This window comes from Carcharhinus amblyrhynchos, chromosome 13 (genome assembly GCF_965287045.1).
Source record: "Carcharhinus amblyrhynchos chromosome 13, sCarAmb.v2.hapA, whole genome shotgun sequence".
NCBI classification, from domain to species: Eukaryota; Metazoa; Chordata; class Chondrichthyes; order Carcharhiniformes; family Carcharhinidae; genus Carcharhinus; species Carcharhinus amblyrhynchos.
This window is the reverse complement of record NC_137336.1, coordinates 58248733-58320821: the sequence shown is the minus strand read 5'-3', so window position 1 is coordinate 58320821 and position 72089 is coordinate 58248733. Positions and strand designations below refer to the sequence as shown.

The following is a 72089-nucleotide window of genomic DNA, read 5'->3' as shown; positions in this document are numbered from 1 at the left end:
GTATAGAGGAATTATGGGCATAGAGGGATTATGGACTAAATGCAGGCAATTGGGACTAGTTTAGTGTTAAAAACTAGGCAGGCTGAAGGACCTGTTTCCACACTGTAAACCTCTAATAGCTCCAAGTGAAATTGGCATTATGCTTGTAGTTTGCAGAAGAGGGAAGTCAATAAAAAATTGTTCAATTTAGGGAAAGCCATCATAACTCAGGTCATATTTAAAAAAGTTTTCCTCCAGGATCATGTTCATGAGGAAAGTGGAAGGCCATTCTGCAGGTTCAAGTATTTTACAAATACAATTGCTTTTAGATTGTATAATGCATGGAAATGTTAAACCAAAATGGCACTATGTTAAGGAATCTGGTCCCCACCCACGCTGTAGAACAGGATGTCAATAAGAAATTGACAGCAAATCATTACAATGTTCACTCACTGAAGGATCATTGTTACTTGTAGCATGCAACTTGATCCCAATCAGGACCGGTCATCAAATCTCCACAAAAATGGAAATGCAACACATTACTAACGTGAAACAGTGTAGGATGGCTGTTCACACCAAACATCTTCAACTTTTGAAAAAGATACTTACTTGGGAACTTCCTGCCGGTATCTTGGATAGGCAGGAGTGTTCTTTCCATAATCTATCTGCTTTTGTCGCCTCATCAGCACCGTTTCGTCAGTTTCAATCTCTGATGGTCTCCAGTAATCAGATGGAGTGTCACAAGCCACTGAAGTGAAGTTCCAATGCCTGTAGTTTCTGGGCAGGGGAAAAATAAAGTTTAAAAGTGTTCAACCTGCCCTCAGATTTTAAGACATCTCAGTTTGATACAGTTCAGAATAACCCAATTACCTGACACTTCAATGCTTGATCTGCTAATACTACATTCTATAGTATGACACCTATGGACTAACAAACACTAAGAATGCTACTATTCAAGTTGCCTCTAGTTACACTTGTACAACTGAGATGTTCTGCCATTGATCAAGTGGTTCTAACCAATAAGAAACATGTGTCAAATTCAAACAGATGGTATCCTGCTTGTATCTTTTAAGAAATTAATGGTATTGTGCAACATTCAAAGTACTAATGCAGCACCATACTGGCATGAACATGGGCTTATAAACATACTAAAAAAATCAAGGGAATGTGGTCAGCTAGCTTGAGGAAGTGACAATAGATTTTTCTCAGGATGTGGGTATTGTCAGCAAGGCCAATATTTATCATTTATCCTCTTTTGTAAGAGCCACCTTCTTGGAAAGTGCAAGCGTAATAATTTGGTGTGACTGCATGGCTTGTTGGACATCACTGTGGATCTGGAGTCATTTATAGGCCAGAGAGATGACAGTCCTTTATGCCACCCAATCAGAACATAATGGCTATTATTTTGGATGATAACATTACAGATTAGGCCTCTACATTGCTAGTCTAGTAGCACAAATACTATCAGTTTACTGTTGGTCACACGCTTTCCCCACAAGAAGGAGTCACTCCTATACCACGGAGGTCTGCTATTCCAGCAGAGTAGCCCAAAGACAGAAATAGAAAGCCCCTGGATTTAAGAGACTGATGTTTTTGTTCAACTCTTATCAAGACATCAGCTCCAGGAGTATTCCAATACAAAACCAAAAGACCATTTCAACATTAAAGTGTCTATTTCTAAGCCAAGTTCAAGCCAACACATAGGAAAGTGGAGAACTTCAAATTTTACATTGTTGAAGAAAATGCAGACTAACTTTTTCTCCCAGTTCCATCGCTTATTTGGTTCCGATTCTGTACCCACTCCAATGCTGGCTGTTGCAGGTGTATCACCGTCATCCCTAATGAACGAGAGAATGTTGATCAATTTCATACTTTTCCATACAGTAATGAGTTGCTGGAAACATGAAATAGATTAAATGATGATCTCAATTCATTAAAATAAGTACGTTGCAACAATCCCCCCAGTCCCATCATCTTGGGAGGTGTCATTTATTATCTCAGATACAAAGGTTTACGCTAAATGAATAACTTCTGTTTTTTAGCTAATAGAATTAATTATATCCCAGCTCAACGTCACCTTCAAAAACCGATGGCAAACATCAGAATGCAAAATTTAAACTAGATTTTAAAATCAAAGGATGAGCAAGCACAACGCAAATCTCTCAACTGAAAGTAACTTGTTAATATAGCATCTTTATACCATGTGATCCAAGTATCCATTTTGCATGATGCAAACAATGATTTTGAATTAGTCTCATTTGTAGGGAAGTGACAGTCAATTTATGCACAGCCAATGATAAACAGTTTATTGTAGTACGTGTGCAAGGATCATTGCTGAATAAGCACATTGTGGGGTTAACACCTCACCTGAAAGATAGCAACTCTGAATATAGCATTTTCTCAGGTTTTGCACCAGCATAGATCATATTCTTGTCTATGACTACTAACCACAAGTGTTCATCTAGCTGAACCAGTTCAAGTTTGCAATCAAATGCAGTTCTCATTTGGTATAGACAAAAGTATTTGTTTTGCACTGTGGAAAACAATGCTAAGCAGATGTCAACTTCTTAACTTCCAACTCAGTTGAAAATATTCAAATTAAGGTGCCTCATCTCTTAAAATATCTAGATCTGAAAACTGGAACAAATTGAAAATAATTGGTTATCACAAACAACCAGTGTATGTCCTGTTTCCATGTTGAATTATGCAAAAAAAACTTGACAACAGTTTTGTTAAAAGACAGTGGCCTGACTGAAGTTGAGGCCAAGTGGGGTCAAAAGCTATGGTCACTTGTATCATCGTATTGAAAAAGCAAAGTCAAGCTCAAAATTCAAAAAGCTTCCACCTCTCCCTTCTCTCCAAATAATTTGGTAGATGAATGTACAACATGGGATAGCAAGCCAGTAAAAGACAAGGTCAAAGGCTTCTACTAAATAAGCTATTGATCCCAGTTAGGAAAGTAAAATGAAATATGGCCTCAAGAATGAGATAGAGAAACTAAAAACAGCAAGGTAACTACCCCCAAGTATTTCCTCAAATGCAGGTCGTATTGACACTGGGAAGGAAGTCACCACAAATGTCAACATTCACCCACTTAGGCTCATAAGGAATATTGCAACAGACAAGTCATCAAACCAAACTCAAGAATTATTGCTTACTGTAGGCTGTAAATTGAAAGACAAACATGCCTACGGTTTGCCTTTGAAAAGTGTTGCAATTGTACTTGCCCATGCATGGTCTCTTACAGCTAAGCAGCCATAGAGTAAAATGAGATGAAACCTTTCAGCTGGCAGAGTTCTTTCAAATTTGCAAGCACATTTATAGGTGACACAATATTCCATCAATATTCTAACCTTTTTACTGTCCAAAAAGAATCAACACTTGGGAATGCTGCACCACCAATGTTTCCAAAGTCCAACCATGGAATGTGGGCATTTGTCATAGCAAAACTGAAATAGAAATTGCAAACATCAATAAGCCATATACAACAGATTTGATAGGCTAAGTACATTTGACATGAATGACTTTATGTAATCAGGCAGACTGTTCAAAATTGTTCATTGGAAAGTAGGGCCAGATTAGTGAACTTTTGACAAGTTAAATCTTCCTGTACCCAAAGGTACCAAGCACAACTAATATTTACATTTCAAAAATACAAAACTGAAAACAAAAAAAGTTTTCTGCTGTTGAATCATACATCCTAGGAACACAATCAGATTGCATCAAACAAATCATCTAGCACCAGAAAGTGGGGGCTTGACTGAACTTCTGCCCAAAAGGTCAAGACTACCAAACCATCATATTTATAAAAAAAGTTTCACACAACAAACATCACATCAGATGTCCTAGTCAATTTGCATTCGCAAGTTGAACTTTTAATGTGAATTGATTCTTTCAACACCTCAGTTTTCACAGCTGCCCATATTCTAAACACTAAGTGACATCAGATGCAATCCACTTCACCAGCAGTATACTCATAATTGGTACAATATAGAAAACTAACTCTAGTTGGAATAAATCCCTTCCTAACAGCACTATGGGTGTACCTACACCACTTGAACTGCAGCAGTTCAAGAAAGCAGCTCTCCCCTCTCCCTAATTGGGAATGCTGGCTTAGCCATATCAATCATTTAAGCCAAATATTTTCAGCTAACACCACTCTTTCCACTAATTATTTTAAACACCCCACAATCATTCTAGCAGCTAGCCCAGTAAAGTCATTTCTACTCCATCCACTAGGTGGCAGAACTGATTAAAAACTGATTCCTATAAAAAGGAGACAGCAGTGAAGCAAAATTAGCAACTCAAGTCAAACTCTTTAAAAGGGAAAACAGAGGTTTTACAAACATAAACCAGCAAATCAGCTCCAAAAGACATATACACAGTTTGTACCATCCAGTCCCCCATTGGAGGTATTTAACCCCAAATAAAAGTTTAAGGGAATGAAGTTTCATGATGTTATTCCCTGGTCCCTTCAAGTAGGTAGCAACATCACAGAAGTTGCCATTGAGACTATAATATTTAACTGGTTCAATATTCCATGCAGGTTCCCAGCTACAATGGATTTATTTTGCTTATAAACTGCTTGATTACCCTGCTGCATAATTATCTGCATAACCTTCAAATTCATGTTTAACAAGGTATCAAGTTAGATTTCAAAGAAGCTTAATAATAAATGAAAATAAGAAACCAATTAAACCAAGCTTATCTGAAACAGGAAAGCTAGCAGTTAAACACTAGACAATTATAACCTGTTTGCATATGACTTGTGACTATAAAAACTAGTCTGCATTATTTTATTTTTTTTTCCCCCACTCTCCTTTACAATTCATGTTAAATGACAGCTGCAGCCTTTAAATACCACAGTACCATGAAGGGGTGGGCCTGGTCTCACAATGCAGCCTATTGGGAAGCTCCATAACACAAGTAAAGGGATCATGAGATTGTTTATTTCTCCACAACAAATTTTATTGTACAGGTCTCAAGATATATTAAACCATTAAGCATGGCCAGCACATTGAAATAATTCAAATTAGCGACTGCTGTTTTGAAGTAATCTTTCAGGGTATACAATTTGAGAAATTCAATTATACCTCATTAAATATTTAACACTTCCCCAACTGATACACAGAAAAAAATAGGTGATTTAATTATATTTTTAAAACTAACACTGCCATTGAAATATTGCCCTTTTTAAAAGCATTTTTTACTTTCGTGATCCATGTTTTCCACTTTTGTGAAAAGAATAATGCAGGTAACTGCCAGATTGCATTTTTATTTCTATTCATTCATGGGACATGGGTGTTACTGGCTGGCCAGTACTTATTGCCCATCCCTAGTTGCCCTTGAGAAGATGGTGGTGAACTGCTTCCTTGAAACACTGCAATCCACTTACTGTGGGTTGACCCACAATACTGTTAGGGAGGGAATTCCTGGATTTTGACCCTTCGACTGCAAAGGAACAGTGATATACTTCCAAGCTTGGTGCCTGGCTTGGAATGGAATTTGTAGATGGTGGTGTTCCCCTGTATCTGCTGCCCTTGTCCTTCTAAATGGAAGTGGTCATGTGGAAGGTGCTGTGACTAAGGATCTTTGGTGAATTGCTGCAGTGGATCTTGTAGATAATGCACACTGCTGCTAATCAGCATGGCTGGTGGAGGGAGTGGATGTTTGTAGATGTGTTGCCAATCAAGTTGGCTACTTTGTCCTGGATGGAGTCAAGCTTCTTGAGTGTTGTTGTAGCTGTACTTATCCAGGCAAGTGGGCAGTTTTCCATCATATTTCCGATTTATGCCTTGTAGATGGTGGACAAGCTTTGGGGATCAGGAGGCGTGTTACTCGCCATGGCATTCCTAGCCTCTGATCTGCTTTTGTAGCCATTGTGTTTATGTGGCAAGTCCAGTTGGGTTTCTGGTCAATGGTAAACACTAGGATGTTGACAGTTGGGCCTTCAGTGATGGTAACATCATTGAATGTCAAGGGGTGGAGGTTAGAGTGTCTCTTATTGGTGAGTTCATTGCCTGGCATTTATATGTTGTGAATGTTACTTGCCACTTGTCAGCCCAAGCCTGGATGTTGTCCAGATCTTGTTGCATTTGAACATGGACTGCGCAGTTGCGAATGGTGCTGAACAATGTGCAATCATTGGTGAACATCCTCATTCCTGACTTCACAATGGAGGGAAGGTCATTGATGAAGCAGCTGAAAATGATTGGGCCTTGGACATTACCCTGAGAAACATTGCAGAGGTGTCCTGGATTTGAGATAACTGACCCTCTACAACCACAACCATCTTCCTATGTCCTGGTTCTGACTCCAGCCAGCAGAAGGTTTGTCCCCTGATGTCCATTGATTCCAGTTTTGCTAGGGCAGCTTGATGTCAAGGGCTGTCACTCTCACCTCACCTCACCTCTGGAATTCAGCTCTTTTGTCCGTGTTTAAACGAATGCTGTAATGAGGTCAGGAGCTCATGGGGAAACCCAATCTGGGCGTCACTGAACAGGCTATTGCTGAGCAGGTGCTGCTTCATAGCACTGTTGATGACCTCTTCCATCACTTTACTGATGATTAAGCGTAGGCTGATTGTGCGGTAACTGGCCAGCATGGGTTTGTCTGCTTTTTCTGTACAGGACATATCTGGGCAATTTTCCACATTGGCGGGTAGATGCCAGTGTTGTACCTGTACTAGAAGAGGTTGGCTGGGGGAACAGCGAATTCCAAAGCACAGGTCTTCAGTACTATTGCCGGAATGTTGTCAGGGCCCATTGTCATTGCAGTATCCTGTGCCTCCAGTGGTTTCTTGGTATCATGTGAAGTGAATTGAATTGGCTGGAGACTGGCATCTGAGATGCTGGAGACAACGGGAGGTGGTTGGAATGGATCCCCACTCGGCACTTCTGGCTGAAAATCATTGTGCATGCTTCAGTCTTATCTTTTGCGCTGATGTGCTGGCTCCTCCTTCTCTGAAGATGGGGATGTTTGTGGAGCCTCCTCCTTGTTTAATTGTCCACCACCATTCACAATTGGATGTGACAGAACTTGGCTCTAATCTGTTGGTTGTGGGATCGCTTAGCTCTGTCTGCGCTTCAGCCTTGTCAGCAGAGTATAACGTAGGCATGCAGCCTTGGTGTGTAAAGGCAATAGTGAAGGGGGCACAGTGGCATCATACCTACCATCTTATCTATGATGGGCAGTCACAGGTTAACAATAAATGCCATTCATCATTGACCACAAGAAATTGAAAGGTCATAGTGATGCTAATTCAAAGAATGGAATACAGAGTTACTTTGGTTAATTCTTTGGTTAAATCCAAAGATGTGTGGATTAAGTTGATTGGCTATGCTAAATTGCCCCTTAGTGTCCTGAGATGCTTAGGTTAGAGGGATTAGCAAGTAAATAGGTAGGGATATGGGGGTAGGGCCTGGGTGGGATTGTGGTTGGTGCAGACTCGATGGACCGCAGGCCCTCTTTCTGCACTGTAGGGTTCTATGATTCTATGATTTCATTCATACTTTATCAATCCTCCCCCAGAGGACTCCAAATGTCACATCTCTGGAATGGAATGTTGCTCACCTCTATGTGTGTGCAAGCATCTCAGAGATAAGGTAGTATCTATCAGACACAATGCCATTGAGGTACCAAAGGTTGTTCAGCCCCATTCCTCTTATGCTAAATTGCCATTGTCCCTGAATCACAGCTTCCTTTCCTGCAGCCTCTAACCACATTGTTGTCTTTGATGTTTACTTTCAACGAGAAGGCAAAAGGACTCCTGGATCCAGGGCTCAATTCTGTATTTCTCAGAGTCCTCATTCAATAGAGAAGGTGAAGGAGGGAGGGGCCTCATCGGCACATGAAGCTCCAGCAGGAGGCACTGCCTGGGGGAACATGGCTGAGAGGAGTCTCAGCACAAACAGGAAGATGCTGAGGAGAAGGCCAGCTAGCAAAGGGTCAAACTGAGGGTTAATTGTCAAATAGTCTCCTAATTAAAATGAGTGAAAGGCAGTGCTGGGCATGCCTGTGATTGTCCAGAAACCTCGAATAACACAGATGTCACATATGTTCTTTATGAGGACCTGACGCCATGTGGGGTTGGAGGCTTTCCTTTGCCAGTGGCTTTGAAGGTGACCAAAGCATTCAATCCCTTTGACTCTGGGTTTTCCCAGGGATCAACAGGGCATTTCACAGTCAGCAATACTTTACCGTGTAAAAGAGGTCACTGATGCCCTTTACAGGAGGATTCATCATTATGTCAGGTTTCTCTTGACCAGGATAGCTAGGCTCAAAGATTCACTACCCTCATAGCCATCTTAGGCTTCCCAAGAGTCCGGGGTGCGATACTCTATATCCATGAGGCTATATGGACTCCATTGCAGCAGCTCCTAATGTTTATAATCTACAGGAGCGGCTATTCCTTCCACATACAACTTGTACATGATCATTGCAAGCATATCTTGCACATGTGGGAATGGTTCCCTGAGAGCTGTGAAGACTCCATCAGACCATAGAACCATAAGAACTAAGTAGAGGAATAGGCCATTCGGCCCCTCAAGCCTGCTCCACATTCAATATGTTCATGACTGATCCAATGTTCCTCACATCCACTTTTCTTTCCTTTTGTGGTAACCGTTGATTCCCTTACTGATCAAAAATCTATTCATCTCAGCCTTAAATATACACAATGAATCTGCCCCTGCAGCTCTCTGTGGCAAGGAGTTCCAAAGGCTCACAAACCTCTAGAGAAGAAATCCCCCCCTCTTCTCAGTCATAAATTGGTGTCCCTTTATTCTAAGACTACGCCCTCTAGTCCTAGGCTGTCCCATGAGGAGAACATTCTCTCAGCATTTAACCTGTCAACCTCCTTAAGAATCCTATATATTTCATTTAGATCACCTGTCATTCTTTCAAATTCCAGTGTGTAGATTCCCAACCTCTTAAACCTTTCTTCATAAGACAATCCCTCTATTAGGTGGATCATACTAGGTGAACCCTCTCTGAACTACCTCCAAAGAAGTAATATCATTCCTTAAATAAGGGGACCAAACCTGCTCACAGTACTCCAGATGTGGTCTCACCAGTACATTGTACAGTTGCAGCAAGACTTCCTCACTTTTGTAATCCAACCCCCTTGAAATAAGGTCCAACATTCCATTAACCTTCCTGATTACTTGTTGCACCTATGTGCTAGCTTTCTGTGTTTTGTGCATAGGTCCCCCCATTCCCTTTGCGTTGCAACTTTCCACAGTTTTTCTCCATTTAAATTATACTCTGTTCTCCCTTCCAAAAGGAACGACTTCACATTTTCCCACATTATACTCCATTTGCAAACATTTTGCCCATTTACTTAACCCATCTATATCTCTTTGTAAACCATGTGTATGCCTCTAACAACTTGCCTCTCCACCTATTTTTATGTAAGCAGCGACAATACATTTGCTTCCTTCCTCCAGGTCACTAATATACATTGCAAACAGTTGCGCTCCCAGCACTGATCCCTGTGGAACCCTACTGGTTACAGGCTGCAAACCTGAAAAGGAACATCTTCTGTTTTCTGCCTATTTATGGAGGGAGCTGAGAGAGGACTTACACTGGAAGAGCAGGTGAGATCATTCATCCACTTCCTGTACTGCTGGATATTTCGGACAGGGCTGCCAGCCATGTTGACCTCTTGGCCACTGGCCACTGAGGTTGGAGAGTTGAGGTTGCTGTGCTTCCTGGTGCCATCCCTTGGCTCGAAGACTTGCCTTTGTGCCCGGACTGCATGAATCAAGGCTTCGAGGGCACATCGATTGAATCAGGGTGCAGTCTTCTTGAGACTGCTAGCTCTTCCTCTGGATTCCTGACACCCTGCACAGTCTGATGAAAACAGGTAGGCTGGAGAGAGTGAGATGTATGTGTTAGACTGGTGTTTAAACATGGCACTGGGACCTTTGAACCCACCAGCTGATGGTAGGTGGAAAATCAGATCCCAACACGTTAAATGATTCAGCCTGCTATTCGCCTGTGCGTAATTAATAATCTTCCAAACACAGTACCGGGCACAAGTTTCTGCCATTCTAGCCAGCAGGAAGGGTGCCAGTAGAACCACCCCACCTGCCCCGCCACCTCATCAGTAATGAAAATGGAAAATTTTGTCCAGCATTTCGAGTCAAATATGATTTTTCTTCTGAACTTGAGAAACCTTGGGCGGAATCTTCCCAAAATTTGGCTGTCATTTTTGGCACAAAAACTGGAATGAATTCTGATGACTCTAATGGCGCGATTTAGATTGGAATTGTTGGACACTTGAGAACAAAACATTCTTTGAATGTGAATAACGCCATGCACGTGGTGCAATGTGTCTGAATTGGCTGCCCCAGGGTCCTCTGAGCAGTTAATTCAAAGGAGTGTTACATTTAGACAGCTCCACAGCATTTGCTTACAGTCCAGCCAAAAAGAATGGCAGCATGAAACCCAGCTGCAAGGTTCATGGAGGATGCCTTGACACGGATGTTGGATGCTGTGGAGGAGAGGAGGGCAATCATTTATCTGTGGGTGGGTAGGAGACCCTGGGAGTGTCCAGTCCATCTGGCTGCCCCCTTCCAGAGACTGAGACACCTCTGGCCCAGCAGAACCGGGTGGCATCTGTGCCCTGTAAGTAGAGATCCTGGCCCTCCAGAGGACACCCACCAAGGTCATCTCAGGCAGCAGAGCGGCCTCGACCTCAGATGTAGATCCTGGGGAGACATATAGACATAGTGGTGGGGTTAGGAGGGTTTAGTCACACAGCGTGAGCACAAGTGATGTTAGGCACATAAGGATGTGGAGCACTGACATTTGCATACATTTGGTCTGATTATGTATTAAAACTCCTGTTAACTGCTTTAGACTGCGTGATGTCCAATGATTTGTGACAGCAATGGCAAATCTGGAGTTAGGGATGCAGTCAGCCTTACAGCATCGCCTCCATCCCCTCTCTGCGATGGTGTAATCTCAGTGCATGCTTTTCCGTCACACTGACAGGATACATAAATCATGTAGGGAATCCGTTAACCAAACCCCAGGACCCTGAGATAGCATCAGGACCCATGTCTGACTCAGCATCATCACTCTGGAATGACCCAAAACACAGGGCGTCTGCGAGCTGCCAGACAGGAGTTAGACATCCACAGTATCGCTGAGGAGCATCACAGTCCTTTTCACTGCAAAGTTTCTCAAATTGAATGGACAGCTGTCATTCTGGGTCTCTCTATCACCCAGCTGCCTGGATGTTAGCCTCACGAGCTTCCTGGTCACATTGGAGGGGCCGTGACTAGAAGGGTCACCCAAATGTCGTCCCTAATTCTGGACCTCCTGGAACTATGTTGTGATTAAGGCACCTCTAACTCTCCTGCCTATAGAATCCCTATTGTGCAAAAGGAGGCCCTTCAGCCCATTGACCCTATTGACAACAATCCCACCCAGGCCCTATGTTTTAACCTCATGTAATCCCCCTAACACTAAAGGGCAATCTCACCCAGAGCTGTAACCTCAAGTATTTACCCCTCCAATCCCCCTAACCTGCACATCTTGGAATAATAAGGGGTAATTTATCACGACCAATCCATCTAACCTGCACATCGTTGGAGTGTGGGAGGAAACCGGAGCATCTGGAGGAAACCCACGCAGATATGGGGAGAACATGCAAACCTCACACTGACAATCACCCGAGGCCAGAATTGAATCCCTGGTGCTGTGAGGCAGTAGTGCTAACCACTGTGCCACCGTGCTGCCGTGCATAGGATCACTGAAAGTTCTTTCAGGAGAGACTGGCCCACATCTGGACGCTCACATTCAGGAAGTGAGGTGGGCATTGGGAAGTTGGGGGGCTAGAATCCGATGGGACCACCAATGCAGAGAGCTGGGGGGGGCCTGGGGAGAGTAAAGCCTTTGGCCCTTGCCTCCAAGTCTGCCAGCCCTCTCACCAAAAGCTGAGGCTCAGCTATGGATGTCACGCTATGGGGAGCTAAACGCGCAACGGATTAAATGCTGAGGGCCAAACAATGTCATCGGCATAAATCTCAGTTTACTAACTGGATGTACTTGGTTCCTCCCTCAGTGCTAGGCTGTGCTAATAGGCACACAAACGGGAATCATTGGGAGCTCATTGCTGTCATTCTTCCATAATAAAGATCAGTTGCAGTCAACCCCACCCCCACCCTCACTGCTACCACCCCTCGCTCCCCCCCCCCACACCCCCCACCGCCCCACCACCACCATCACTCCCCCACCAATCTTCAAGGAGGGTGCTCCAGCAAGCATTGTATGTGGGTCCCCACCCACCCAGGCCAGTTGGACAGACTGCACGGCACAGAACAAGAAACCCCCCCACAACCCCACAGACCCCCACCCACCTCATAGGGCCTCCCCTCTCTGACCTCCCCATCTGACCTCACAAACTCTCACGAACTAAGTTATTGACCCCCATGAGGTCAATCACAGATCCTCCCCGCTGACAGCTACCATCTTTTTGGGTCCCCCCTGCTGCCACCACAGAGCTGTCTGTCCAGTACCCTCTCTCCCTTGGACTCCCTAGTGGATAGTAGTGACATGTGCCCTCACCTCCAACCTTCCTCTTGGAGGTTATGGCACCATGTTTCTGTTTTTCAAGGGCAGTAGTGATTCACACCAGCGTGCATCAGACCAGATGGGTAGAAAGATACAACGAGAGCAGGAGATACATTGTGACGCCAGCTACTAAGATGGTAATGCATGCAAATCAGGCTTGCTAGCACCCTGGGCAAGAACCTGGTCATGTCAACAGAAGGAGGGGCTGGGTAGATTGTAAATGGAAATCTCGCCGTCAGGAATTGTGTTTTTGGCATCTCGCAAGTGTTAGCGGCCATTACGGGAATTGTACCCGCAGCTAATGTGGCCATTAAATCATGGCCATTAACTCTGTTTCTCTCTCCATACACACTGCCAGACCTGCTGGGCTTTTCCAGTATTTTTTGTTTTTATTGCTAATCTCCAACTGTGGAGGAAAGACAATGGCCGGAACTTTCGACCCTGCCTGCTGCCAGGATTGGAAGATTCTGCCAAAGTCAATGAGGTTTTGGCAGGCTTGACACATTTTCCCATCAGTATGAGCTAAATGATACAATTTTACAAGAAAACAGAGATCTGGGGGTGTCTATGTATAAATATTTGAAGGTGACTTGGCAGATTGATAAAGCAGATCATAAGGCATTTGGGAATGGAGACATAGGATGGGATTTTATGGCCTCACTCGAGCGAGACCAGAAATTCCTGCTTGAGCTCAACGGATTGTCTGTCCCTCACCCACTCCAATTCTGTGGCGAGTGGGGCTGTAGATAGAGTACAAAAGCCAAGAAACAGTGCTAAACCTATATAAACCATTTGATCCCAATTAGAGTATTGCATCCATTCTAGGCACCATACAATATGTGAGGTCTTTGGAGAGGACACAGAAGAGAGTTAAAAGAATGTTTTCAGGGTTGATCGATTACGGTTAGATAGATAGGGCTGGACAAGCTGGGCTGGTTTCCCTTAGGGCAGAGCAAGAGATAAGGTACACAGTCTACGAGGAATGGATGAGTCATTGCTAGAAAGTCTTTGCAAGTTTGGTGGATGACAATAGATCACTAGAAAACAAGATCAGTAAAGCAAACCACTTTATTACACAATTGCATTAAAATGTTAAATTAGCTTTCATTCAACTTCCTTATCATATTCCAAACCAATCGTCCTGAGTGTCAAACTAATTATTTTAAGAATATCTTGGGGTTCTGCCATTTTGTTTCTTTTTATCCCTTGCTCCTAACAACATTGACTCTTCCTTGAGTAAGAGAATTTCTCTGGGCACTAATAGGCCCTTGTTATTCATGCAAGTAGTTCATTAGTTTTAGTTCCGCAGTCCCTCTCCCATCCATTGTGGTGGGGTAACATTGAAGTCTTGATTTCCACAAGGTTATGCACTTTGGGAATTTAGAAGCTGTTGTTTTGTTGTTAAAGGAATTCTAAATCAACTCAGGACGTCATTTAATTCCAAAGCCCGTTTTACCAATTTATAAGAAATGGTTGTTACAAAACGGAGGCAAGTGGAGCGCACTAGCGAATAGAGCTCGAAAGGCTTATGTTCAATGCAATGAAACAATATACAGCCGAAGGGGTATTGGTATGTATTTATAGGACTATTGAATATAAAGCAAAAGCAAACTATTTCAACCTTGTAGAAGGCCTCAGTCATGCCTCAGTTTCCAGTTTTGATCCCCCCACATGGTGATATGTAGGCTGTGGAAGTGCTGCTGTAGAGGAACAGAAAACTAATATCCATTCTGAAACATCTTGTTTATCAAGGTAGGCTAAAAATGACTGTATCTAGAGAGAAGCGTAGACACAGGTTGATTTGATTAAGATTTACAACATGATAAAGAGAATAGGCTGTGTTTGAGTAGACAATTGTTTGCGTTAAATGGTTAATAGAATCCCTATAGTACAGAAGAACGCCATTCAGCCCATCAAGCCTGTACCAACTGCAATTCCATCCAGGTCATATTACCCCACAATTTACCTCGCTAATCCCCCTGACACTAAAGGTTAATTTAGCATGGCCAATCCACCTTATCCGTATATCTTTGGTGCGTGGAAGGAAACCGGAACACTCAGAGAAAACCTATGCAGACACAAGGGGGAAAGTGCAAACTCCACACAGACAGTGACCTGAGGACAGAATTGAACCTGGGTCCCTGGCGCTGTGAGGCAGCAATGCTAACCACTGTGCCACTATGCTGCCCAGAAAGCATGATGGCACAATTAAGGAGAACTGGAGGTCACAGTTTTAGCCTGCATATGGCCAGATCCAGGTTGGATGTCAGGTGATGGTTCTTTTCTGGGAATAGTGAGCCTGTGGCTGCAGGTTTTGTGGTGAAAGTTAGACCTGTTTTTGGCTATTAAGTTATCAAGGCCAGAATGATCTCAATTAGTTCTAATCACTTTAGGGGGTTGAAGGGGGATTTCCCATATTATACCTCCACATGATATGTTTGTTGCCTCTTTCAGGGGATCAATGCATTTACAGGGAGGGTGGTGATTGTATAATGTGAGGGGTAGTCTGGATGGGACGCTAGAGTCCTCCCCTGTCTTTTGGTATGTTTGTAAAAGTTACTTGTTATGAAGTTACTTGTGACACAGTCACACATCTCCATTATACATCTTCCCACTCTTCATTCCTCCATAAATACAGTTTGTTTCCTGGTCCAACACTGACAGCCATGACACTTGGAACTCCTTATCGAGATCCCACCTATCTTGCCACCTCTCTCCCTGCTTTCAGAAAGCTTGTCAAACCTCCTGCTTTTGAGTTTTTTCTGACACCCCCAATAACTTTTCACAACAATGGGCAAGAGATTCTGATGCTTTCCTTGAAACATTTGTAGTCACGCTTCCACTTCACAAGGCAAACTTACAAGTGGGAAAAATGTACTTTGCTGCTTGTTTTCCTTACTCCTTCTCCAGCCCCCAGCTGCCCTCAGTCTGCTATCCTCTCTACCTTAGAAGCTTCTCTGTGTAGCTGCTCCACCATGTCCAAACTCACTACATCCATTAGATCCAATTCCTCTTCCCCCGCCCCTCACATACCCTCCCCAATAAATTACTGATTACCCTGCTACCCTTCCTGCTCCCCATGTTGGCTGGCATTGTTAATGGCTTCCTTTTCTCAGGTATTTTTCAGTTCCCCTTCAAAACAACAGTCACTATTGCCCTCCTCATTAAAAACATCTATGCTGCTACCTCTTGAGTGCTATTATCTTCCTTCTCTCTCCAATACCATCAAACAGGGTGGCATGGTGGCACGGTGTTTAGCACTGTTACCTCACAGCACCAGGGACTCAGGTTCGATTCCTGGCTTGGGTGGCCATCTGTCTGGAGTTTGCACATTCTCCCGTGTCTGCGTGGGTTCCCCCTGGGTGCTCTGGTTTCCTCCTTCAGTCCAAAAATGTACAAGTTAGGTTGATTGACCATGCTAAATTGCTTCTTAGTGTCAGGAGGATCAGCAGGGTAAATATGTGGGGTTACGGGGATAAGGCCTGGGTGAAATTGTTGTCTGAGGTGGCTCGATGGCCTGAATGGCTTCCTTCCACACTGTAGAATTTCCACAACCTGTGAAGGGGAGAGCAGTTTACTCGTCAAGGTGGGCAAATAGATGGGAGACACAGAATGAATGATGGTCTCCATGGCTGGTGGCAGCAGCTTCTTCTACTCCTTTACCAAAATATTCGGGTTTTCTCTGGTCTTTTTCTGTCTAAGGCTGCAGCCAATATATTTCACTTTGAAAAAAGTCCTTTCTGCCAAAGGGATTTATTTTTTATGAAGAGCCTGTTTTTAACCTTTTCTCAAATTGATCATTATCTATGGATCATGAGATCCCACCTTATCAGGAATGTCTGCGCTCAAGACATACTCATGGCAGAGATAGCTGGCCTGGCCAGTGTTTTTCAGTCAGCAAGTTACAGTGGGATAAAAGCAAAACACTGTGGATGCTGGAATCTGAAACAAAAATAGAAAATGCTGGAAAATCCCAGCAGGTCTGACATCATCTATGGAGAGAGGTTAGAGCCAACATTTCGTATCTGGATCCATCCAATCTTCCTTTGTGGGCGAGGTGGCAAAATTCCAGCAATAGTGCCGCTTACAGTACAGAGGGAGGCCATTTGGCCCACTGGATCGTTACTAGCTCCTATCAGTCAGTTGTGCTCTGGACCCTTGCAAGTTTACTTCTTACCAGTGCCCATCCAATTTTCTTTTGAAAAAATTGATTGTATAATCTTCAACCACCCTCGTGTGGGGCAAGTTCCAGGTCATTACTGCTCGCTGCACAAAAAAGTTCTTCCTCATATACCCCTGCATCTGTTATCCAAAATCTTAAAATCTGTGTCTCCTAGTCATTCTAGCCGTCAGCTAATGGGAAGAGTTTTCCCCTGCCTGCCTTATCTAAACCTGTCATAATTTTGTACAACTTTATGTCAAAGCTCCCTTCAATCTTCTTTACCACAGGGTAAACAACCACAGTCTTTTTAACTAATCTTGTGAGTGAAACCTCCTAACCTTGCTACCATTCTCGTAAATGTTCATTATGCACTCTCTCGAGGACCTTTCAGTCTTTCCTAAAGTGTGGTGACAGAACTGGACCCATTGCTGTTTGTTGATGCGTGGGGTGTTATTATTATTCAAAATAATGGGCAAAAGTAATAGAAAAGATGTGCAGAAAAACATTTTCTCCCAGAGGGTGGTTGAAGCCTGGAACAAACTTCCTGAGAGGGTGTGGTGAAGGCAGGTTTAAAAAAAATTCATGGGGATAAGACAGAGCAATGAGACAAAGTAGAATGTTTCTTCAGAGAGCTTGTACTCAGTGGACTGAATGGCCTCATTCTGCATTGTCAAGATCCTGTGATTCTGATTTTATGGTGCTCAGTTGGTAGCACTCTAGTTACTGCACTCGAAGGATGTGGATTCAGTTCCTACTCCAAAGACTCGAGCTCAGAAATCTAGGCTGACACTCCATCGCCGTACTGAATGGGTTCTATCTTGCTGTCTTTGGAGAGTGCTACCAAGGCCCTATCTGCTTCCTTCGGTGGACGTAGACATTCTCATAGCACTAGTTTGACCAGCAGAGTTGCAATTTCTGGTGTTTCCTGGCAAATATTTTTCCCTCAATTAACATCTCAACAAATATCCCTGATCATTTATTTACCCATTGCTGTTAGCCAGCATGCCGTCTACAAATTAGGTGTTGGATTTATTACGTTACAACAGTGACTACCCTGTCAAAAATATTACATTTGTTGCAAAGTGCTTTGAAACATGCTGAGGTTGTGAAAGGTGAGGTGTGCAGCACAGACTGGGCCCTACAGCAATCAGCTCTGGGATTTTGCCAGGTGTCAGTGCAACTTTTTACTTGAACAAACATTCTGCCTACACCTCCTGCAGTGAACCTTTTTGGACTGGATTTATTCTTGTTTCGTTCATTGTAATGTAGAATTAAGCACTTTGCCTCATATCACACTTTAGGAAGGCTGTGAAAGCTTTAGAGAGGGCGCAGAAAAGACTTATGAGAATACTTCTGGGAATGTGACTTTCTTTTTACTCTTTCATGGGAGGTGAGTGTTGCTGACAAGGCCAGCATTTGTTGCTGATTCTCAATTGCCCTGGAACTGAGTGGCTTGCCAGGCCATTTCAAAGGGTAGTTAAGAGTCAACCACATTGCCGTAGGTCTGGAGCCTCATGTAGACCAGACAGAGTAAGCGTGGCAGATTTCCTTCCCTAAAGGAACATTAGTGAACCAGATGGGTTTTTATAACAATCAATGATAGTCTCACAGTCACCATTACTGAGACTGCAGATTTATGTTAATTGAGTTTAAAATCCCACTACTTGCTAGATTGGAGCCGTTTTCTTTAGCGAAGTGAAGGTTGAGGAGAATTGATCAACCTGTTCAAGGCCATGAGGGATCTGAACAGATTCGGAGAAACTGTTATAATTGGTGGAAGAGTCACGGACCAAAGGACATTGATATTGGATGATTGGATAGAGAACCAAAGGTGACATGGATAAACTCTTTCTATACTATGTGTGTTTAGGATCTGGATTGCACTGCTTAACAGATCAGCAAAGGTAATGTAATTGTGGTTTTCAAAACCAAATTGAACTGAAAACAAAAAAATAATTGCAAGGTTATGGGGAATAGGTAAGGGAGTGATAGCAGCCATTACGCTCTTACAAATAGGTTTGCTATCAGTAATTAAATGCATTTCTGCGGGTTTCATATAAGAATTGCTCCACGTTTCAGCCATTAGTCAGTCAGTACGTCCATCCTTGTGATGGGCTGCCTTCCTACACCAATCAGAAAGCAAGAAGATACATTAACAAACTGGATGATGCTTGACTGTTTGCCAACACCACCCCAGCCCACGCCCCCATTTTCAGTATATTCATATGTAGCCAAGAGAAAAGTTTAAAGAAAATGACAACAATAAAACGATATTTATACATGTCCCAATGACTTTACTCCAGAGTTGCACACAGATTGATCTTCAATTCCTATAGAATCTACATCAATCCTGGAGGATTGGCTTACAGAGAACAAGCACAGATACAATGGGCCAAATGGCCTCCTTCTGCACTGTAACCATTCTATAGTTATGTTTTTTACCCCCATATGCCAAGTCTACACTTCCTGCTGCCTCAGAAAAGCAGCCAGCATAATGAAGGACTCCAGGCAGCCCATATACCTTCCATCCACCTTCTTCCGTCCGGAAAAAGATACAAAAGTTTAAGATCACATAGCAACTGACTCATGGACAACTTCTTCCCTGCTGCCATCAGACTTTTGACTGGACTTTATATTAAGCTAATCTTTCTGTACACCCTAGCTATGACTGTAACACTACATTCTGCACTCCTTTCATTCTCCCCTATGTACTCTATGAACGGTATGCTTTTCTATATAGCTTGCAAGGAACAATATTTTTCAATGTATCCCAACACATATGACAATAATAAATCAAATCAAGATTTCATGATTTTTTTTGTTTTCACATGTTTTGAAGACTATTTTAATACACAAGATGCAGCTTGACAGAGGCTATCAAGTCACCCAAATTGCGTCCAAAGGCCAATTTTAGAGAATTTCCTAGTACACCTTTGAGGGAAGCTGAGGTTTGATTGGCACTGGCACTATCCAATCACATGTACCCGTGAGGGTCAGCTGATCACTGTCCAATCAGAGAGTCCGGGAGGCGGGTCATCAACCTTTGTGACGCAAAATGCAGCGAGTCCGCGATTGGCTGTGGCTGGAAGCAGGGACGCCATTGGCTGATGGAGTAACGTTGTCATTGCGGCCGATTTAAAATCCCTTTGAGCCGGAAGTGTAGGAGAACAGGAGCTGGTGTCAGCAGCATGAGGCTGAGTACAATCATTGAGAGAAAGAGGAAAAGCTGGGTAAAAGAGGCAGACTTTTTATACTGAATACCACCAGAGGAGGGGAAAAAAGAGATAGGTCTTGTACACTGAGAATTAGGGTGGAATGGTAGAGAAAGAGTCACTGTATACTGGGAGTTAGAGAGACTGTGAGAAAAAAAGACTGACAGAAAGACGCACCCTGTATACTCGGAATTATGGTGAAGGAAAGAGAGTGACTGCGTCCTGTGTAGTGGGAGTTACGGTTAGAGAGAGTAATAAAAGTGTGACTAGTCCCTGAATATTAAGTGCGAAAGAGAGGAAGACAGACTAGATCCTGGCTATTTGGAGTGTGAGAGACAAAGACAGAGATTAAACCCTGGATATTTGGTATGAGAGAGACAAAGATAGAGACTATACTTTGAGTGAGAGAAATACATATAGAGACTCGACCCTGAATATTGGAAGTTGGAGATAGACAGAAGCAACAGCATCTTTTTATCAAGTGCTGGGTGGGTATGTTCAGGAGAATAGGCAATAACCCTGGACACATTCAAGCTCTGCCAGCTTGACTTGGATTTAGCGAATCACACATAGGTCTGGGCAAGCCATGCTATCTGTGTGACCTGTTAGAGCCAGAAAGAAATGCGTGGACTTGAAACCTAAGTGCAGCCTTGACGTTTGACAGCACACATTCATAGACCTGAAGAGGTAAGTGACTGATCATACAGTGAGAATCCAGTGTTTGTGTAAACTATTTTGACTGCATATTGAAGGAAGAATGGATTGGTATCAAGTACATTGGAACATTTGGTATCTGGTTTTATGAATGGATTGCACATTCAAATGGCCCTGTGCAGCTGTTAGAGCTGTAGTGCGTGCTCATCATTCATTGTAAATTGTTTCTGTCCTTCAAATGTAGTATTGTTGCAGATTATTTGAACTATTCATAATTTGGATTGTTCTCATCTGGTGGTGCCTGAATCTACCATTGTCCAATCGTTCACATGATTCTATCATAACAACTTGTTTAGTGGCTTGTCTGGTGACTCTTCCAATTTAATAATTTGGTGACCAATTCAATAATTCCAATGGCACCTCTGTAGTTTTTTAATGAAATAATTTCTCCTGTTTTGTCACTGCACTCCTGATGTGAATGCTTCTTGTTGACAAGTGTTCTACCTGTGTTTAAAGTTTATTTATTATTATCACAAATAGGCTCACATTAACACCTAAATGAAGTTACCAGGAAAATCCCCTAGCTGCCACGCTCCAGTGCCTGTTTGGGTACACTGAGGGAGAATTTAACATGCTCAATGCACCAAACCAAACCATCTTTCAGACTGTGGGAGGAAACTGAAGCACCTGGAGGAAACCCATGCAGACATGGGGAGAATGTGCAGACTCCACGTAGATAATGATCCAAGCCAGGAATCGAACCCAGGTCCCTGGGCTGTGAGGCAGTAGTGCTTGCCACTGTGCCACCCCTTGTCCAGTATTTTGCCCAAATACCTGTCCTTCATGAGTGACCTCTGTATAAGGGCATTTGATAGTGGGCGGAAAGCCCCTTTGCTGAGCTCAACCTGATCTTCAATGAGATCTGCCCTTGTTGTATTCCCCAGTGAAGGCCACTGGCTACTGTCCAGGGACTGTGATTAATCTTCATGTTCCTGATCCAGGGACAAATCTTCCTTCCCCAACTGATAGCTCCTAGCTGAGATCTCTCAACTCAGCAGTTTGGGCTCTCTTCCTCAGTTCCAAACTGGGTTGTCATTAACTCTCTGCTTTCATTGAAAGTAGTTTTAGCTTTTAAAATTCAGAGTTGTCTTTTTAGGACAGAAGTGAGTGGAATTTTTGAGTTGTGTGACTTTGGAACTCTGCCCCTGGAGGCAGGGCCATTGAATATTTTAAGGGTAGAGGTAGTTGGATTCTTGGTTGGCAATGGAATTATTGGGATAGATGGGGAATGTGGAATTAAAAACATAAAATGATCAACCATGATAATGAATGGCAGTGCAGGCTTGAGGAGCTGAATGGCCTACTTCTCGTTTTTGGATGTTCATATCAAAAACAAAGTAAGCTCAGTATATATTGATGTTGTAACATCTTGTCTGCTTGTGTGTAACTGCAGTACATTAGATTAGATTACTGCTGTTGTACCAACAGTGCACACTTCTCTTATCCCTGCAATTTATCAGATGTAAGTGCCCAAAGTTATTGCATGTTTTAGCAGCTGGAATGGTGGCACAATGGTTAGCCCCACAGCACTGTGGACTTGGGTTCGACTCCCAGCTTGGGTCACTGCATGTGCGGAGTCTACATGTTCTCCCGTGGGTTTTCTCTGCGTGCTCCAGTTTCCCCCCGAAAGATGTGCTGGTTAGGTGCATCGGCCATGCTAAATACTCCCTCCATGTACCTGAAAAGGCACTGGAAAGCGGTGACTAGGGGATTTTCACAGTAAATTCATTGCAGTGTTAAGTTAAGCATACTCGTGCCTCTAATAAATAAATAAACTAGCCCTAAGACCAAGTATATTGTCGAAAGAGTCAGAACTTGTAACAGTCATGGGTTCAAAGGGCACCTTATAAAGTGAGTATGAGTGTGGGATGCTGCATTTGTTGCTGTCACTCCACAGGAGTCATACTTTTATTCCACAACTCATGCCAGGAGATTAGGGATTTTCATGATATATTTATACTTGTGGTTACAAAAAACTTACAAACAACCAGCCATTTAGCCTGGTGTGTAATTGTAGCTGGTATTTGATCCATGTGCAGAGACGCAGTTGGCTGCTCTCCATTCAGATACCAGAATAAAGTAAACAAACTGGGATTGGAGAACAAGCAGAGAAATCTTTGTGGCTACAATGCAGGGGTTCAGGTGCTTTAGAGCTCAGGTTATTATGGCATAGAGGAGTCCATTCTGCCCATAGAGTCAATGCTGGCTCCATGTAGTGCAATCCATTCTTTTCTATGTCCTAGGGATTGGGGTTAATTGGAATATGTGAAACCCAGCCCAGAACCAGGTATACGATGGTTAGCAAGTTGTACAGAGTGATCAACTCTTACTTGGTTGAAATAGCTTATCATAATAAGACTGTGGGTGCTGATGTACGTCTCTTTCTGATGCTGTCAGGATGGGAGCAAGGAATTGCACATTGAACCCTCACCTTCGTCCCCAGTTACTACTTTCAGCTGATTTGCAGAACTGAACGTTATTGCATCTGCTTGCACGTTTCACAGAACAGTCCTCTAAAGGGCATTGCAGAAGTGCAAATCCAGTCAATGGTCACATCCCAGGAAATTTTGGGTGAATCCATCTTGTAGAGGAGCAAGTATAAAACCTCACCTTATATATTTTCTTGGTAGTACAGAACTTGAATATTGCTGAACAGAGAGGCATGTTTCAGAAACTATTCATCTTGCAGTTAACAGGTCAAACTTAATGTTTGGAATTTGACTATCAAAATAGTTTATACAGCTGGAGAGATGGAGTGTCTGACAACCAATCAGCAATTTTTTCTCCTCCAGTATAAATTGATCATTTGAAATTTGGTGTTCTTGTTTTTTTGTTCTAATGAGTGCAAAATGAATGTTTTGGCAACATGTTTCTCTTTTCAACAATATTCAAGTTTGGCATTTTATTTTCTAACTGATCATTTCTTTCCCTGGTAGAAAGCTCTTGATGCCAGTAAACCATTCCCACCTGTGAATGAATCTAAAATTGTATCACTGAGACCAGCAAAACTTTGCCTCGCTTCTTTGCTTCTTCCTTCCCCAGGTTTTGAAATCTGTATCGCAATGATGGAAGGATGTGAAGATATGCCCATGGCTCTCAGTCCTGATTTCTGTCCAAGTTTCCGACTGGGTTCCAAGAAGTTACTGTCAATGATCCAGGACGCCAATTCTTCCATGTCCTTCTCCCCTGATCCAATGACCTCGCCTAAATGTGTACTCAACATGAGTGCTGTTAGCTCCTGTGATGGGTAAGCATGTGGAGTGAGAGGTCTACTTTCTCTTCTAGCAAAGTCAACACATAATGACGGACTGGTGAGGGAAGATATTGTTCTACTTTGACATATTTGTCAGTTGTGGTGAGGATGACGTTCAAAAAAGCTCTGTGTGCAGACTCAATGATTCTGAGGTGTATTGGGGAATGGGAATGATAACTCTTAGAATCTGCAGAAACTTGGAATTAGAATTTTGAGCAGGTCTAGGATGTAAATAGAATGCTATGGTTGCTTTGCGCAAGCTCCCAGCATTTTGACGTTGTTCTAGATTCAGGTCTGCTGGAGCTGTTGATATTGGAGAAACTTAATTGAAGATTAGAGTGGGAAGGGTGCTCCCTGTGGATCACTGATTTTTCCCCTTGCAGGTTGATCCAAACAGGGATCTAGCAGGTAAAGGTGATACAAAAGAACATGACTGCGAAGGAGGCAGGATTCTATAATGGCACTTATTAAGCAGTTAAAATTCCTTATTTTCAGAGCTCCATGTGGCCAAGGTGACGTTCTCCCATTTTGATCTTTTCCTATCCTATGCCCTGTGTCTTTACTATTTTGACTCCACAACCAACCGCTCTTCCCCCACCACATCTGACGTTTCAGGACCAGATCCTCAATTCTGGCCATCTTCTGTGCTGTAAACATCCATAATTCTCGGTCTTGCTACCCTTGCCTATAGGAGCCCCCTCAAAAGTTATTTCATGAATTGACCTACAGCTCACTCCCCTTAACTTCCCTGTCTCCTCCTGCCTGCTGTTGACTGCATTTCTGAAAAGAATTCTGGGGACTTGGCATCATGTGCAAGATGCTCGGTAAACAAAATCACGTTTTTGTTGCACAAATTATACAATTTGATTCAATTGTTGGACAGCCGGTCTCAACAACTCCACACTGAAGTGCTTTTTTTAATTGAATTAAATCGCTTTTTGGAGTATCTCTGAGTGAAGGATAGGTACTAGTTCAAGGCCAACTAGTGGTATGGTGATTTAATACCATAAGGATGGTATTGAAGTAAAGAGCAGGAAGCTTAGTGCAGTTGACTGGAAGAAAGATTCTGTTCTGTGATAAACAAATAGCTCTGTAGTTTGGACCATTTGATTTAAACCATGTAATTGAATTTCCTGAAGACAAGGACATTTATGAAGTGCGCTTCAAAAATGCCTAGCTGTTATGAGTCCTTTGGGATTGCTTTAATGAACAAAAACTGACAAATGTTATTACACTCCTCGTGGGAGCCCTATTGGATAGGGGAATTATTTTTCTTTACACTAGAACTGTATGTGGGGGAAGAACACAATGCTGAATGCGAAATCATGACTGGGAGGTGTCATCCCCTATTGTGGGGTAGCATCTAATCTCAAGTGAGCCAACTTCAGTTAGACACCCTCTGAGTAATATTACTTTTGGCTTCGTTCAGAATTAGCTTATGTTTTGGGGAGTCCTGTTGGAAATGTGGGCAATTGGGTTGTTTGGCTGCCTGGCAAAGCTTGCTGGTGTTTTAAGACTTGAGGCAACCAGTAGGAAATGGTAAAATATATTTTAAATGGCAGGCCAAGGAGAACAATGGGATGAAAGTGGATGGAAAAGGGGCTGCAGTGTTTGTGACCTGCTCATCTTGGAGAAATAAGCAGACAATGATAGCAACTTTTATAGTGAAAGAAAGAAAAGTTTTGGAACAAGAACTACAACAGGCATTTTTATAGGAAAGCATAAGTGATAATTTTGTACACAGGTGCTAGCAACCAAGGTTAAAAAGTTACCTGCAGACCTTTTGCTGATCAGCTCAGCAAATGGTAAGCTCAAAATTCAGAGGTTCTTTTGAGTTGGATAGAAACTGATGACAGAAAAAATAACGATTGATTGTTAGAATAGAAAGTGACCATTCAGCCCATCGAGCCTGCACCAACTCTCTAAAAGAGCATCCCACCCAAGTCCTCCTCTCCACCCTATCCCTGTAACCCTGTGCATTTTGCATGGCTAATCTACGTAACCTACATATCTTTGAACATTAAGGGCCAATTTAGCCGAAACTGAAAATCCTTTGGACTGCCCCTTGGGCTGAAGTAAAAGAACCTCAGATGCTGCAGTTTCCTTTTTCTTAAAGGGAAAAAGGTGCGAGCAGATGGATTTTGAGTGAAAGTTAGGGATAGTATGAGGTTGTAGAATGAATGTTCCTGATGTGAAACACTGGTTTTAGGGAATTTGACAGAATAATCTGAGATGTTTTTCTTCTTTTTCAAAAGACAAAAGGAGGACACCACTTGGAGGGACCCTGGCTGCTGTATGGCATGAGTACAGCATCAGCAACAGAAAATTCTTGTTCCAGATTCTTCAGCTTTTTCCAAACATACCTCCCCTCATTCACAGAAATTGTTTTCTTCTAACCAACTTATTGCAGAGTGTGAAATAAACCATACTGCCACCTTTTTGACTCCTCCTTGACTGAAGTGAATCATTAGAATCCTTACAGTACAGAAAGAAGCCATTTGGCCCATCGAGTCTGCACTGACCAGGCCCTACCCCCATATCCCTACATATTTTACCCACTAATCCCTCTAACCGAAACATCTTAGGACACTAAGGGACAACTTAAGCATGGCCCATCAACCTAACCCGCACATCTTTGGACTGTGGGACGAAACCGGAGCACCCAGAGGAAACCCACACAGACATGAGGAGAACATGTAAACTCCACACAGATAGTGACCCAAGCTGGGAATCGAACCCAGGTCCCTGGATCTGTGAAGCAGCAGTGCTAACCACTGTGCTACTGTGTCATCCCCAAAGTGGAAAAACAATTTGTTTCAACTCTAGAATATGTTAAAGCAAAACATTGGTTTTGTTCCCTGGTTTGTGGTCCAATTGTCTATGACTTAAAAGAGGATATGCTTGGCCACCTTTTTGAGAGAATATTAAAAATTGACAGTTATTGTCAAAAGCTGAGCAATGATGTTATCTTATGAATTGCAGCTAAATTTGGCTCTCTTTCAGCGGCACTCCAAGACGTTGTCTGGACATGTCAAATCTGAGTAATGGAGGGGAGACGTCAACATCTCCAGACTTTGTAGGCAGGGGTTAGTAGCATTTTTCTTCAACTTCATTATTCCTCATACAAAATATCTAAGTGCATCTTTCCTTGGGTTATGATTATCCCTTTGGAGTAATGATGGAAAATGTTAGAAAACACCCAGGCTGAATCTGTGGAGGGAGAAAGAGTTTTGGTCTTATGAGCTTTCATCAGAGTATATATTCAAGCTTCTTTCTTTGTTTAGAAAAGAGTGTGATGCATTTTACAACTTCTGACGTTGAAAGCATTACATAATAAGAAAGATGTGGAGGCATTGGAAAGGGTGTAGAGGGAAGATCAAATGAGGAAAGGCTGAGGGACTTGAGGTTATTTTCATTAGAGAGAAGAAGGTTACGAGGTGACCTCATTGAGGCATACAAGATGATCAGGGGGTTAGATAGGGTGGACAGTGAGAGCCTTTTTCCTCGGATGGTGATGGCTAACACGAGGGGACTTAGCTTTAAATTAAGGGGTGGTAGTTATAGGACGGATGTCAGAGGTAGGTTCTTTACTCAGAGGGTAGTAAGGTCGTGGAATGCCCTGCCTGCAGCAGTTGTGGACTCGCCAACTTTAAGGGCGTTCAAATGGTCAGTGGATAGGCATATGGATGACATTGGAATAGTTTAGGTTAGAGGGTCATTGGATTGGTTCCACTGGTCGGCGCAACATCAAGGGCTGAAGGGCCTGTACTGTGCTGTTATGTTCTATGAAAATTAAATGCTTTTTTAAAACTTCAAAGTCAGTGAGTGCTAACTTTTTTCCAGAAACAAATCAAAATATTATTGCTTTGCTGTTTTACGGCTGAAGTCTTAGAAGCTTTTTCTAAATTCCTCTTGAGAGATGTTTGTACTCTTTTTCACATTCCAACCAGTTTTCCTCAGCCCTGAGTCAGAGGATATGTTGTGTCTTACTCTTGCAGCTTGTGTGGACAAAAGCAGGACCTGCAGGTACAATGAGCTAACAGACCACAGCACCATGGTGCAGGGGAACATTCAAATAGGGGGAATATAAAGGAATGTAGTTGTAGTGGTTGTCGTTTATAATCTTTATTTTCCTTCAGAACTACTGGAGTTTATCTGGCAGTGCAATTGTTTGCGTCGCTGATGCTATCATCTGTCAAGATGTCCATTGCATTGTGCACTGGAGATTTAATTGAGGAGATGATCTGATGATTCCATAGATTTGGCCAGTGTATTGAGCTGGAACTAATATTCACCTCTGACTCAAAATCATGAATATAAATGCAGTTTTGTCCTCTGGCCCTCACCTTCTCCAAACCTGTGCTGGTTCTCGCTGTGACCAGGTTTGATGAGCAGGCGATGTAAGGGATTCTGTCCCTGATCAGCTCATTCTGCTGAAAGAAAACACAGGATGGCTGTAACTGTTTAAATGGGAATGTGGGGGTTGGGCAGGAGGGTTTGCGGGGAATGGGCAGAAATAAAATAGCAGAGGGAATAACTGTTTACAAGGTATTCTTTCTTTGTTTCAGGTTTGTGCCTTGACTCACCTGGTCTCACAGATGCACGGTGCAGTGAATTGTAAGTAATGTTCAAAAGCCTCTGACTGGATCAGACCCTGAACAGAATACACAATGCAAATCCACACAGATAGGATAATGAATTCCAAACACAAATGATTGTGGCTGTAGCAGCATTCTGAATGTGAAACTGTCCAAATTAAACAGTTTACTAAAAGAAAATCATAGTTTGGTTTTCACTTTATACTGGGGAGAGAAGCTAAAGTTGGTGAAAAGTGCTCTTGGCCATCCAGGTTTCCAAATTTACAATTGCTCGCAAAACCTTGAACTTGTCTCAAGACAGTTCCTGTATGCAAACCAAACTCTCATTCCTCTGTTGCCTTTGGAGTCAAGAATACTTTCATAGTATCTGTGAACAATTGAACCAAATCACATGTTGGGAAAGCTGATGTGGTGCTTTGTGACTGTTCTCTTTTTTCCACTTCAGCCATTTCCAGAGTGATGTACCATAGGAATCCTCACGCTTCCAATTATTGCTCAATTGTTATGTGGAATGTAAACTGTTAACTACCCTCGTTCGCTTTCAAATACTGCTTACTGGCCACTGCGTTGCTCAGATAGTATTTCGCTTCTTGGAGGCACTGTCAGTGAAGTAAAAACACAACCCCTGGGAAATACTAAGCAAGTCAGGTCAGCATCTGTGGAGAGAGAAACAGAGTTAACATGATCAAAACTAGGAAAGATCCAAAATGCAATGAAATAAGCTAGCAAAAGGGGGAAGGTGGGAAAAAATGCAAAAAGGAAGATCTAATAAGGTGATAACCGGAAAGATTAAATAACAAAAGGTTTCATGATGCAAGGCCAAATGAAGAGGAGGTGTGAATGGCAGAATGACGAACAGCTGGTGTCTAAATGCAAAAAAAAAGTAGAAAAAGAAGGTTAACACCAAAAGATGTAAAGGAAAGGGACAGAGATTATCATCTGAAATTGTTGAACACACTGGGTGGAATTTTCTGGTCGCTTTCGTCTTGAAACTGGAAAATTCTGCCCGAGGTCAATGGACCTTTCCCTGGTCCTCCCTTTGTCCGCTCTGATTACCGTGGTGGGCAGGATGGTACAATTTGTCCCAATATTGAGTCTTGAAGGCTGTAAAGTGTTGAATCAAAAGATGAGGTGCCGTTCCTCAAGCTTACATTGAGCTTCATTGGAAGATTGCAGTAGATGGAGGGCAGAGATGTTAACATAGAACAAGGTGAAGAATTAAAATGACAGGCCACTGGAAGCTCGGTCATGTTTGAGGACTGAATAGAGGTGTTCTGTAAAGCAGCCACACACCAACAGTGTGTGTTGGTCTCCACAGTGTAGAGCAGACTGCATTGTGAGCAGCAACAAGCGTATACAACATTGAAATGACACTTAAATTGTTGCTTCATGTGGAAGGAGTGTTTGGGGTGTTAGACATTGAGCCGAAACAGACAATGCTGTCATTGATGCTGTTTGTATTGAGGTCAGCCTTTGCTCACTTTGTTTAAGGTCTAGAAGAAATTATTCTCTTTCTCTCTACACCTGCCCACATCCCTCCACAGAATGTGGAAAAGACCATAAGAGTTCAAGGCCCTACCACTTAGGACAGATCTTCCCAGAACATGTCCCTCTCTCTAGATAGCTGAATTGCATATGTAATTATTTGGTTAACCTGAGGATACCAATAACCTTCTGCTCAGTGGTAGATGTTAAGGGTTCTTTTTTTATTCTTGAATATTGTCCCAAAGCTAGATATTAATCACTAACACTGCCCTTGCATGGATGTTTATTTGGGATGTTGCCATGTAATTTCCATTCAAGACTGCCTGTTTGGATGAACATGAAAATACATGAATGATGTGCCAGTTCAAATTAACTGCACTCAATCCATCGAACAATTGAAAAGTAATGGCACAAAGAGGCCATTCAGTCTATCATTTCTGTGCTAGGCAAAGATGGGGGAGGGGAGAAAAAGCTGCTCATTTTAATCCCATTTTCCAACACCTTGTCTGTAGTCTTCCAGGTTAAAGAGCCTCAGATGCAGATCCAGGTACCTTTTCAATTAGTTGAGCATTTCGGCCTCAACCACCAGTTTGGGCAGTGAATTCCAAATGCCCAACACCATCTGGGTGAAAAAGATTTTCCTCTTGTCCCCATTAAAGCTATCACTGCCTTAAATCTGTACCCCCCGGTAATTGACCCCTCTGCTAAGGGAAACGGGTCTTGCCAATCATAATTTTGTACACCTCAGTCTCCTCCTTCCTAAGGGAAACAACTCCAGCCTACCCAATCTATCCTCATTGCTGCAATTTTCAAGCCCTGCCAGCATTTTTAAGTCCCCTCTTTATGTCCTTGCTATAATATGATGACCAAAATTCCAGCTGCGGCCTAACCAGCATTTTGTGCAGTTCCAGCATTACATCCCTATTTTTTGTATTCAATATCTCATCCAATAAAGGAAAACATTCCATATGTTTTCCTTGCCACCTTAACCATCTGTCCTGCCACCTTCAGGGACCTGTGGACTCAACTGAACTTTATCTGCTCACTCCACCACTTGCCTATGTCCTTTTGAAGTTCTACACTGTCCTCTTCACAGTTTACAATACTTCCAAATTTTTGTATCGTCTGAAAACTTTGAAATTATCTCCTGCATATCAGGATCTAGAGAATGTTCGTTCCTGCTCCCCTCTCCTCCCCTTCAGTGGTCCAGGCACTCTGATTTCCCCTTTACCAGTTAGGAAAAGTTGAGGAGATCTCATCACCTCTTCACAGCAAGAGGGAGAGAACTTGCCTCAGAAGTCAGAAGCTTGTAAGTTCAAGTTCAATGCCAAATATGTGCAATCTTGGATGACATACTGGTGCAATACTGAGGGACATTATGTTGGACCATGTACCTAGACTGTGGGGGGGCAAAACTGTAGCTTGTTTGACCGTAACAGAAATAGAAAAATTTTGGAAAATGTCGGCAGGTCTGGCAGCATCTGTGGAGAGATTAGAGCTAGCGCTTTGAATCTGGATGTCCCTTCATTCAGCATCCACAGTATTTTGCGTTTATTGCTTGTTTGGCCATAGCTGCTCTTGAACCACTTGTGAAATGATTCTGCAATCTTGCCCTACCACTGTTGCTGTCTCTGATGTAAAGTGTAGCTGTATCTTTTCTGATGTTTGTTTTTTTTTTAACACAGCAAGCAGCCCACAGGAAGAACACAACTACTTCTGGTAAGAACATACATTGCTGGTGATAGAATCATCATAGACTCCCTACAATGCAGAAGGAGGCCAACAATCTCACACAGGCCCTATCCCCATAACCCCACATATTTACCCTGATAATCCCCTGACACTAGAGGGCAAATTAGCACAGCCAATCAACCTAACCTGCACTTCTTTGGACTGTGGGAAGAAGCCCGATCATGCAGAGGAAGCCCATGCAGACACGGGGAGAATGTGCAAACTTCAGACACTCAGTGACCCAAAGCTGGAATTGAACCCAGGTCCCTGGTGCTGTGAGTCAGCAGTGCTAACTAAAAATCAGCAGCACAGCACTGAATAAATTATTCTAATCCTCATCACCATGTATTTTAAATGTAATTAGTGAGCCCGGGATGGAAGTCTCCGGGTCTACTAGTCTCTCTCTTTGCCACCCACCTCCCCTGCCAGAAGTATTTCACTTCCTGACTCCCTACTCGTGTGGAGCTGGTGGCCTGACCTGGCTGGAGTGAAAGGGGGCCACTGAGGCACCCTAGAGGGTCAGGCACTGGGGGTGGGGGTGCTCCCTGGGCATTGCCATCTTGGCAGTGCCAGCCTGGGTCCCCTGGCACTGCTAAAGGGGCACATTGGCATTGCCCACCAGGCATTGGGCAGTGCCAAGGTGTGGGGCCTAATGGGGTGGGGCCTCTGGGGGTGATCGGTGGGGGCTCCCGCTGCCACTCTGCACTGGGATTGCGAGCAGAGGGAAGGAAGTCAGGATTGGGGCTGGCCGTTGGTGGGCTTGGGGTGGGTGGGGGATTGGGAGATTGGCACCATGGGGGTGGGGGCGGGGAGTAGGGGGATGTGATGGTGGGAAGACCAGCGTTGCGGGGGTCGCGGAGCAGGCTGGCGATTGGGAGGCCAGCAGTGCAGGGCCACTGTGCATGTGCTGATCTCGGTACTGACAGATTGGTGCATGTGCAGTGGCCTGCTCAGCTATATGCTGCTGACCTCTCCAGTGGAAATAGGCCCCGCTGCCTGATTCAGCGTGATTCACGCTGTGCACTGCAGAGTGCTCTAGAGTGTGGGAGGTTCATTTTGAAACTTCCACTGAATAAACCAGCGGGATTTACTCCAGTTTTTACGTGAATTCAATACCTGGAATTTTTTTTCAAAGAAACACCTCCCCCCCCATAATCTTTTAAAAACAGTCCTATCATCATTTTTAGAAACTCCATGGCCTTACTATAGTGTCCTTTGTGCAATACAGACTTTCACAGCATATCTTGTAGGCAATTCCTCCACATCGCACACATTGTGAAAGGTTAACTTGGAGAGGAAAATAGGGCACCAAAACACTTTTAATTCAAATATCACTTTATTTTTAAAGAAGTATTTAATATATTTGCCTTGCAGCCAAAGGTTCTCTGCAGCAGTCCTATGTTCGGAGAGTCTGGCTCTCACAGCCTAGTCCAGGACCGCATGGATTTTGGAGGTCTGGGACACAACAAGGAAAATGTAAGATATATTTTGTTTAGATTCTAAACTAATTTGTGGGGAATGTGATAGCATGGCCTATTAGTGTGTGGTTGCGTGGATTCTCTTTTTAGAGATTGCTAAAGTTAGATTGTGTCATGGTGAAGATAACTTGGAGCATTTGCCTGTAGCTGGTCTAATGAATAAAGGTAAAATACTGCAGGTGTGGGAAATCTGAAACAAAAACAGAAAACACTGGAAAACCTCAGCAGCATCTGTGGAGAGAGAAACATAGGAATGTTGTGGTTTACAGAACAGGAGGACATTCAGTCCTTTATCCCCGTGTTAATATTTTTGAAAGAGGTGTTGATTGAGTGTCAGACAATGTGTGCATTCCAGGGCACAGTTGGCAACGGTGGTTGAGCAAAACTGAGTTACATTAGTACATAGTTGATGCTGAAGCAACACTAGATAAGTTTGCATTGATTTCTACCCTGTCACATTACATGAGTTACAGTATGAAAACGGATAGTTCTGCTCAATTAGTCTGTGTTGGAGATAATCTTCCCCATGAGCAATGGTGTTAATTCTAAGTACCCTGCTTGTTCCATGTCCTTCATTCCCCCTTCCTTTAACCACATAACCAATCTACACTTCAGTAAGTTTCTGTTGTGGTTGCTAACTCTGGAAATGTAATCTATAGCTCCCCAACTTTCTCTTTTTAATGTGAAGTTCCTCCTGTTTTTACATCCCTTGTATCTAACCCTGCTGGATTGTTGTCTCCTGCTCTTGACCCCTTAAATCACTAGAAACCACATCTACTTATCACTTTATAATTGTAAATGCCACTAACAAATCACTCTGTATAGCTTTTGTCTGTTCTAAAGACACAAGTCCCAAATTTTCAAATTTGTCTACTCTTTTGTTCCTTCGTACCAGGCAGTATTGAATTAAGACTGTGCCCTCTCTGTTGCCTCAACAACTGTCCTATGGCATGGAGTCCAGAACCACGCTGTCCTCCCAAATGTATTCTTGCTAAGCTTGATTACCATTGTGCCTTTATTTTTGATTTCTACACCTCTCACAATAAAATTAATCTAATTTGCTACCTTGCCCCTAAATCTCCTATTATCCCTCCATCTTTATTGTTTGCAATCAAGTAATTAGTTTTGACATTGTGGCTATCCATCCAGTTAGACAACAAAAGAATATTAATGAAAATTTGGCTTGAAAAACTGAGGTGCGTACTGATAAAATCAGAATGCTGGAAGAGCATACTGGTCCTGTAGTTGACAAGGGTGTGGCGAAAACTGTACAAATGCCTGAGAATTTTTGGAATCCTCTACTTAGAATCTTTGTTATCTGCTACCTCTAGGAAGGTGACAGGTATAAAAGACTCCTCTCCCCAGCTTCCAAGACGACTATGATCCCCTCACAAGATCCGGAAGTCTGTGGAACAACATCTTCCATGTCACCTGCGGTAAGTCCCAACTTAAAACTGGTTTGCTTGAAGGAAATTAATAGTTTGTTTTCAACTCATTGACTTTGCCACTTTGTTTTTTTTCTTCCTTGTCTCTCCCCACCCACCTAACTGCTGTTCATTGAGGGCAATGAGTGTTATTAAATCACATGGCTATTGTTAAAATTGCACTCTTCCTGCCCTTGAGGCCAGCTGGAGCTGCTCCACTGAGATGCGCTAATTCAGTTCACATCGATGATGCAACCTTCCTAATCCCAATGGGTGACTAAATGACCCAGAGCCTGCCTTGTCAGTGAATTTTAGCTGCTCATTACCGTCTATTTAATGACCGAGCTATAAGCCGGACTTCAAATCTGGTTACAATGTGTATTTTTTTATCAATTCTCAGGATAGAGCCACCCCCTGGTGGCTTTTGGGTAGGTGTTGGGCCATGTTTTTGGACCAGTACACTATTTGGTGAAGGAACTTGCACACTTTTGTTATGGAGAGACTTTTAGCGTTTTGACCCAATGGCAATGAGGAACAATAAGACAAGTTGCAGCCAGGAATGTATGTGATTGAAAAGAAACTTGGTGGTGATGGTGTTCCTATGAATCAGTTTCCCTTGTTGTTCAAGGTTCTTGAAGTCATGGGTTTGGATGGTGCAGTCATAGTAATCTTTGCAAGTTTTCTGGAGTGCATCCTCTAGTCAATAGCTAGTATGAACTGTGGTGACTCCCCAACTCATCAATAAATACCCTGTCTATTACCTCCTCCAGTAACCAGGGTCTTTATGTCGTTGGTCCAGTTGAGTTCGAGGTCAATGGAAAAAAGTAAATGACTGCGGATGCTAGAATCTGAAACCAAAAGAGAAAATGTTGGAAAATCTCAGCAGGTTTGGCAGCTGACGTTTCAAGTCCAGATGACCCTCTGTCAAAGCAATCATCTGGACTCAAAACGTCAGCTCTTTTCTCTCTTTACAGATGCTGCCAGACCTGCTAAGATTTTCCAGTATTTTCACTCCAGGTCAATGGTGACTCCCAGAATATTGATGAAGGGTTACTCAAAGATATTAAAACTGTTGACTATTAAGAAGAGGTGATTAGGTAGTTGGCTTTTGAAGATGATAATTGCCTGTCACTTGTCTGGCGCAAATGTTACTTGTCATTTATTAGCCTCAGGTTGAATGTTGCTCTGGCCTTGTTGCAGAAGGACAAGGTTTCAGCACGGTAATTGTGAATGAAACTGAACATTGTGCAATCACCAATGAGCAGCTCCTTTTCCGACCTTGTATTGGAGGAAAGCTCACCGATGAAGCAATTGAAAATACTCTGACCTTGGAAGCTGCCATGAGGATTTTATGCAGCATTATCCTGGGCTAAAATAGTTTGACTCCCAGCTGCCAGAGCTATAGTCCTTTTGTGTTAAGTATTGCCCCAGCTGCAGTGTTACTGGGACTTCTTGACGCAACAGTCAGTCAGAAGTTGCCTTGATTTCAAGGGCACTTCCTTTCTCCTTAGCTAGTGTCGAGGTTTGGACTAAGTCTGTCATGAAGCTTGGAGCAGAGTGGTCCTGACTGGGCAGGTTATTGGTGAATATGTGCACTTGCTAGCACAGATGCTGACTCCAGCCATCACTTTACTGTCTGTGAACTTGAATGTTTGGTTTTAAAAAAGTGGGAGGTTTTACTGAACTGCAGGCTTAAGATGAACAATCCATTTTGCTGTAGATTGAGTTAGGTGCTATTAATGTTTAATCTGAAATTATTCCTGTGACTCACTCCGATGTTCAGTTCAGCTACTTTTGGAATTTTAAATTTTAGTATGACTTGGAGATGGGAGGAGTCCATAGTCCAATGTCAACAGATTGTCTCTGCTCGGATGATTTCATGAACACGGATGATATTTTTTCAGAGCTGGTGCAGAAAGATGCAGAGGTAATGTAAAAATCCTCATATTAAAAGTCACTATTTGCTAAGGAAGATTTATTATTCTTATTCTGTTTTAATTGCTAACTATCTACTGACCAGGCCATGTGCTAATTTTGCTGCTTAATGAAAGAACAGACCTGTTGCGGTTGACTGCATTACTTCACATGAATGTCAGGAATAAAACAGATGTGATGACCAATGATTGAGGTGGCCAGTCTCCAGTAGGAGAGAGTAATTAGGTTGCTGCAATTAGGTCCCTGAAGAGGGGAAAATAGAGTGCTTACTGCTGGGGAGTCTGAAAGTGGGATGAAGAGTGAAAACAGGGAGGCACTCAGCTGGGATGTCCTCAGTTAAAATCCCACTGGCTCTCTTTGCCTGGGTTTGCATGAAGAATGGGCTGAGATACCACAGGACTGTTGCCAACTCAGGAACTGCCACTCTCCGAGAGTCAGTTGTGATCAGAGGGGTGAAATAATAAGTTTGCATTTTAAAAAATGATCTCCACTATTTAAATAATTTCACATGTATATAATTTGATCCATGATTTGGGTTCATTGCAATTGAAATTGGGATTAGAATAGATAGGTGTTTGATGGCTGGTGCAGACACTGTGGGCCGAAAGTCCTCTGACTGTGCTGTAAAGCTCTATGACTATCAGTTCTGTACAAATTATGACTTCAGTTGAAAACAAATGACAAATAGTATTTAAGGCATTTTTAAGACAATTCAGACTAAGTTTTTCACCAACTTCTTCTGTTAGAATTTCTGCTTCATGTAGGAAGGTTATTTTGTTTGACCTTGATTGCTTTCACATGTGCTGGAAGACATCCAGCTGTATAATCTGTTGTAAAATGCACCCCAAAATGAGCAATTCATTTTAATATTTATTCCACAGGGAAATAAGAACCTGACTATGTCCTCCAGCATGGCTGCTCTTCTCACCAGTAATCTCATGAACCAGGGGATAGACTTAAGCACGGTAAGAATTTTGAGTGTTGAGGAAACTCTGGATGGATGGAGCAAGAACCCATGGCCTTTCCTGGTTGCTGAAGTCTTTAAGTCTTTTGTTTGAGCCGTCTGTTTGGCATTTATGGTGTTCACTGTAGGCTGATTCTTCTCAGATGACAATCCTGATGCTATCAGCATCTCACCCATAAACACACTGTTCTGACCTTGTCCATGTGGGGACCTGTTGCGCGTAAGGATGGAAAATTTGGTGTTCCAGCCAAAACTCCATTCTCTTGCAGCAGAAAATCCCAACTGCAAATGTGGATGGAAATTTTTAGCCCAGCTGTTTTACTCTTTCTGTGATGCTCCGTGATCTCGCAAAGATTAAAGCACAAGGCAGCCTTGTTCCTAACTGTTAATTTTTGTTTGTTCTTGCAATATGGATGATTTAAGGCAGTATTTATTGTCCGTTCCTTATAACCCTAAAAGAGCAAATGGTGTGCCTTTGTTATTTTTAGGATGCACTAAGCTGTTACACAATTAATCACTTCAAAAGTATTCAAAATAAACCTTGTTCAAAAAGTGGTGTCAGGATAAATTTAGCAATCCCAAGCCGGACAGCTCAACTTCAGTGATGGGAAAATCTTTAGACACGATGACCCAGGACAAAATGCGCAGTCACTTGGACAAATGCGGTTCAAGAAAGTCGGCATACATTCATTAAAGGCAACTTGGATTGAGCTAACTTGATTGTATTTTTTGATGAGCTAACAGAGGGTTAATGTGGCAGATATGAACTTCCAAAAAGTGTCTGATGAATAGATTTGCCTGCAAATTTGAAACCCAAGGAATAGCGGCAGCATGGATACAAAGTTGGCTCAGTGATGGGAAATGGAGAGTAAAAGTGATGGTTGTTTTTGAAACGTGAAGGAAGTCCTCTCGGGGCCAATACTGGGACCATTGCTCATTTGAAATCTGCATTCATGACCTAGACTTGGCATGTCACAAAACCTGGAAGTATTGAAGACTAAGGAGGACAATGAAAGACTTTCAAGACATAGACAGGCTGATGGAATGGGCAGACATGTAGCAGGTGCATGATGAGGTGATGCATTTTTAAGCTGATCAAAGAGAGGCATTGTACAATAAAGGGCAGAGGGAGCAGGTGGTATACATGTTATATACATACAATAGTTGAAGATTACAGGGCAAAATGGAAATGGTTAATAAGGCACTTGAGATCCTCGGCTTCAGATCAGAAAAATATAAGGGAGCTATGATGAACTTTTGTGAAACATTAATCTGGGCACAGGTATAATTTATCTGTTCATTTCTAAGCACTGCATGTGAGGAAGAACTTGCTGGAATGGTTCCAGTGAAGAGAGACTTCAGTTATGTTAATGGATTGGAGAAGCTGGAGTTGTTCTCATTCGTGGAGAGAAGATTTGTTAGACATGTTAAAGAACACAATATCATGAGGGGTCTAGACAGAGTAGATAGAGAAAAATTGTTCCCATTGGCAGAAGGGTTAATAACCAGAGAATACTGATTTAACGTGATTGCCTAAAGAACAAATAGTTTTGAGGAAATTTATTTTTTTTATACAGTGAATGATTTGGGGCCTGGAATGTGCTGCCTGAGTGAAACTGCCTCCGCTGCACCGTCAGGGTTCCAAAAGTGAATTGGACAAACTCCTGAAGGGAGAGAATTGGCAGAGCCATAAGAAGAGGGTGAGGGAATGGGACCGGCTGAACTGATCCTGCAGAGAACAGTCATGGGCACAGCGGGCTGAATGGCCTATACTGTAACCATTTTGTGAGTCTATGAAGTGCACGCACTGCAATGAAGGCAAATGTGGCAGTACAGATAATATTGATTCAGGAATAAATATCGGCCAGGGCACTTTGAGAACCCCTGTTCTTCCACAGTGCGGTGTGATCTTTTATGCCATCCAAAAGAAGCCTCTGTTAAACATCTGAGCCAAAATAAAGCACCTTTCACCCCTCAGTAATTTCGGGAAGGTTGTGTTCTCAGGTCTCTGAAGAGAGATGTCAATTCACAATTTCTTGACTTGCATGCGAGAGTGTTACCTTTGAATGAAGGCTTGGACTGACACTAAAGTTATTAAACCTGAGATGTGTGCCAGACCAGGCAGACGTGGAGGATCCCCCCTCCTTGAAGGATACAAGTGAGCCAGTTGGGTTTTTTATGACAATCCAACCACTTTCATGTTTGTTTTATCTTGTTGCAGCCCACAAATTCAGATTGATTAAATTAAATTTCACAGCTGGTACATTGGGATTTGAACTTGCGGCTGGTCCAAGGTCCTGTAATCAGTAGATTGTGTTTTACTGAAAGTCAAAAGGAATTCTTATCGAGGGAAGAGTAGAAATGATTTATGTTTTGGTGTGTATCACAAATATTGACCGAGACTCTGAGCATTGTAGTTGCTTCTGCCTCCTGTTGATATCATGCCCAGGGTTGTTCCCTGTTGTTGGCTATTTGTTATAATAAATGTTCTTTGTTTCAATATTGTTCTGCATTTTGTAGCATCATGAGCTATTTCTCTTGATGACGTCTGTACGCTCCCTCTGGGGTGTGATGACAGTCATGGATTAATTAGCAGTTGTTCCTTGATGATGCTCCAGTAATTCCGACAGTGTGTGGGGGCAATCACTGAGGAGTCTTGTTCCTGCGCACATTGTATTAATCCCTAATTAAAAAGAGGTTAAGAGTTTAACTCAAGAGTTGAAATATTCATCTAATTGAGAAAAACTCTGAAATAATGAGCTGGTTAGATAGGTGAATGATAGAAGGCTTCCTTGCAGGGAAGACTCTGCAGAGATTGGGGCTTAGTATGTACAAAATCATTTCTTTTTTTTTTTAAACAGTTGTTTTTAAATTTTGTTTTTAGGTGCTAGTCCGCAAGAGTCGACCAGGCTTGTTTCGGTCGCCCTCCATGCCAGAGAAGTTGCACAGACCACTCCTGAAGAAAAAGTTGGAGCGATCTCCGGAAATGAATACTCCAGTGAAGACAAAGCGACAGAAGAGTTTTGGAGGCTCCTCAAAAGATGAGGATCAGGAGAGGCTGGAAAACCACTTCACGGTGATGAAACCCTCTGCTTGTTCATTGAGAACCAGAGAAGTTCACAGCAAAATGGGAAGCTGTTTGGCTTATTGTTTACTTGCTGCATCTTGGCTTGAGCAATCCAGATCGAGCATATTCTTGATAACGTTGTTGTGTCAAGGTGGTGATGTAGTACTTTGAAGTTGCAAATTTTTAGTGAGGGAAGTCTACGATCACACTGCTCTGGTCTCCCTCCACATCACTGTGCATTCATCCGCTTCAAATAGTTGCCTGACTTGGGTGAAATGCCCTACCTTTCAACTGCACCCTGCTACGAAGAATTCCATGCTCCAGTGACATGGACTGGGATTCTCCGGTGTCATATGCCTCGCCATCGTGAGAACGGAGAATATGGCGCTCAGCCAAAACTCCATTCACTGCAGCAGGACCAGAGAATCCCAGTCTTGGGCAATGTCGGAGAATTCTGACCATCGTCTAAAGAAATTACTCCTGAACCCCTTTCCTCATCCTCTTACAGGTCCAAATTGAATTGGTGCACCCGCATCATTGACTTTGGAAGTTGAGGAAAGAGTCATTTAGTTCATATGCTGCATTGTCCATGAATTCCCCACATGTTAAACCATGAATCTTCAACAAGCCACCTGCAGTGTGTTGATGAGCAGGCCCTGCAAAGCAAGCCAAGAACAATCAGATGTTATTAATTTTCTCCCTTCTGCCTCCCAACAAAACAAATTATATATCGCTGTCAATTACATGAACCTGGAGTGGGATATCTATATGTCCTCTTGTGTGGATAAGGAGAGGATTGTTTTCTTATTAATGGGAAAGGGGGGAGTGGGAATGAAGAGTCAGATTCTGGAAACGTTTTCAGCATGGTGCGTGTTTGAATCATCACAGGCGGTGCTGTTTGTTCTCAGTCTTTATTGTATTTAGCATCATCATGAAAACAATGGGACTTGTTTGATAAAACCCTTACGTTACCAGGAGGTGGCCATTTGGCCCACCCAGGCCCTATTGCCGTAATTCCACGTATTTACTCTACTAATCCCCCTTAGCATGAGCAATCCACCTAACCTGCAGATCTTTGGAGTGTGGGAGGAAATGGAGCACCTGGAGGAAACCCACACAGACTTGGGGAGAATGTGCAAACTCCACAAATTCAGTGACCCATGGCCGGAATTGAACCCAGGTCCCTGGCGCTGTGAGCCAACAATGCTAACCACTGTGCCACTGCACTGCCATAATCGTGGAACTGTTGCTAATTTCCCCCTGCTGTATGTGATTGAAATGACTGGCTATGGTTCTATTTCCCTTTAGTCTTTGGTGATTCTTTTAAGTATTATGTTATTGATGTCTGGAGCCAGGGCTGCTGAGAGGTTTTGTTCACTTTGATTCTGGGGACTGTGGAGAAGGTGAAGAAGGTGGAATTGTCATTGGGCCTTGGGCCTATATGCAGAAATAGCAGCATACCTTGCTGTTTAAGAGGTGGATATTTCAGCCTTTGTTACAATAATCCTCTCTTTATGCAGGATAGGTGGAGAGGCGTGGGGCATGACCAGGGCTTTGAACATCTCTTGGTAATTGACTTTTAATCTTCAAGGAGTGGTCTTCAGAATCTATGTCCAATTTAATGTGATTAGAAAGAAATTCATGCAAACTCTCCAAATGACTGTTAAATATTTGTTCCTTTCTCTGCAGAGACGAGCCACAATCTATTGTGATATTGATGTGACCAATGTTTTGAATGAGGAGAGAAATTCCACAGAGCTCATCGGGGACTTTTCCAAAGTCAGATATTCAACATTTTTGAAATTTATCTGTTTGTTTTCACTCCCTGTCTTTCCAGTGCCTTTTGCTGGATGTGGTTTATTTGCCAGATGGTCCTCCATGCCTCCCTCTGATAGATACTCATCAAATGGGAGCTAGGGTGACGAGTGTTGTTAGGTGACTGAAATTAACATAGAGCACATAGAATCCCTACAGTGCCGAAGGAAGCCATTTGGCCCATCAAGCCTGCACTGATCACAACCCCACCCAGACCCTAACCTCAATGTGGGAGGAAACCAGAGCACCTGGAGGAAACCCACACAGACACGGGAGAACGTGCAAACTCCACACAATGACCTGAGGCCGGAATTGAACCTGGGTCCCTGGCGCTGTGAGGCAGCAGTGCTAACCACAGTGCCACCCCTTTCTGCACATCCCATTTCAACTGGGGGGCATAGGAATAGGAGGTGCATGTTCCACAAATCAATTATTCATGGCTAATCTGTACCGCAGCTCTATTTATCCACTTCTGAATGCTGTCGCCACCTATTAATAATCCGTCAATCTCAATCTTGGAAACTTCAATTGATCCAGAAGCTCCCAGTCTCTCAATGAAGAGAGATCGAGCGAGCCAGAGAACTCTAGATTACTGTGAGAGTGGGAAGAAATACTACTGGATATTACTCCGGAATTGTTTCATTCTTAAATTTAAGATCATGATGGCACTTTCCACACCCCCATAGTGGCGGAGGCAGCCTGCCATTGGCAGTAGTGGCATCTCCTAGTCCTGCCATTGTCAATGTAGTCTCTCGTTGTATGAACCCTCTGCTCCCAGGAAACCCGTGGCAATAGTATGCCATCGGCAAGACTTGAAGATTCCACCAGAGGGAACAGCTGAAAAATTTCAACCCATGCCGCCTCATTCTGGTTCTCTGACCGAAGACAATAGTTTCTCTAACACCAATCTATTGAATCTTGTTATTGTAAATGTCCCAACAGATTACCCTACAACCTTTGAAACCAAGGAAATATAACCCAAGTTGAAGCAGCCAGTCCTCTGAAAATGAATCCTCAGAAAAGAGCACTCTGACTGATTCTCTTTTCTGTCCCTGTAACCCACAAGCATTGCAGTCACTTAATGTTGCCTGAATTGCTGCTAGTGCAATTCAGGAATTGACCCTGGAGCTGATCTTGCGCTGAATGGTTTAGTGCCATCTAGGCATTGCCTTTACTCATTTGAACTGCAGTGCCTCATCTTTCTATGTGCTACACTTAATGAGAGTAGGTTATTTCTGGTTTAAATCATTTCTAGATTAGGCAGAATAGTGAGTCAACATCCAAATCCAATCTAACCAATTTCTTTCAAATTCAACGTTTCACACTTATTGGAAAATCATCCCACACACCAGATTTTAGATGCAATGACTCCCTCTTTAGTTACAGTAATTCAGAGGTGTGAAAGTCTCCTGAAACTCTGTCTTGCCTTTTGAAAACTGCTTCAGAGTCTGTCCCTTTTGACCAATCCCACTCCCGTTTCCTACTCTCAATTGTGCAAGTGGATGTTCATGACTTCCCTTCTCATCCCCAGGGGAGAAGAAAGGAAAGGGGAAAGCCTTCCTTAGGTCACTACATCAAACTGGGGGTAGCACAGTGGTTAGCACTGCTGTCTCACAGCCTCAGGGATCTGGGTTTGATTCCTGGCTTGAATCACTGTCTGTCCTTCCTTTCTGTATCTGTGTGGGTTTCCTCCCACAGTCCGAAAGATGTGCTGGTTAGGGGTATTGGCCATGCTAAGTTCTCCAAGTGTACCCGAACAAGTGCCAGAGTGTGGCAATTAGGGGATTTTCAAAGTAACTTCATTGCAGTGTTAATGTAAACCTACTTGTTACACTAATAAATAAACTTAAATTTCCCACATTTCTCAGATACTGAAGCAGCCTATATTCATATGCACCACACAAGTGCCAGGCAGTGACCATTTCTGTCAAGAGAGCATCTAACCATCTCTAATCATCCCCCATTGCTGTCCCATGGCATTACCTGAATCCCCCCATTATCGATATGCAAGGGGGGTGGTTACTGTTGAACAGAAGCGGGACTGGATCAGCCATTATTAATACTATGGCTGAAAAGCAAGTCAGAAGCTGCATATTCTCGATAGTAACTCCCCTCCTCACCAAAGCCTGTCCACCATTTACTTGGCACATATCAAGACTATAATGGTATACTCTCAACTTGCCTGGGAGGATGTAGCTCTAAAAACACTCCAGAAGCTTGACAGTACTCAGGACAAAGGAGCCTGCTTGATTGACACCTCACTCACCACCTTGAGCATTCATTCCTTCCTGTACTGAGGTACAATGGCAGCATTGTGTACCATCTACGAGTGCACTGCTGCAACTCGCCAATCCTCCTTCACCAGAACCATCCAAATCCATTGCCTCTACCGCCTTGGAGAACAAGGACAGCAGATGTAAGGGAACCGTTGCATATGCCTTGCCGCAGGTTTCCTGGGGCGGAGGATTCGTACAACTGGAGACTACATTGACAACGGCAGGACCAGAAGATTCTGCTGTCTGCTCATGGCAGGCCGTGTCTGCCACTATGAAACATACTGTGGGGGGCGGGGGGGGGGGTATGGAAAATCCCACCATGATCTTAAATTTTAAGAGTGAAACCATTCAGGGAGTGATATTGGATAGCTCTTCTTCCCACTCCCAGTAATCTACAGTTCTCCTGCTCGCTCGTTCTCTCTCCACTGAAGGACTGAGTGCTTCAGGATCAACTGCAATTTCCAAGATTGAGATTGACAGATTATTAGGTGGGGACAGGATTCAGAAGTGGGTAAATGGAGCTGCAGTGCATGACTTAATTGATTTGTGGAACTTCTGGCTCCAGTTCCTATGTCCCCAGTTGAACCACCCGTCTGAGTCACACACCGTCCTGACTTAGAACAACATTACCATCCCTTCATTGTTGCTGGGTCACCCTCCCTCCCTCCCTAACAATACCGTGGATGTACATACATCACATGGACTGCAGGGATTGAAGAAGGCAGTACACCAACATCTTCAGGACAATTGGGAATGGCCAACAGCATAGCCAAAACGCCCATACCCCATGAAAAGAAGTTCCAATCAATGTCTGTTGCCAAGCCTTGGTAAAGCCTTTGGAACATTTAGTTGTGTTAAATAATCGTGTGGTTCCGTCTGCATATGATTCTCTTGTACTATCTGAGGGGCAGTGTTGGTAATGAGATTTTTCCCCTACGTGGACTGGCTGATGTGACGTTGAAAGTCTGCCCTGTGTCTGAGGTACTTGCTCTGGTACTAATGCTTTATTTTTTTTTTTGACAGGTATATGCATTGCCCACAATAATGGGCAAGCATGAGGATTTGAAGTACATCACCTCGGAAACGGTGAGTCCTGCTGATTATCCCGGGCTGGCTGCTCAAAAAAATGAGCTACGTGCAGAGCAGGAGTCAAACTTGTATTGAGAAGAGAGCCTTTCTCAGAATTTACCAGAATTCCAACAGTGCAAGAGGCTATTTGGCCCATCAAGTTTGCACCAATTCTGTGACAGAGTATCTTACCCTCTTCCCCTACCCTATCCCAGTAACCCCACATACTTACCATAGCTGCATACATACCATACAACCTGCACATCTTGGGACGCTAAGGGGCAATTTAGCATGGCCAATCCACTTAACCTGCACATCTTTTGATTGTGGGAGGAAACTGCAGCACCTGGAGGAAACTCAAGCCGGCACTGGGAGAACGTGCAAACTCCACACAGTCACCCAAGGCTGGAATTGAATCCAAGTCCCTGGTGCTGCGAGACAGCAGTGCTAACCGCTGTGCCGCCTTTGAGATACACTGTCACTATGTTAAGACCATTGCATGAATATTTCCTGCTGCCAATGAGGAGAGGCACAATAATGTGATGTCCCCTACAGAGCGTGACTGAAACCTGCTCTGAGTGACCAGCTATGGAACTGAGTGGGTGATGGTCTGGGAGCAGGCCGGTATGCCTCACTTCTCAAAGTTGTTGCCTCTGACTGAAATAATGTTACTCAAATGCATTGGTAGAGTTGGGGCTGTGGATAGACATAGGGAAAGAACCCTACAGTGCAGAATGAGGCCATTCGACCCATCGAGTCTGCTGACCACAATCCTACCCAGGCTCTACCCCCATAGCCCAATGCATTTACCCTACCTAGTGCCCCTGACAGTAAGGGACAATTTGGCATGGTCAATCCACCTAACCCACCTATCCCTGGGAGGAAACCAGAGCACCTGGAGGAAACCCACACAGACACAGGGAGAATGTGCTCAGACAGTGACCCAAGGCCAGGAATCGAACCCAGGTCCTTGGTGCTATGAGGCAGCAGTGCTAATCACTGCGCCACCATGCCATCCTTAATTGTTGAGGCAATTCCATATGTTGGCAGCAGAGTACCGATCACAGCAGGACATGTCCAAATCCCTGCCAGGTTTTCTGTCTATCCTCCATGTTGGTGGTAAACCTTAACACTGAAGTAGTGGTGGCTTGTTGCAATGCACTGGCATAATTCCAATCATTTGTGTATGAACCATCAATCACTTTTTCACAATCAAGGCAGCTCGCTGAAATTCTTGGTCAGCCTGTGACCCAGTACTGATTTTTGGAAAAAGGTACTGATACTATCATGCATATGTATTTATTAGTATCGCTGATTTTCCCCCTTGCTGCTTCCTCTTTGTAAAGTGCCTTTATCCAGCAGCATTGTATTTTAGACAGCCATTTACTGGCACAAAGATCATAAAATGGTTGCAGCACAGGAAGCCATTTGGCTCATCTAGTCTGCTGGTTCTCTACAAGAGATTGTGTTGTCAGCAGTGAAACATTCCATTTTCCACTCAACATTCCAAGGTCTGGATTTGCTTTTCCCAACCTTCTGTCAATGCAAGCCTGTTTTTTGGGAAAAGCGATCAATCAGGTGCGGTGTAGAAACTGAATGCTACAAACCAGTCCCTCGCCTCTTAACTGGCAGCCATGTTACAGTAAGTTATTTATTTTAATTGCAGGAATAGAAAGTAACCATAGTGGGTGTATGCTGTAAAAACTGACTTTTGTTTTACAGATGGCTAAGGTGCTGCATGGAGAATATGACCATCTTTTGGAAGGAGTCTATATTGTTGACTGTCGTTACCCTTATGAGTTTAAAGGGGGGCATATCCAGGTGAGTCCAGTAGATACCAAATAATCAAGCTCTTTTTATTTCTATCCTATCTTTGAGTACCGTTCCCCAATAAAGTAACCTGCTCTGATCTATTGTAAATCAGTGCTTCCTTCTTTTTGATTCCATACTTGTTCCCTCCCTGCCACATGAAGCCGTGGCGCAGTGGTGTTGTCACTAGACTAGTAATCAGAGACCAAGGTTAATGCTCTGGGGACCCAGGTTCAAATCCCACCACGGCAGACGGTGAAATTTGATTTGAATTTGAAAAGTCTGGAATGGAAGTAAACCATGAAACCATTGTCGATTGTTGTTAAAAACCCATCTTGTTTGTTAATGTTCTTCAGGGAAGGAAACCTGCTGTCCTTACCTGCTCTGGCCTACATGTGACTCCAGAGTCACAGCATGTGGTTAGCATAGAACGTAGAACAGTACAGTCCCTTCCACCCTCGATGTTGTGCCGAGCCATGTCCAAACCCAAGATCAAGCTATCCTACTCCCTGTCATTCTGGTGTGCTCCATGTGCCTATCCAATAACTGTTTGAAAGTTCCTAAAGTGTCCGACTCCACTATCACAGCAGGCAGTGCATTCCACGCCCCAACCACTCTCTGAGCAAAGAATCTACCACGGACATCCCTCCTATATCTCCCATCATGAGTCTTATAGTTATGCCCCCTAGTAACAGCTACATCTACCCGAGGAAATAGTCTCTGCAAATAACCAAATAACTTAATAACCTCTTGAGGGCAATTAGGGATGTGCAATAAGTGTCAGCCCAGCCAGCATTCTTTGAATGGGAGCTCTGTGCAGCTAGTGTCTACTCCCTGACCTGCCTAATTTGAACTCTGAGCATGTTCAGAGCTCTGAATAAATATACAGTTGTGCGAGGATCCAAATTCATTGCAAAAGTGCTGCTTCTCATCAACAGCTGTATTTTGCAATTACGTTTTTGCAATTGGTAGAAAAGTCCCAGTCTAGGAATAGTAAGACCATAAGAAATAGGAATAGGAGCATGTCATGGCCTGCTCTGCCATTTAATAAGATCGTGGCTGATTTAACATCACTAAGTCCACTTTCCTGCATTATCACTGTAATTCTTAATTCCCCAGCCAATTTAAAAGTCTCTCAATCTCAGCCTTGAAAACCTTCAAGGACTCTCCCTCCACAGTTTCTTGGGGTAAAGTGTTCCAAAGATTTGTCAGAATAAATTCTTCCTCAAATCCATCTGAAATGAGTACTTCCTTATCCTGCGATTATGCCCTCTGGTCCTACACACTCCCATGAGTGGACACATCCTCCCAACATTTACCCTGATAAAAATACAAGAATCTTGGATCTTTCAGTTCATATCATCTCTCATTCTGAACTCCAGGAAGCACAGACCCAACTTGTTTAATCTTTCCTCATATGACAATCCCTCCATTCCTGGGATCATCCTAGTGAACCTTCTCTGTACTGCTTCCAATGATAAAATATTTCTCCTTTTAAAGAAGAGAACCAAAACTGTACACAGTATTCTAAATGTGATTTCACTAATACCTGGTACAGTTGCAGTAACACCTATTTATTTTTATATTCCAGTCCCCTTGAAATAAAAGCCAGTGTTCCATTTGCCTTCCCTATTACCTTCTCCTATATGCTAGCTTTCCTCATTTCATGAAAAAGGACTCCCCCACCCTCAAGTCCCTTTGTGCTGCAACTTTCTGCAGTCGCTCTCTATTTAGATAATCCGCCTTCTCATTCTTCTGAAATGAACAGTCTCACATTTTCCCATATTGAATTCCGTTTGCCAATTTTATGCCCACTTGCTTAATCTGTCAATATCCCTCTATTTATGGACTACTTAAAATTTGGCTTCCCTCTCACCTTTGTATCATCTGTAAATTTGGCTATGGTAAACTTTGTTCCTTCCTCTAAATTATTAATATCTATTAATGATTCAGAGGAAGGAAGAGGTGTGATCCCAGCACTGACTCCTGTGGCATTCCTGAGAAAGACTCCTTGATCGCTACTCTGTTTCCTGTTAGTTAGCTCATCCTTGTTGCATATCAGAATATTACCTCCAACACCATCCTGTTGTTTGTGTGGCATCATATCAAATGCCTTTGGAAAATCCAAACATACAACATTAATTGGTTCACCTCTGTCCACTCTAGTTGATGCATTCTCAAAGAACACTCTTAAATTTGCCATTAACATGTTTCTAGTTCTAACTAATCTTGCTAACTCACTAACCAAGCTGATATTCTTGTCGCTTCTCCTACTTTCCAAGGGTGCCCTGAACCTTCACAAAGCAGATGATGCCATTGACTATTTCCTAAAAGAACCCTTTGTTCCCAAATCCAAGGACAAGAGATTGATCATCATTTTCCACTGTGAGTTTTCATCAGAGCGAGGACCAAAGATGTGAGTTGCAAGAATTATTTTCTTAACCTCCATTGAAAAGATATTTGATTTACGTTGAATGTTGCAAAGGGACTAGGCACAGTTACGAACAGTCTTTCAGCACCTAGAACTGAAATGAAACCTTAGCAGAAAATTGACTTGTGTAATTTGGTGAGCTAGCCTCTTTAACAGGGACCTAACTGGCACAATCTGAGCCACATACTCTAATATTTAATGTGGCTTGGAAGGCGTGATTTTCCTCTTGCAGGTGCTTTTAAAGAGCATTCTCTGTAAAATAAGTTTTGGTATTTTCAATCTTGTCCCAAGTATGGGAGGGTGGGAGATGGAGTCAATGTAAATATGGAAACATACATTATAATATAGTTACTGTTATGATACTATAGCCAGCATCACGAGATATTCTCAGTGGTACAGTCAGGAAAGGCCATGCATTAGGGTCAGTGATAAGATGTAAGGTGGACATTACAAGACAGAAGATGGAAACTCAGTTAAGAGCAAGGATTGGTGAAGAAAATTTGTTTAATATTTCACCAGAAAATTTGAAGAAATCCCTTTTAAGCCTCCTGTAGCTCTTTCCCCTTTGTTTTTGTGGGGTCTTCTCCCATTGCTTGGCAGTTGTGATTTTGGGATCTTCCCCGATTGCTTGGAGGTTGCGAGTTCTTCCCTGTTGCTTTATGGTTGTGGTTTCAGGGTCTTCTCCCATTGCTTGGAGGTTGTGGGTTCCTGCCCCAATTGCTTTCTGGTTGCGAGTTCCATTGCTTGGTGGTCATGATTCAGGGTCTTTCCTGATTACTTAGCAGTTGTGATTGCCAGCTCTTTCCCCTATTGCTTGGCAATTGTGGGCACTACCTAATGTGTGTCTGAGGCCTAGAAACCAATAGTGACCTAGGTTTAACCTGCTTTTAAATTTCTGGATCAAGAAGAGGGAAAACTTGTGATGGTTCTGCAAAAAAAGTATATATTTATATCCTGCTTTTCACAAGATCCGTAAGCATGAAATACTTTCGTAGTGTAGCCTTTGAAGTATTGCCACTGTTGTAATGTAGGAATCATGGCAGCCAGTTTGGGAACAGCAACTCCCACATACAATTGATAATGGCTAGATAATCTGATTTTCTGGTGTTGATTAAGGGATGCTGCTTATAACTCCTAGCTCTTCTTTAAAATAGTACCATAAGATTTTTTCATTCACCTCAATGCAAATGGTGCTTTAGTTTAACGTTTCATCTAAAAGACTGCATTTCTGATGGTGCAGCACTCTCTCAGTACTGCACTGGAGAGTTGGTTTAGATTTTCTCTGGAAAGAAATTTGGACCCACAATTTTATGACTCGGTGAAAGCTCTACTTGCTGAGTCATGTCCGAAATATGATCCTGATTCCTACTGGATAGCAGGAATGTGGATTTGGGTTGTGGGTTAGACCAGGCTTGGATCCAAAGTTCGAAAAAAGGTGGAATTCACTGTCTAGACTCTGAAGGGAAGGTACTGTAGATATCTGGTCAGTCGATGGCCTGATTCTGTTCTGTCAAACTCAGTGCACTGGAGGTTTATCAGCACCTATGGAACTATACCATATTGTTAATCATTAGCTTCACCAAAGGAGAAGTGGGCAAAAGACACATCCCCATAGAAAATTTAAATGAACTAATTCACAAGTTGTGAAGTTTTATATAGGCACTGAACTTACCTATCTGTCTGCTTCATCTAAGGTGTCGCCTGTTGCGGCAGGAGGACAGAAGTATGAATGAGTATCCGAATCTATACTATCCAGAGCTCTACATCCTGAAAGGAGGGTATAAGGCTTTCTTTCCCCAGTTCACGGTAAGAAATAGCTTGTCATCTCTCTGAATGAATGTGACTCGAGCTTTGGACCTTGCTGGTTTGAGCGGAAGCTTGAGTTTGAGATTTTGTTCACTAATTAAAGAAAAGTAGGGAGTTCTCGCGGCCTCCTGAGCAACTTTGTTTTATTAAAAGGTGAATTCTGATTGGCACTCTTCCTACCCTCTGCCACTCCTCCCCATTCCCCCATGACTACAATTAACTTGGATTCCAGTAGTTAGCCACAAAGTGGAAATGCAATAAATTAGGTTAATCCTGTCACCATGCAATGCTCTTTGTTGACTTTGGCTCTTAGTCTATTCCATCCTATTCACGATCTCTGTAACATGGGGATGAGGAATAATGCACCACCAGCACAACTCCCTATAAAATTGTCAACAAATCAGTCTTCCAGTCTCTGCCCTTTTGCCATCAGCATCCCATGACCGGCACTGATTTGTGTTTTCAGGAGAACTTGGTAAATTGCCTGGACCTTTAGAGACAGGTGCATAAAAATTCAGGTTGACTTGAAAAAGCTTCATAAAGATCATTTACACTACTTGGTCTGATAAAAAGATTTTAAAAATGTGCATTTTTTTGATAAGTACTTCAAAGGTTCCTGAGTAGGAGGATCTTTATGGTATCATGGCTATTGTGATTTTTTTCAATGTGCTTTTAGACCCTTACATGGGTATGATGGGTATAGAGTGATGTGGGTCAAATGTGAGCAATTGACTCTAGCTTAGTGGTTTAAAAAAAAACTGAGTGGCATGGAGAAGCTGGCCAAAGGGTCTGTTTCCATGCCGTAAGCCTCTATGCTTACTCAAATGTAAACATCCAGGAAAAATGCAATTGTTCTGTTGATTTTTCTACTGGGAATAAGAACATAAGAAATAGGAGCAGGAGTAGGCCAACTAGCCCTTTGAGCCTGCCCCGCCATTCAATAAGATCATGGCTGATCTGTCGTGGCTCAGTTCCACATTCCCGCCCTCTCCCCATAACCCTTAATCCCCTCTCTCATCAAAAACCCATCAACCTGCGTCTTAAAAATATTTAGCGAGGCAGCCTCCACCACTTCAACGGGCAGAGAATTCCAGAGATTCACCACCCTTTGAGTGAAGAAGTTCCTCCTCAACTCTGTTCTAAACCGCCCCCCCTTTATCTTGAGGCTATGCCCCCTAGTCCTACTATCCTTTCTGAGCGGGAAGAGTCTCTCCACCTCTATCCTATCCATCCCATTCATCATCTTATACGTCTCAATGAGATCTCCCCTCATTCTTCTAAACTCTAACGAGTACAAGCCTAATCTATTCAGCCTCTCCTCATAGCTCAACCCCCTCAACTCCGGCATCAGCCTAGTAAACCTCCTCTGCACTCCCTCCAAGGCTAAAATATCCTTGCGTAAGTACGGCGCCCAAAACTGCACACAGTATTCCAGCTGCGGCCTCACCAATGCCCTATACAGCCGCAGCAAGACCTCCCTACTTTTATATTCAATCCCCCTCGCAATGAAGGCCAGCATCCCATTCGCCTTCCTGACCACCTGCTGCACCTGCAAGCTGGGTTTTTGCGACTCATGCACAAGGACCCCGAGGTCCCTCTGCACCGTTGCCTGCTGCAGTTTTTCTCCACGTAAGTAATAATCCTTCCTACCATTATTCCTACCAAAGTGGACCACCTCGCACTTGCCAACATTAAATTCCATTTGCCATTTCCTGGCCCATTCGCCCAGCCTATCTAGATCCTTCTGTAGACTCTCCCCACCCTCCGCACAATTTGCCTTTCCTCCAATTTTGGTGTCATCAGCAAATTTCGACACCCTACACTCGGTTCCCTCCTCCAGATCATCTATATAAATGGTAAAAAGCTGAGGCCCCAGCACCGACCCCTGGGGCACTCCACTAGTCACCATCCGCCAATCTGAATAGCACCCATTGACCCCCACTCTCTGCCTCCTATTTGACAACCAGTCCTCTATCCACGCTAACACCCTACCCCCAACTTCATGCCCCCTGACCTTCTGTAATAACCTCTTGTGAGGTACCTTGTCAAACGCCTTCTGAAAATCCAGAAAGACCACATCCACAGGCTCTCCTCTATCCACCGCCCTAGACACATCCTCATAGAACTCCAGTAAATTTGTCAGACACGACTTCCCTTTAAGGAAACCGTGCTGCGTCTGCTCTATCACGCAATTCCTCTCAAGATGCCTCACTATTTCCTCCTTGATGACGGATTCTAACATCTTACCTACAACAGACGTTAAACTAACAGGCCTATAATTCCCCGCCTTTTGCCTGGCACCCTTCTTAAACAACGGCGTAACATTAGCCCTTTTCCAATCTTCCGGCACTTCCCCGGAATCCAGCGACGTCTGGAAAATAACCACCAAGGCATCCACTATCACCTCCGCCATTTCTTTCAGGACCCTCGGATGCATTCCATCCGGTCCTGGGGACTTGTCCACAATCAGCCCCTCCAGTCTGTCGAGCACCACCTCTCTAGTAACAGTAATGTCATCGAGACCCTCCAGTCCTACCACCTTTCCATCTCTAACATCCGGCAAATTATTCACGTCCTCCTCCGTGAAGACCGAAACAAAAAAGTTACTCAAGACCTCAGCCATATCCCCATCCCCTACCACTAAGTCCCCCTTCTCATCCTCTAAGGGACCAACGTTCACCCTAGCCAGCCTCTTCCTTTTTATATATTTATAAAAACTCTTGCTATCCTTTTTTATATTAAGCGCTAGCCCAGCTTCATAGTTTCTCCTACCCTTCTTAATCAACTTCTTTGTCAATCTTTGTTGACATTTAAACCTCTCCCAATCCTCTTCTCGCCCACTACTCTGAGCAAGCCTTTAATTAGAGCTCATCCCCTGAGAACCTCATTGCTAGAAGTGCTGAATGGAATGCTTCCTCTCTTGAAGAAGCATTGCCTTCATGTTGGGGTTTGTTGGGTGTTGGAGCAGGGATTTGATCAGAAATATTAATGATGTCTTGGTGATCTGTCTCATCATGAGCTGACTCTGTAGAGTATGGTCCCTTCCAGAATTATTGTCTGTTTTTTTTTATTGTTTTGATTTGCTATACTGCAGAATTACTGTGACCCACCTAAGTATTGCCCCATGGATCATGAAGACTTCCAGGAGGAGCTGTTGAAGTTGCGGAAGAAGAGCAAATCCTGGGCAGGAGAGCGTCGGAGATGGGACCTGATCTCAAGATTGAGGAAGGTGTGAGGAAAAAGGCAATGGAACGCTCTCTATTTAATCTTTTATCTCAAACATGACGACAAGCTATTCTGGAATGTTCCAACTCCACTATGCTCATAATGTAGCAGAGAAATGTTCAGCTTCCAACCGAATCTTGAAATGTTGCAACAGTAGAAAGCACAAAGACAATTCTTTATGTAGAACTGAAACAAAATCAATCTAGAATGCAACGAGGTTGTTTTTAGCCTCTATATTTTTTTGAAGAATTTATTTTAAGGATAACAGTCTTAATTTAATAGAAGCCGCTTCCTGTTTTTTGAGAATTCATTTAACTTTCTGACATCCTCCTCTGTCCCTCCACCCACCCAACATTGGCATTGATGGGCAGGCAGCACAGATCACTGGTTTTATCAGTTTACTGCCTCGCTGACTGACAGCTGACACACTGCTCCTGTCAGTCCTTTGTGCTATGCATTCCCAATCTTGTAGTCAATTGGTAGAAACTTGGGAGAATGTCAGTCTGTCCACCTCATCCATCTTCCATCACACACTTGTCTTGCGCAGTCAGGAGAACTAAAAGTGAGAGTTAAATGCCCCTTTCTCTGCACTATGGACAGATAGGTGAAACTTTTTTTTTTGTTGTTGTTGCCTGTAGTGTTTCAAGCAGTTTGGTGAAATGATCAAGTGACACTTCTGAAGAACAACTGCATGAGGTACCTGGCCCCAACCCTCCCTTTCAGCTAATGAGGCCGTGTCTAGAAATGCTGCTGCGAATTGTAAATTGAATTGAGATTAAGATTAAAGTGTAGATCTGAAGAAGGGAGTGACTGCTAGCTGGTGATTTAGTCTGTGAATCTTTTAGTTGTCTGAGAGCCAGTGTTTATAGAATCCCTACAGTGCAGAAGGAGGCCATTCAGCCTGCACCAGCCACAATCTCACCCAGACCCTGTTCCCATAACCCCCCCATATTTATCAGATAATGACCCTGACACTCGGTCAATTTAGCATGGCCAATCAACCTAACCCGCACGTCTTTGGACTGTGGGAGAGAATCAGAGTACCCGGAGGAAACCCACGCAGACTCAGGGAGAATGTGCAACTCTGCACAGACAGTGACCTGAGACTGGAATTGAACCCTGATGCTGATACCATTGTGCCACAGTGCAGTCCTTGATGTATTGGTCAGTCAATAACTTTGAGATCGAGGACGCAGTTTTATTCTGCGTTAGTATGTAGCTGAATGTCAGCCATAGATGTGAATGTAATACCATGAGCGTTGACCAGGTTTGAATGCATTCACATTTGGGCTGCTCTACTTTCCTCTATAACATGCTGTTGCCAAACCAGCTATTTTCTATATCAAGCCTCTGTTGAAATGTGAAGAGATGGTCTGAGGAAGAATACTCTACCATGATGCACAAGACCAGGAGCAGAAACAAAAGTAAGGGTTTGGAAATAGTAAGTCTGATGGAACCTGTTTAAGGTCTTGCGACCTTTCATCAGAACAGACCTGAAAAGTTCACTCTGTTTCTCTCTCCACAGATGCTGCCAGACCTGTTGAGTTTATACAGCAAAGTAGCATTGCTGACACTTGTGCTGTGATAGATTTACTCAACAGGTATCAATATGTTGTTTGACTCTGAAGGACATCACAGTGATAAGGCCTGATCCTGATCTTGCCTGATGTCTGTGTTGCAGCAGGGGTCATTGGATAGTACTGAGCAATGAACTGTACAATGTGTCTTCCCCAAGTCCTCCCCAAGTGGATGGCACAGTGGTTAGCATTGCTGCTTCATAGTGCCAGGGACCTGGATTTGATTCCTGACTTTGGGTGACTGTGTGCAGTTTGCATTTTCTCTCCGTGTCAGCGTGGGTTTCCTTCAGGTGTTCCGGTTTCCTTCCACACTCCAGATCCATGTGGGTTGGGTTGGTTGGCCATGCTAAATTACCCCTTACTGTCAGGGTAATTAACCAGGTAAAAATTTTACATGGGGTTATAGGGATAGGGCCTGGGTGGGATTGCTGTCGGTGTAGGCTCAATGGGCCGAATGGCCTCCTTCTGCACTGCCAGGAGGCTATGATTCTAAGTGTAGTGCTGGCTTGGCTGAGATCAGCTCTCTTGAAATGACCCTTTGCCACAGAAGGAATGGAAACGCAACCGTTCTGGTACAATGCCAAGTGATGTCTTTGCTCATTGGGTCATCAAGAAACTCCATCTTAGTATATTAGCAAACTGTAGGTCACTGATATGAAACACTGCATCATCAGGTATCTGTATTGAGCATCATGCTGGCTTCAGCCATTTAAATAGTAATGTAATTGCTAAAATGCTGATTCCCATACATAGGGCTTTTTTATACTAAAGAGGACCTGCTTACAGATCCCGAATATTAACAAAATGCAAAAGTAGTTACAGTAAAAAAATCAGCAACAGAAACCAGTTTTTCCAGTCCTTTGCTTCCAAAGTTGCTGACCCTTGGGAAAAGTTCTGTGCTGCCCTCATCCAAGTATCCTTTCTCCCTTTCTCAGTATTGACAAAGGTGCTGTTAACTATTCAACTGTGGATGCCAGCACAAAGTCAATGCAGTTGAATAGCCTGTCCACAATTATTGTCTAAACTTGCATCAAGTTTGACCCTGCCTTCATCTGTTGTCCATTGATGCAAGTTTTTGTAAGAGTAATGGACGAAGATTATGAATAGCACGCTGGCTGGCTTTCCCAATACCCTGATGACTCCATCTCAAAGTTCAGGCCAATCCTAGAGGTCCCGTTTCTGCTTCAGCTAACAGGGGCAGAACGTGATGATTATTTTTAAACGGGAAGAACTAGGTATTTCAGGAAGCTATATTTTTTTCCCCCTACATTATCCGGGACTTTTGAATGGGTCCAGCTTTTATGTATTATGCTTGACCCCTCGTAACCTTTTGCTTCCAGTTTGGTGACGGGTAAATTATTTCTGTTCTGCTGAAACTGCTGTTCAGGAGCCCCTTTTTGCCCTGAATGAATTTTTAATCCAAGAAAAAAAAACTAGACCTAATATAAATGTTTTTAAAGGTATTAAATAATTTGATATCTCCTTTTTTTTTGAGAGATAGCTATATATTGTCATTTTTTAAAGATGACTAGAAGGACATTGAGAAAATTAATCAGAAAAGCAGATGTTGCTCTTGACTAACCAGTTTGGAAAAAACTCGTCAATTAGATTGTGATAAGGTGTCTTCACCCAGGCAATGGTGAAGTTTGTGGTGAATGCAAATACCGTTGATAATTTTTCTCTATATTGGTTTTCATTTGTAAGAAAACCACATTAGATGCTTGCAAATGCAGTTAGCATAACGTTCCAGTATATCATAGCTACGAGAATCTATCTCGCAATCTTTTAACTGCATTTCTTTCTATAAAAGATATTATTTGCTTTACTTAAACAATTTAAAAATCCCCCTCCATTCTTTCACCTAAGCCATCAACCAGTAAAGGAACCAGAGACCATCATTCTGAGTCCTTCATACATGATTCTGGCCATGGGTAAATATGGGTTGGATTTGAATTAATTAGAATCTGGCCATCATGGACACAAGAGACTGTCAATCATCTTCAGCCTTGAGCTAATTGGATAACAAACCATCAAATTTAAAGCAAGACTGTGTTCTTCAATGTTAGTGATGAATGATGCATTCCTTCACCGTGGCAATTTTATTAATGTTCGCCATAGCAAGAGCTGCATTCACCTACTGAGAGCCTCCGAGTTTAAGAGCTGGTGATTGAGCAGCAGTTAGTTTCCAGTAAGTCACTCTTGGCTGCGAATATTCATGTTCAGCCAGTGGTGTAGCTGTGCTGTCAGATTAACATTCATCATGCTTTCAAAGTGGAGCTAACTGTAAACAAAGAACCCAACCTGAGCAGTTCCTAAACTGGGACACAGACTGCCGCTTGATCTTGGTGTGCTGAGAGTTTGGAAGGAGGGGCAAAAATAGTTGGTAAAGTTCAAACTGCGAGATGATCCAAATATTTTTTAAATTTATTCTTTCAGGAGTTATGGACATTGCTGGATAGTCCAGCTTTTATTACCCATCCCTAATTGCCCTTGATGGTGGTAATGAATCATCTCCTTGAACCGCTTCAGGCCATCTGTCTTATAATTGCCATTCCACATGACTTGGATCTAGCTCATGTGATTAAAATACTCCCTCACATGGCAATGATTAGATTTCTATTAAAGAGACTAAGATCTCTTTTTGCCCCGAAATCAATAACGACTTAATCACATCCTGATTGGGCGCTACTTATTGGTACCATGGGACATTAATCGTTCAACGTTGCATTGCTGACTTTCAATTGCAGCCCAGTGTTCCAAGTATTTCTTGCAATAGTATTTGCATCCATGATATCTTATTCCATTTTTCTATGCTTTGTGGTTAGAGAGGGGTCTACCCAAATGCATTGCTCCTGAGATTGTGTGGATGTTTTGAGGTTGCTTGGGGAATGGGAGAGGGACAGTTCCCGTCTCTTAGGTCCACCTCGCTGCTTCTGTGTGATTGGGCAGTTTTCAGAATGTGTTTTTGTTTTTCAAAGCTGGAGGAGAGCTAGTAAAATAGGCCTGTCTGCGTTGTCTTCAAACAGAGAAAGTGCCATTCGTGAAACAGCTGGATCAGGGTCAAAGCGGGCGTTGAGTCTCCAGAATGTTCTGGTGGGCCACCGATAGTTCGAAAGCTATTGAATACAGATAATTGTCTCCTGTCATCCATAACCCAAACCCCTCTAGCCCAAAAAATAATGAGTTTGCCGCTCCGAAGATCAACCTACTCAACCAAAATTGAAGACAACTATCATGTAGTCTCTTATTTGTCTGTATTTGGGTGATTACCATCATCCGAACAATGCCTTTTTTACTTTTTTTTAAAGGAAAGGACATGCTTATCTGAAATGGAGTGAACAACTTATTCCAAATGTACTAAAGGTTTAAAGTCAACTGTTGCTAACTCCGTAATATTCCTGCCTGTGCAGTGTTGGTTTTTATGTAGTACTCCGGTTTTTATGTAGTTCTCCAGTTTTTACACTGATGTATAGCGTAGTCTTAAAATGTATTTTTATAAGTCAACATCACTTTTGTTGATCTTGCTTAGAGAAGTCATCAAAGTTTATTTTTAAGCCTTCATTTTAATTTTCACTGCCTTTGAAATAACAAACTCCTAATCTCCAATGTTCCTGTTTGATGCAATACTGAGCCCATTAGAGCACCAAATGCCTGCTGGTAATTCAATTCTATATCTGTGTGTAAACCATTTTAATCTAAATGTAAGTTGCTGCCTAGGGACAGTAATACATTTTAATCCAACACTGCAATAAAATCTGAGCATTTAACAGTGAGTCTGTTTCGTTTCGATAGTGAGTTTTAATGCGCATTATTACAGAAAATCACTTCAAGAACATAATTTGTCTCATCTCCACTCTCCTGCTCCTTGCCACTGAGTTTATTTCAGCTGAGGGATGGTGACGGCTGTGGAGTGGATGTAAAGCCAGTGAAGGAGGATTTACTCGTTTTGCTCACCTACAGGTGGTTTCACGTTTTTCTTTTTAACCACCTTATTGCTCCTGGAAATGTTTAGCCTCAATGTTCCCGGCATTGAATGTGGGGCAGGAACAATGGAGCAGCTCATCTTACCCAACCTGGTGTTTTCAAACATACATGTGATGACGCAGTTAATGTGAAGCTAGAAGTGACTAAAGAGAAAGGGAAACCTATATCTGAAGTGGAGTGGACATCTTATTCCAAATGTATTAAAATTTCATTGTGAACTATATATTACCATGTTGCTAACTCTTTATTCCTGCTGTGTGCAGTATTGGTTTTCATGTTGTACTCCAGTTTTTGCACTGATGTATAGCATTAAAATGTACTTTTATAAGTAAACAGTGCAGAGGGTGTTGGCATCTGAGAACTTGGTTTGCAATTTTCAAATCTGTCAGATTGGGGCTGGGATAGTGAGATTTTTCTTTAGTTTGTCTACTACAGATGGCACTTGTAAATTGTGTAGGTTCCTGAATCCTGACAGCAAGGACTTTCAACAAAGAATATCTTGTCACTAGCTTAGCAATTCCTTCGATATGTGCTACTACCATATGACATCTTTATAGCTGCGTTCTCATGTGACCACTCTGCTACATTTCATACTGCTAAGTGTTGCAACTCAACAGGGAAAATGTAGATTGCACGTGCAATAAGAAATTATGTACAGGCATAGTGTACATACTATGTGACATACAAGTTCAATGAGCTAACAATATGTAACTATTTACATATACAGTGAAACACAGATCAAGTCATTGCAGCTGGTGCATAGCCCTCGCCCATTCTCCCTCTTTTTCCTTTTTGTTGTTGAAATCTGAAATGCGAAACGCAGTTCTAAGTGCTAATAAAGTCCTGCAGACTCCTGTATGGTTTGCTATTGTGCCCTGAGCATGTGGTTATGCCAGTAGATGATGTACTCTTATTCTGGCCAGTGCCCTTAATATGTGTGACCTGGTGTGTTCTGTGGGTGAAGGGCTGCTGTGTTGTCCTCTGGAGTAATCTGCATACCCACTGGAGTAGGGGGCCTGTACCACAGGCCCGATGCCTGAAGTGCTGTGTCACCTGTCAGTGGTGGTTCTGATACTATAGAAGGTGCCAGCTGTTGTGTACATAATGGGCATGGCTGTGCACCATCGCCAACAGGTCATGGCCATGTGCAGTCTGAATCCTGGCAGTTTGACTAGAGGTCTGTGAGCAACACAACTGGTGAGTGTTACTTTTCACTTTTCAATCTGTGTTGCAGGAGGGTATCATTCACATTGGTTTCAAGTTTAGCTGCAGTAGAGGGTGAGCAGTAGCAATGGTAGTCTGGAGCATCTGGAAAAATGTGGTTGTGCTGAGGGTGGGCAGGCCCTGTCATGGCAGATTTCACTGGCTCAGGAGTGCAGCATCCATACAATCCCTTGCACATTTCTCTAGAAGATGCTAGGCTGAACAACTGTCCATTCCACCAGAACTTTTGACTGTCGACATAGAGAGCTCTTCGTATATACTCAAAAGCCTTGAGTTGTGAAATCCAGTGGAGACGAATTTGTGAGCGTTGTCTGTCATGAGTCTTTGAGGGAGGCTGCACGTGGCAAAGTGTCTCTTGTGATTGATGATTACTGTTTTACTCCATGTTTGGCAGGTCGTCAAGTTCAAACCACCCAGAATAAGAATTGACTAAGGCTGAATGTTGTTTACCATTCCGATCGAAGATGCCAACTGAGCATGGGAGGTCTGGGACCTCGTATCAACCAAAAGAATTGCTGCATTGATGCAGTTTGAGTGCATGCACAGTGCACATCTGGAAAATTCCTTTCCCGTGTCTGTGTACGTGGAGGGCCAGGATAGTGATTCGCAGTCCTGAACCAGGTTGCTTCCAACCCAGCTGCCCTTGATGAAGTTGTTGGGTGTAATACCTCTGAAGAGAAGTCAGAATGATACTGCTGGCTATGCAGTATCAGTCTATCCTGTACTGTACATTGATCTCTGAAGAATGGAACACTGGAAAGCTCCTCTGAGTATTCTGATCAACTCTTGATGTCCTCATGATGCCTGGATGTGATATCTGCCTGTGAGGCACCATTTGCGTTCAATGAGAGAACAGCACCTCTATTGTCATGATACCTATGTCTTCCTCACAATCTGCCTGGTCTGTAGTGGGTAAGAAAGCTCTGGAGGAGGCATCTGCCCAGTATAGCTTCGAGATGATGCTGAGGTTGTAATATTGAACTTTGCTGCCATAGAATCCTACAGTGCAGAAAGAGGCCATTCGGCCCATCGAGTCTGCACCAAGCACAATCCCACCCAGGCCCTATCCCCATATCCCTACATATTTACCCACTAATCCCTCTAACCTATGCATCCTAGGACACTAAGGGGCAGTTTAGAATGGCCAGTTAACTTAGCCCATACATCTTTGGACTGTTGTGTTGCAGTTCTGTCATGTGTTACAGTTGTGCAGAGATGCTTCTTTAGGATAGTTGTAACTGTTTTAATAGTTGTGGGACAGCCATATATGAAATCATGGAATTTCTGACGAGGGGAAAACTAAAGCAGTTCCTTTTGGATCTGTGCAGAATGAGTCTGTCAGTGAGGGCCCACGAAGCAGATTGCACCAAGTCTGTGCTGGGAGGCATCTGCTGATAGAAGCCTGGGTGCTTGTGTGGCAAAAAGCAGCATTAAATCTGAGAGTGCCTGTTTGAGTCTGTTGGAGACCACTGTGCAGTGCACCATTCAGTGTCCTGGTGGAGAAGTTGACGTGGTCCTCACTATAACCTGGAATGATTTTAGACAATTTATCGCACTATAAAGTATGCTTGTCCCAGGAATGGCCAGCTGTTGTATAGTCATTGTCTGAATCTGGCTTTGCACCATCAGTGAGTAAATGGCCTATGTAAGGAACCTGGTTGACCCTGAATCTTCATTTTGCAGAGTTAAGATTCAATTGTATGTTCTTGATTCTGTCAAGAACGTGACAAAGACATGCATCAAGTTCTTGTGCAGCCCAATGCCAACAGTGATCTTGCAGGGTTAGCCTGCAAAGAGTTGCTCCATCCATGCAGCACTGGTAAACCACACTGCCAGTGACAATCCCATAGGGCATATGAAGGAAATGATATCTTCCCACTGGAGACATGATTGTGGTTAGTTTTGAGGATTCGTCACCTAATGGGATCTGCCAGAACCCACATTTCACATCAAGAATGCTGAATACTGAGCAATTGGCAGGTCTGCTATCACCTGTGGCACTGGGTCAGTACATATCCTGCCTGTGCCAACATTACTGAAACCCATTCTGTGGTCACGTCAGTAGGAGTTATGACACTCAGTGCTATCATCTGCTACAGCTCTGGTAGCTTACCAATAATGTCGCATGAAGAAATCTTTTTATGCTATCATCTCTGGGCTTGGGAGTTGTAAAGCTTGATCTAACCCCATGTAATGCTATCCTGAAGTCCTAGTGGCAGCCTTGCATTCTGGTCAACAATGTGAAACTTGAAACTACCCTGTTTGCAGTGAAGAGTAGCTACACCTTCAGTGCAAATGATCATAAACCGCAAAGTCTGCCTGCATACTAGGGTTTAATGCTGCATATGGATCTAAATTCTGTAAAATTCAGCTGGGTAATATGTTATACTTTGCTCCAGTGTCAATATTTACCTTCAGCTTTGCACTGGTGCAAATTATGTTGAGGATGGTGAAGTTGCCATTTTCACAATAGAGTGAGAGTTGTTTTGGAGGCTCTGTAACTTCACTGCTTTGTCTGAGCTCCAATTCATGCACTTTACTGACGCCTCTACCCGTGGAGTACCAACCAGCTGCCACGTTGCTGATGGCAGAGGAAAGCTACTGTGGTTTTGATCTATAGCCCTCAGCAAAGTAATTGCATATTTTACCATACGCAGGATGAATTGTTTTGTTTGTAAGGCGCTGGCCACTACATCTGGAGCAGGGCACCCCTGTACTGCGAATATTTCTGTTTCCTAGCTAAAATCTGCCTTTTTCCTGATGGTTCGTCTAACATGCAGGTATCAATGGCGGCTTGTAACGTTAGTCTTTCACTCGCAGCAACTGCTTAGAGACTAAACCACTATGAATTCCACAAACTCTTCGATCCCTCATTAGTTCCTCTAAAAGCTCTAAGTGCACATTTCTTTGCCAAGATTTGCAGGGTGGCTGTATAAGATTGTACTGAGTCATTTGCTCTTTGGTTCATTATATTGAATGCATGTCTATTGAGGATTATGTTTTTCACAGACAGATATTCTCAAACATTTTTGGGATGATTTCAGGATCCTCTTTCTCCTGTTCCATTTGCGAAAACAAATGACTCAACTTTTTTGGTGGCCTCAGGGCCTGCTAAGTTGTTAATACAGTATAAGCTTGTATTTTCTTTGACTTGTCAGTACCAGAGTAAATATGCCACTCCTTCGGGAACTTTTCCCAACTATCTGCAATATTTTCATCAAAGGCGAGTGGGTTGATGTGGCAATTCTGCCAACTTCTGACATCATGTAAATGTTGTAGGTTCCCTGAGTCACTGGCAGCAAGGATGCTCAACAAAGAATATTTTATTCACTAGCTTAGCAGCTACATTAACACTTGCGTTCTGTCTGGGCTCCTGGGGATAACGCCTGCCGTCCTGTCACGTGACCTTTTACGTAACTGCATCATCACATTCTTGTGACCACTTGCTCAACATCACTCAAGGCCAACGTTTATTAAGTTCTTGAGAAGGTGGTGGTGAACTGCTGGAATCAGTCCATCTGGTGTAGGCACACCCAGAGTGCTTTTTAGAAAGGGCGTTTTCAGGATTTTGACCAAGTGACAGTGAAAGAATGTTGATATAGTTCCAAGTCAGGATGATCTATTACTTGGTGGGAAACATGCAGCTAGGGGTGTTCCCTTCTGTGTATTGCCCTCGCCCTTCAAGGCGATAGAGGTCGTGGGTTTGGAAGTTGCTGTCTTGGTGAACTGCTGCAGTGCAGCTTGTAGATGGTTCTTATTGCTGTTATTATGCACCAAAAGGTGGAAATAATGTTGAATGGGGTGCCAATAAAGTGGGCTGCTGGATGGCGTTGACCTTCTTTATGTTTTTGGATGGAGATGTAGTCATTCAGGCAAGTGGAGAGTGTTCCATCACACTGCTGACTTGTGTCTTATTGATGGTGGACAGGTTGTCAGGAGGTTAGATGCTTGCTACAGAGTAGCCAGACTCTGACCTGTTTTGTTTACCTCCTTCAGTCCTGCAACCCTCTGAGATCTCTGCACTCCTTTCATTCTAGTCCCTCATGCACCTCATTTTAAATAATCCCAGCAATGCTGGCTGTAGCCTTTAGCCCTAAGCTCTGGGATTTGCATCTTAAACCTGTCCATCTCTCTTCCTCTAAGATGCTTCTTAAAATCTATCTCTTTGACAAAATTTTTGGTCTCATCCTAATGTCTCATTATGAGACTCAGTGTCAGATTCTATTCAATGTTGTTGAAACACTGAGAGCTTTCACTGCTTTAAAGGCACTATATGAATTAGAGTTCTTTATTGATGCAGGGATTGACCTTGCATGTCAGGAAGGAAATACTTTGATGGAGTGTGTGTGTGTGCTGGTTATTAGAAAATGGAAGAGTAAATCGATGCTGGTTATTAGGAAGGGAATCCAGGATCCAATATTGACCCATGAAGCTAATCCAGTTAAACTCCATGTCAGATGAACCTGACTGTGTCTATTCAGTCTGAACAAGTTCTTTCCAGGAAAATTTCCATGGTTTACACAACACAGGATTCATCTCTCTTTTCTGCACTACAGGCAAAATTGAGAATTAAACTATACATATCCACCCTTCAAGACTCAGCATGTCAATACATTTCAGCCATTAACTGAACTTGCATCTTCATCTCTAACTCAGTGGAGCAGAGGCTGTGCCATATGTGTGTGTCCATTGTAAATTTCAATCAATACGAAGTCATTGCTTTTTAACTTCCTTGAGGCAACAATGGCAAAAGCGGCTTGAGGGATCATCTATTCTCTAAAAGCAATAACTTGGCTAAGCTGAATCACTTACATGAGAAATATGATCAGACTGTGGGCTGACCAGACACTCTATCCCCACCTCTTTAATTTGTATTGTTCAGACTGTTTTCTCAAGGTGAGGGGCAACTGGGTTTTTGTTGTTACTGTGACTATAAATGTCAGCAGTGCATTTTTGGTGCGTTTTTCTTAAATTCAATTATTTTGCCCCCAAGCCCTGCTTTCTATGTTAGGCAGAAGATATGGGAAAGTCCCGTCTCACCATATGTTCCTGTTCATTGACCCCTTAGAATACTCTTTGCAGTAAACCTCTTTCATCTGAAGAATGTCCCCTAACTTTGGATAAGCATTGTCTGTCTAGTTCTTCCAACTGTTTTTTTTTGTGCATAGCCCTGTCAATCCTGGGATAATGGGATGATTTGTGAGTCACCCTTGGGAATTTCTGTCTGTGAACATTAAAGATCTCTTTAGGAATCCTATTGATTTAAGAAAAGATGTCAACTGACCTCTAATTTAGGTTAAAGTTTTCCAGACAATAATGTACAGAACTTGTTCTGTTAAGTCTGCATCTGTTGCAATATTCTTTTGACCTTTTTGCATTGTAAAATTTTATGACTTTTCTAAAAGCAGACATGTACTTTTAATCACTGTATGGCCTTGTGAATATCTATCAGCCTTGTATGTTCTTTCAATGCAGCCCCTTGCCAATAACCAGGAGGCATGTATATGATATCAGTGCCTCCCTTCACCAGTAGCCAATAAGCATATGTGTCCATTATTACAACCCTCCTTAGGTGCTTAGCAGCACCAGCAACAGTTGCGTGAACTGTGATCATGATAATTCCATCACTATTGAGCCATCATTATTGAAATCTGTTACAGACAGAAGAGAAATGGGATCATTTCTCCTCTCTTCCAAACTGTCAACTGACTGCAACAAGGTATATTTGTATCCCGGAGATGAAATGATTCATTTCTTTGAGGGCTGTGACTTCTAAGAACAAACACAAAACCGACTTTATGGTAAACCTAAATCAGAAGAAAGGATAAATGTTTATTTCTCACAGTATCAAAAAATGTATGCAGCAAGCGCCCATCTTTATTCTCTCTTGTGCATGCTCTTGCACTCTCTCTCGTGTATGCACGTTCGTGCACACACACAAAAGATGATTTTCGAAGATGTAATGTGTATTTAGATTTCAAGCCCCAAGATGGTCCTCAAAAGCATAACATATTTGGAAATTCTCTTTCATTTTACTTTTTCAGTAAACTTAAAGTTGGAGGTCCCTGGTGATGAATTTACAGAAGTATTCCAAGCAACAGTACGTTTCTGGCTTTTCTAGTTGAAAGCTGTGGTCGAGCTCCTGCAGTGAAAATTGCAATCTGTAGGTATAAGGAAAGCTCCAAGTTTGTGCCTTAGGATTACTTTTTTGAGGCAGGGTCCTTACCTGGGGAGATATGGTGGCATAGTGGTTAGCACTGCTGCCTCACAGTGCCAGGGATCTGGGTTCAATTCCCAACTTGGGTCAATGTCTGCGGAATCTGCACGTTCTCCCCGTGTCTGCATGGGTTTCCCCCCCCCCATAATCTAAAAGATGTGCTGGTTAGCTACATTGGCCATGCTAAATTCTCCCTCAGTGTACCTGAATAGGTCCCAGAATGTGACAGCTAGGGGATTTTCACAGTAGCTTCATTGCAGTGTTAATGTAAGCCTACTTGTGACACTGATAAACTAAACTACCTTTTGCTGATCAAGATCTGTGCTGATAGTCCCAGACTGACTTGCCTTGGCCTGCCTGTGGAATAATGTGTTATTTGCTATCGCCAGCTGATTTTAATCATGTGACCACAGAATCAGTAGTCCTGGGTGGGATTATTGTTGGTGCAGACTCAATGGGCTGAATGGCCTCCTTCTGCACTATAAGGTTTCTATGGGTCTGTCCATTGTCTCTTCTAGCAGAAACTTTTAAGCAACATTTTGGACTTGTTGTTCACAGGCACATTACAATAGATAGATATGCATCTCTCTTTATCCTGGGTGGAGGGATTGACGCAGGAACTGACAGTGGAAGGTGGATCTCACTCTCTGTCACACCAAGGTTTAGTCTCTGACCACTGCCTGTAATGTTAACAAAGGGTTTTTCCCTTTGGAGTTCTAGGGATCAACAGAGCTACCAAGAACTCTACATCTATTGCTGGCTTTGATGTGGAATGTCTGTATTTCTCAGGCCCTGCTTCCATATCAGTTATAACACTGAAGTGATGCTGATGTGCCTGGACAAACTGTTCCCTGTCCTGAAGTTGCTTGAAACCGTGTAACCCTATCAACATACTGATTTAATACTTTAACCCTTTTAAGGACCAAGCATTATACAAAATGTACAAATTATAATACACATATGTAACTCTACCAATGGTACTACTAACCTTTAATATGATGGGTGAGATTGTTTGTGTGCATAGGCACGAGTGATAAATTATTTTCTACATGTTGGCTTCACTCTAATCTCTTAGCCTCCTTTCCAAGGCTTGGAGAAGGTACATAAAAGAAAGCTGTTCCTGTCAGCTGCCAGTAGTATATGGACCAAGTGACGCATTTAAAGTCTTGGTCACAAGCTGCGTGGGGCAATGTGAAGAAGAACGTGCAGGTTATGAAAGTGGGAGATGATAAATGATTTCAAAAGAAAATTAAATAGGGACTTGAGAGAAATAACTTGAGGGCTACTGGGATAGTGTGAAGGAATGGGACTGATGAGATTGCTCTACGGAGAGCTGGCATAGCCCATCTGGTTAGAACAGTCTGCTCCTATGCAATATTACCTCTGACTCCATAATAAGAACGTAAGAACATAAGAAATAGGAGCAGGAGTAGGCCAACTAGCCCTTCGAGCCTGCCCCGCCATTCAATAAGATCATGGCTGATCTGTCGTGGCTCAGTTCCACTTTCCCGCCCTCTCCCCATAACCCTTAATCCCCTCTCTTATCAAAAACCCATCAACCCGCGTCTTAAAAATATTTAGCGAGGCAGCCTCCACCACTTCAACGGGCAGAGAATTCCAGAGATTCACTACCCTTTGAGTGAATAAGTTCCTCCTCAACTCCGTTCTAAACCGCCCCCCCTTTATCTTGAGGCTGTGCCCCCTAGTCCTACTGTCTTTTTTGAGCGGGAAGAGTCTCTCCATCTCTATCCTATCCATCCCATTCATCATCTTATACGTCTCAATGAGATCTCCCCTCATTCTTCTAAACTCTAACGAGTACAAGCCTAGTTTATTCAGCCTCTCCTCATAGCTCAACCCCCTCAACTCCGGCATCAGCCTAGTAAACCTCCTCTGCACTCCCTCCAAGGCCAAAATATCTTTGCGCAGGTGCGGCACCCAAAACTGCACACAGTACTCCAGCTGCGGCCTCACCAATGCCCTACACAGCTGCAGCAAGACCTCCCTACTTTTATATTCAATCCCCCTCGCTATGAAGGCCAGCATCCCATTCGCCTTCCTGACCACATGCTGCACCTGCAAGCTGGGTTTTTGCGACTCATGCACAAGGACCCCGAGGTCCCTCTGCACCGTCGCCTGCTGCAGTTTTTCGCCACGTAAGTAATAGTCCTTCCTACCATTATTCCTACCAAAGTGGACCACCTCACACTTGCCAACATTAAATTCCATTTGCCATTTCCTGGCCCATTCGCCCAGCCTATCTAGATCCTTCTGCAGACTCTCCACACCCTCCGCACAATTTGCCGTTCCCCCAATCTTGGTGTCATCAGCAAATTTCGACACCCTACACTCGGTTCCCTCCTCCAGATCATCTATATAAATGGTAATTCCCTATTCATTTCAATGTCTTCTCAAAAACCTTTTTTTAAAAAGAGTTTTAGTCATTCTTTACAAATCTCTCCCTCCAATGTACTCTGGATGAATGTGTGAAATCTGCTTATAGAGGGTACGCCTGAGGAATTTTAGAACAGGTTGCTAAAATTACTTTTTCATTAAGTCACTTGACCAGCATGATACTTGAGAGAAGGTGAGCTGTGTACTCATTTACATCACAATTATTTTAATTAATGAGGAAAAAACTAGTTAAAAGGCAAAGGTTAGTGAATTACTGGGAATTTCATGTCCGGGATGAGCTGAAGTTCTGGAATTGCTTTTGAATTCACTTGGGCTTGAACTGAGAAAGTGAGAGGTTGCCCTGCTTACATTCCCCTTGCTTTGCCTGGGATAGAATGGGTAACAATATCCAGCTAGGAATCCTCGTTTTGTCAGGCTTTGGGAAACTCGAGAGGCTGCGATAAGAAAGATTGATCTGGCCCTGTTCCCCTCCATGCCGAAGCTTCTTTGATGAGGACCTCCAGGCTTCTACTGATATTATAGATCTGTCTTCACACAAGGGAACTTGACTGAGAGCATTAAAGCCCTGCAAACTTTATCCTTTTTGTTCAATGTCTATTTTTCAACCACCTTGAAAAAACCCCTATCTGTTGCCCTTTGTTTATGTGCTAATTTGCATTAACCAAATAAACTAAATCAACAATAAATTAGAAATGCAATTTCTTAAAGAGATGCTATATCTAAGTTATCAGAAACTCAAAGGAAACTTAAAACATCAAAGCAAAATACAATTAAAGGAGTTAGTAATACATCCTTGCGGTGCCCACCAGACATGGAAGACCTTGATGGTGCCGGCATATACTGTGTGCTTCCTTTCAAGGGATATCTGGCAGTGAACGTAGCCACGGAAGAGGGGCAGACGATTGGAACTAAACAACCCCCTTGCCCGCCTGCTGCCTGGTCAGCTTGGCTAGGCCCAGAAAGATTTCCTCCTACCTCTGCGCCAGGGGGTGTGTTTATAATTAATCAAACATTGAGTTTATTGAAAGAAGCTAGGTCAAAATCTCTTTCGTTCCATGTCAAACAGTAGTGAAGATAGATATTTGGCTATGTTGGTGAATGCATTAAACTTCTAAATCAATGGTACGGTCTGTGGAGTATAGGTCTCGATAAACAGTGCACTCCTCCCATCCTGGTCGTAACAATTCTCCAGGAGTACACCTAAACAGTTTGGGATTCCCTGCCTTAGGGTCAGAGGTGGCCAGTTAATACCTGTACGTATATATGAGGCTGAAAGACCAGTGTTTAAGTACTGCTGTGCATTGCTCGCTGCTCAGCGAACACAGAAGTTCAGTGCATGTGCACCCAACTCTGGCCACTCATTAACTCTAAGTTCTGGAAGGTAGTGGGTGGGCTGTTCGTGTTAGGTTTTTAAAGGTTCCAGGCTTCGCTCTGAGGCTACATTCAAGGGGGAGTGAGGCTAAAGAAATCCTGTGGATGGAATTGGAGATTATTCTGCGTATCTTTTCTGGTCAGTAATGGGTAATTATAGCCAGCAGATGGCAGTGGTGTTTTGCTGTGAGCAGGAATGAGGGAGGCGAGCTGGAGAAAGCTGAGAAACCACAGGACACTGGACTCTTCTTGCTTTTCACAGCCTGTGAGAAATATCTCTCTTTTCT

The 72089-nt window shown here is 43.0% G+C and overlaps 1 protein-coding gene across 1 annotated transcript; it reads left to right on the top strand.

Annotated features, from left to right (window-relative positions):
* Positions 1 to 23711: 23711 nt before the first annotated feature.
* Positions 23712 to 55815, top strand: LOC145351537 (M-phase inducer phosphatase 1-B-like). Its single transcript, XM_080201132.1, has 15 exons — positions 23712 to 23896; positions 26906 to 26988; positions 28471 to 28519; positions 31671 to 31704; positions 33091 to 33192; positions 34526 to 34630; positions 36432 to 36545; positions 37435 to 37518; positions 40402 to 40593; positions 42274 to 42363; positions 45699 to 45761; positions 47466 to 47564; positions 49835 to 49968; positions 51678 to 51789; positions 54884 to 55815. Exons 1-15 carry the CDS (start codon positions 23712 to 23714, stop codon positions 55022 to 55024), a joined length of 1587 nt encoding a protein of 528 aa, XP_080057258.1. The 3' UTR covers positions 55025 to 55815.
* Positions 55816 to 72089: the final 16274 nt, after the last annotated feature.

Coding starts and splice junctions, on each gene's coding strand:
- LOC145351537 (XM_080201132.1), top strand. CDS start 23,712: ATGATGGAAGGATGTGAAGATATGCCCATGGCTCTCAGTCCTGATTTC. Junction 26,989..28,470: donor TCCAGACTTTGTAGGCAGGG/GTTAGTAGCATT, acceptor TCTTTGTTTCAG/GTTTGTGCCTTGACTCACCT. Junction 45,762..47,465: donor AGTACATCACCTCGGAAACG/GTGAGTCCTGCT, acceptor TTTGTTTTACAG/ATGGCTAAGGTGCTGCATGG.